At 45.9% G+C, this 56,019-nt stretch overlaps 2 protein-coding genes across 5 annotated transcripts; one reads left to right on the forward strand and one right to left on the reverse strand.

Moving 5' to 3' along the window:
• The first annotated feature begins 3,351 nt into the window (after positions 1 to 3,351).
• On the forward strand, positions 3,352 to 21,245 carry MORF4L1 (mortality factor 4 like 1). 4 transcript variants are annotated; one of them, XM_005889764.3, is made up of 13 exons: positions 3,353 to 3,505; positions 7,544 to 7,590; positions 9,416 to 9,483; positions 12,243 to 12,359; positions 13,643 to 13,729; positions 14,086 to 14,166; positions 15,705 to 15,730; positions 16,166 to 16,254; positions 17,187 to 17,288; positions 18,276 to 18,364; positions 18,841 to 19,013; positions 19,292 to 19,376; positions 20,499 to 21,245. In XM_005889764.3, exons 1-13 carry the CDS (start codon positions 3,466 to 3,468, stop codon positions 20,581 to 20,583), a joined length of 1,089 nt encoding a protein of 362 aa, XP_005889826.1. In that variant the 5' UTR covers positions 3,353 to 3,465; the 3' UTR covers positions 20,584 to 21,245. The 4 variants fall into 4 exon arrangements, with proteins under 4 accessions (XP_070214515.1, XP_005889826.1, XP_005889828.1 ...); XM_070358414.1 differs by lacking the exon at positions 14,086 to 14,166 and having other exon boundaries at positions 3,352 to 3,505; XM_005889765.3 differs by lacking the exon at positions 12,243 to 12,359 and having other exon boundaries at positions 3,356 to 3,505.
• Positions 21,246 to 28,186: 6,941 nt separating this feature from the next.
• CTSH (cathepsin H) lies at positions 28,187 to 48,923 on the reverse strand. The gene is made up of 12 exons (XM_005889763.3): positions 48,759 to 48,923; positions 44,439 to 44,470; positions 43,696 to 43,801; positions 42,359 to 42,429; positions 41,618 to 41,722; positions 39,159 to 39,245; positions 38,318 to 38,373; positions 36,356 to 36,437; positions 34,859 to 34,927; positions 31,052 to 31,158; positions 29,326 to 29,451; positions 28,187 to 28,611 (listed from the first exon to the last, which is right to left on the reverse strand). The coding sequence occupies exons 1-12, from the start codon at positions 48,847 to 48,849 to the stop codon at positions 28,536 to 28,538; spliced, it is 1,008 nt and encodes a 335-aa protein (XP_005889825.3). The 5' UTR covers positions 48,850 to 48,923; the 3' UTR covers positions 28,187 to 28,535.
• Positions 48,924 to 56,019: the final 7,096 nt, after the last annotated feature.

Consider the following 56,019-nt stretch of genomic DNA (forward strand, 5'->3'; position numbering starts at 1 on the left):
TGGTGTTGGAAAAGACTCTTGAGAGTCCTTGGACTGCAAGGAGATCCAACCAGTCCATCCTAAAGGAGATCAGTCCTGGGTATTCATTGGAAGGACTGATGTTGAAGCTGAAACTCCAATACTTTGGCCACCTGATGTGAAGAGCTGACTCATTGGAAAAGACCCTGATGCTGGGAAAGATTGAGGGCAGAAGGAGAAGGGGATGACAGAGGATGAGATGGTTGGATGGCATCACCGACTCAATGGACATGGGTTTGGGTGAACTCCGGGAGTTGGTGATGGACAGGGAGGCCTGGCGTACTGTGGTTCATGTGGTCGCAAAGAGTCTGACACGACTGAGCGACTGAAGTGAACCGATAGGTGTTGTATTAAAGCGCATTACTAGTGAGTGTACAACTTGAAAAATTTTTACATGTATAAACACCCATGGAACCACACCAGATTAAGGTCATAGAACATTTCTAGCACCCTGAAGTTCCCTAATGCTCCTTTCTAGTCAGTTCCCCCTTCCAACCCAGCTAACCAATATCCAGACTTCTAATACCATCGTTGAAGTATATTGTCTTTGATGTCTGGCTTCCTGTGCACATGACTTCCTCTTTTATTATAACACGTTTTTAGAGACAGATAATACCATGTTTGGCAAGGATGTGGGGATCAGGTCCTCTTTTAAATTGTTGTTTGAAATGTAAGTTGATGAAGACTTTGACAAATTTAAATTTATTTTTTATTATTTATTCATTAAATTTAAGTTTAGGACCCTACATCTAGGGTCCTGAAAGTGTAAAAACAACAGGCACAAAGATTTAGGTTGAAAGGCATACATTTCTAACAGTGAAAAAGCTACAAGCAACAGAACCAAGGTTGGATAAATATAGTCTACTTATACTACATCACAATCAAAAATGTGAGACGGACACATGTAATTTCAGTAACTTCCTAGCCATATTATGAAGTTAAAAAAGAAGACAGAGAACAATATATACAGTCCATTTATGGTAAAGAGAAAAAAACAATTAGAGAGAAAAATGTCCCTGCAAAATGATGGGGAGGAAAATGAGGAAAAATAAAAGGTTCCTCAAATTTTGCCCTGTATTTTATGTCTCTAAATTGTTGCACTGTGGGAGACTCATATAGTAAATATTATTTTTATAATTAAAACATAAAGGCAAAAAAGGTTAACTTTAAAAAATTTGGAGAAAGAAGGCAATGAGGCTGCTAGGATACTGAACAACTTTTAATAGCTTTACCTTTGTTGGAGGTAGGAACAGATAAGGGACTGAGGTGGGAAAGGGTCTTTTTTCTATCTTCACTTTATTTTTTTTAAAGCTTCAAGCATAGTACCTGATTTTTAAGCCAACGAGGTATATTTTGCAGATAAGTAAAGAACATAAGGTGGGGGCGGGGGGGAGAACATAGGGCTTCTCTGGTGGCTCAGATGGTAAAGAATCTACCTGTAGTACAGGAGACTTCAGTTCAATCCCTCCAAGAGGCAGATCCCGTGGAGCACGGAAGAGCAACCCACTCCAGTATTCCTACCTGGAGAATTCCATGAACAGAAGAGCCTAGAGCCTAGAGCAATAGCTGACTAGTCCAAAGCCTTGTTTTGTTTTTCTGCTTTTTGTTTGCTTGTTTTTTGGTTACCTAGGGTGGCCTGCAGGATCTTATTTCCTTGACTAGAGATTCAGCCTGGGTCCCTTGCCCTGGAAGCACAGACCCAGGGCAAGTCTCACTGTCCTCATTTTTATATTAAACGTGTTTTGAATTATTGAATAATTTAAAAATATTTTGTATTCAAAACGTTGAAACAAGTCGTGTACTTCAGAGTTTTGGTGTGGTGGTGGCGTCGGCAGGAGGCTCCTACCCCTTTCTTCGATATTTTCAGGAGTAGTGCAGAGCAGATGCTATACAGACAAATGGAGTGAGGGTTCTTTGTGGGTTTCTGCGGTTAGAGAAGGGGCTGTGTTAAGGGAAGGTTGAAGGAGAAACTGGAGTCAGATAAATGGAGAGGGGTCTGGAACTCATTGGGTACACCGTCTGTTCACGGGGGTGGGGGGGGGCAGAATTTAGAAAGGCATGGGGACAAGTATAAAGTCTGGAGGGACGGTTGGGGGCTATTTGTGCAAGGACTTCAAATGCCAAGGTAAGAACTTTGGTATGTATCCTCCTTAACTGTGTGTTGAGCACCAGTTCACCATTCAGCCTGTGCAATTCTCACAGGGAACCCATGGGAAGGTGGTCTTATTCTCCCCATTTTGCAGCTAAGCACACGACAGACTTTTTGAACAGGTGAACCACGGGAGAAAATTCCTTTAAATCCTGTGTATATTCAATAGTTAGTGCTCAGTCTCTCAGTCTTTGGGACCCCATGGTCTGGAGCCCACCAGGCTCCTCTGTCCGTGGTATTTTCCAGGCAAGAATACTGGGGTGGGTTGCTATTTCCTTCTCCATGGGATCTTCCCGACTCAGGGATCGAATCTGCGCCCTCCGCATCTCCTGCATTGCAGGCGGACTCGTGTATATTCAGTAACAGCAACTAACTGTGCCCTAATAACAACTAGATGACAAAAAACTGCACAAGTAGGGTAGGTGCAGAACCCCGACGTCGGTACGGTGTACGTGTAGTGCTATTCAGGGTCGCCTCTTTCGGCGGCAAGCCGAGCTCCAGCATCTCTAAAAGCCAGAGGTCGACCCCTCAGCCTGCCCAGTGTCGCCCGCTTCGTCCCATTTCCGCAGGTCTCGGGTGGGGAAGGGGAGGCCCAGGACCCCACAGATGGCCGTCAGCACCATCAAACAAACTGTTAGTGAGCTTGCTGAACGAGGAAACATCCAGACGCAGACTCCATGACCTACCCCGTTTCTGGCCAAGATTGCTGGACCTGAAGCTTCCCTGTGCAGAAACTGCTCAAGATGCTACTGGAAAGGGGTTTCAGAGGCCGCCATTTCTCTCTGGCCATTCCCAAGCCCATATCGTTGCGGCCCTATATTGCCCATGGACCTCCGCAACTGAGCCTTTCCCAACTTCTTTTGTGTGGGTTAGGCAAAGCCTTGCTGTCCCTCGCTAAGACAAGAACTTAAAATCAAATCTAGGAGAAAAAAAAACGCCACCGCCCCTGGGGATGGGGGTGGGGCAGGGCGTTAAGGGTGGGGGAGGGGAGGAGGCCATCGCCCCGCCCCCGCCCCTCGGCGCCTCCAACGCCTCGGAACTACCAATCCCGGCGTGCCCCGGGGCGGCGCGGGCGCAGGGGCGCGTGCGCGGCGGGCAGCCGTTGGCTGGAGCGGCAGTTGCGCCGGTCGCGGTGCTGGGCGGTCTGTGGGCGCTGGCAAATCGGGCCCAGGATGTAGAGTTGGCGGTGCTTGACGGCGCGTCTGACGCGGAGCTGGGTGGGGTAGAGAGTAGGGGGCGGTAGTCAGGGGTGGTGGGAGAAGGAGGAGGCGGCGGCGGCGGTGGTAAATCTTTTATAAATGGCGCCGAAGCAGGACCCGAAGCCTAAATTCCAGGAGGGTGAGTTTGATCCCCTGGGGACAAAGCATGTAACGGCCCGGAGAGGGAGGCGGTCTCGGGACGGTTGAGATTTGGGGACCGTGGATGGCGAGGGCCGTGCCTCGAGGCGGCGGCGGGCAGGACTTTGTGCGGAGAAAGCGCATTGCGGCGAGGTTTTTCTGTGCTTCGTGAGGATAAAAACCCTTTGGGAGGCGAAATCGTTAGGCAGGCGTTAGAGTGCGAGAGGGAGCCGTTGCCTCGTGGCACAGCCTTGGCGCTGTGTTTGTTGTCGTTGAGAGGAAGAGGGCGCGGAGAAAGTAGCCTATTGTAGGGAGGCGGCGGGCGCGCCATGGCGGCCGTTAGGGGAAGTGATGTGGCGTGGGGGAGGGGAGGCGGCGGCGGCCGTTCCGGCTCCCCCGTCCGCGTGGGCGTCCGAGGGTTGGCGCTCCGGGGCGACCTCGAGCCGCGAGCGAGTAGCTCGCGGTGGAGCCGCGGAGCCGCGGCAGGAGGGTGTTGGCTTCGCGTCTCGGGGCGGGAGAACTGCGTTATAAGATGGCCGCTGCAAGATGGCGGGCGCATCATGGCCGCCGGCGCCCGGATTCCCGGCTCGCGGCCGCAGACGCCGCTTTAGGGCAGAGGAGCGCCCCCTTCTTCCCCCGCCGCTGATCGGGAACCGGTTTTTCTGCGCTGGCCCCGGGGAGGTGGGTGGGGACAAGAGGAAAAAGCGCTAGCGTCCTGGTCGGCTTTGTGTCGCCCGAAGGCATCCCTTTGATCTCGGAAAAGCGGAGTGTCGGTGTCCTATGGGAACGTGAACGCGCTTTGGCTGTGCGATGGCTTGTAAAGCGATAATTAAAAACTGCCTTAATGCGGTGTTACGTCCTCATTTATGTGAAGACCCGTTGCCTTGATGTCAGCCTTTTACGTACGGCAGTGGTTTAATTGCAATAATTGATTAACAGTGATTTGAAAGTTGAGTTTTTATTGTCTCTGATCAACGTGAAGGCTGACTGTAGAGAGCCTGATTTCCAGAGGAAGACAGCTCTGTAATTTTCACAATTACTGCATCTATTAATTTATATAGTGGAGGTTTAACAGTAAACTAGAGTGGACATAAAATTATGTAAGGCAAGCAAGAACACTTTAAAATCCTCATTCACATTATTGTGGTTGTACATGATACCACGGATGTCGAGACGTCTGCAAAAAATTGTAGGGATGTTCAAACTTTGATGTGCGTTAGAATTACTTTGAGTCATACAAAACCCAAGCGTATTGTAACAGTATGGAATATTTAAAAGATTGCCGCGGATGTTTTCCCTGTAACTGGCCCTTAATACCTGCTTTCTCTCACTCTGAGAAGCTACGTGACGACTACCGTGGATTGCTTTTTTTTTAAACCAGATGTTTTAGAGCAAGGATTCTTGATCTGGGGTGTTTATAATTCAGAACACCCCTTGTACTTGGACAGGAAAAAGTTTCTTCTATTTTCTAACTAAAATTAAATCTACAGTTATGATTATAGATTTCCTCCCCCACAGAAAAGCAAAACAAGACCCTCCCACAGTAGTATTAGCTGTATGTTTTCACATCCCAGCATTAAAGTTGTAGAAGATAAATTCAGAGGTAATGTACGCTTTTCGTTGTTTCAGAATTGTGGTAGTTCCCTGGATCAGCAGCTAAATGTTGATTGTATCAATTAAGGAGCTCGTATAATACCATAACACATGATGTTTTAAATGTTTTTATAACTGTCTCAATATAGTTCGTTTCTTTTGTAGTACGGTTTTACATGTTTGTAGAAACATTCTGAGAAAAGGCCCAAAGACTTAACCAGACTGAAGGGTCCATTGCACAAAAAAATTAATCCTCACTGTAGGACGTCAAAGGAAAATGACACAGACTTGGAACAGTTAAGGATGGCTTTCTGGAGGAAGTGCTTTAGTTCTAAACTGGATGGGATGGTAGAGTGAGGGACAATCCATATGCTGCTGTAGCAGTGAATTGGAGAAGAGGGCGGCCGAGGATGAGTTGGTTAGTTAGCATCACAGACTTAAGTGGACATGAATTTGCGCAAACTGTGGGAGATGGTGAAGAACAGGGAAGCCTGACGGTGCTGCAGTCCATGGGGTCTCAGAGTCGGACACGACCTAGCAACTGAACAACAAAAGGAGCCAATGTAGCTCTGTGGTTTTGAAAGCTACCTAAGAGTCTTTGCACTTTGCAGACATGTTTTCTACTCTTGTGTCAAAGTTGGGTTGTATAACCATCTTTTAAGACATTATTATTATTTTGGGGCTTCCCAGGTGACCCTAGTGATAGAGAATCCATCTGCCAGTGCAGGAGACGGGAGAGCTGAGGGTTCTCTGCGTGGGTAGAGACGCTCCCCTGGAGAAGGAAGGGCTCCACTCCAGTGTTCTTGTCTGTGGAAAATCTCCGTGGACAGAGGAATCTGGTGGGCTACAGTCCATGGGATTGCAAAGAGTTGGACAGGACTGAGTTATTTAGAAGAGAATATCTTGTAAGGAGAAAGGAATATTCTGTTGGCACTAGCAGAATTATATTAAAACACTGCAGAAGAATTGAGCTTCTGTAATGGTAAAAATACGAATGATGGGAAAGTTTTTTTTCCTGATTCTCTTTTAAACTGGAAAATTTGTCTTGTTAAATAATGGTGCAACATATGTTACAAGCATTTTTTCAGCACAGTGGCTGTTCTGCACAGCACTTGGTCTTCCACTTGAAATGTTAAAGCAAAAAGTAAAGAAAACTATTGGGCATCTAATAGTGGGGGCAGGGGAGGGGAAGGGAAGACCTTTTGGGGCAGGGGAGGGGAAGGGAAGACCTTTTGGCTTGTCAGGAGGGTGGCTGATGCTGGAATTAGAGTAGTATTTCTAGTAAGAAAACCAATGAGAGGATGAGGAATTGGAATCTCATCACCGTTGAATTTGAGAGCATTGGGCAAAATTAGCTTTGCATTTTGAATACTATTAAGGATGGAAAAGTTCAAAAAAAGTGAGACAGTGGTTTGCTCCTTCCCCAATTAACAGTCTTTCCACTTCCAGGAGAAATTAAGCACTTGTTTTGCTGGGTCATATTCCTCAACTTACTGTATATTTTTTTCAGCGGGATATTAGGGATAGATGGCTAGAATGGATGTCAAAGGGCTGTAGCCTCAGTGTGGTTGTCTTTGGTGGCAGCAACCAAAAGGAGGGAGACACTGGTAAGGCTATTTTCAGGGTGCCTTTTAAAGAAAGACTAAAATTAGGCACACAGGTCTCCCATCTTTGGTGCTTTGGAGTAGGCTCTATACCTTCCTCTGTCCTTGTGGTCTCATTCTTGTCCACAGTATTCAGCAGTGGCTCCAGCCCAGCTTTCTCTTGATATGTGTACTCAACTGCTTACTAGATGGCTCCAGTTTGGGTGTCCTGTAGCTACTGTAACTTACTCCAGAATTGATCTGAAACCCCCTCTCCATTTCCTTTTCTGGATAATACTTCCACCATGCTGGAAGTCAAGTTTAAACTGTTTCTACTTTGGCTTAGTTGTCCTTCTCACTGCCTTTGATTCATACCTATTTCTGTTATTATTCCTGACTTTGAGAGGAGTCACTGGTTTCCCTGTTGCTTGTCTTCACTTAAGTTCGGCATAGACTTAGCGTCAGGCAGTGGTTCCTCACAGTGGACCACTGCACAAGAATTTATGTGTTTCATCTGTGCTTTTGTATTAATTGTTTTCGTCAGCTTGGGCCCTTGAAAAATAAATCAACCCTGTCAGTAGATAGCTATAGTAGATTTTATTTGCTTAGCAGGTGATAGATGATTTGATGATTTAAATAGATTGATATCTTAATTGTTTTTGTTTCCATCAAATGCTGAGGTGTTTTTTTGTCTTGAAATTTGATCTGAAGTGTTGATGTATACATTCCCTTATCCACTCGCTTATTAGTTCTTTGAGGAACACCATAGTACAAAGGTGATGGCTCTCCTAGATGTGAATATTCTTATATATGAAGAGAAATCACAACTAACAGTGCTTTTCCCCCGTTTTTTCCTTTTACAGGTGAGAGAGTGCTGTGCTTTCATGGGCCTCTTCTTTATGAAGCAAAGGTACAAAACCCGTTTTCTTTTAAGAAGTTAGTTGAAACTACTGGTTTGATAGTTGAAACTACTGGTTTGATAATTAGATTTCAGTGATGGGTAGCTTTAGTGAGAGCTACCTTTTTCGTAGATTTTCAGGTTCATAGTTCCTCATCTCTTTTATCATTGTCTCACTGCTTGCTCAGTGGTTCACATAAAGCATCCTGCCATTCGTGTTTCCCATCTGCTAAAGGCAAGTAGTTGGAAAATGTTTGAACGGAAAGGTAGAGGTTTGACTATGGAAGCAAAATAGCATTATTAGTTAATGACTTATGAGAAAATACTGCCAAAGTCAATTTTATTGGCAAATATAATATGCTGAGTAAGCACTGAGTAAAATTACGTTGAGGGTAAAGCTAACATTTCAAATGAGTACATTTAACTTTTATTTGTTAGATTGGCAAAGTTTGAATCCTGGGGCATTCCTTTTTTTGTGTATCAGTGTTGCGCAGAGGTTATAAAAACTGATTTTACATTTAACCAAAGATAAATTGGATGATGCATTAATGTTTTTAGTGTTTTGTTTCTGTTAACTTTTAGCACAAATATTTAAGCCGTGTCAACTATTTTTGATAATTGTTTTTAAGAAAATAAACGGTAAAGGCAATTTCTGTGTATGTTCTTGGTGAATAGTTTTTGTCTGTGAAAAAGTCTTAACAGTTGTAAAGTGTCAGTGTTGCTAACCATTTTACTTATTTTGAATACATAATAGGTGTATGTTTTTAAAGCTCTAAAATGACTGAAATTGGATTTATGGGATGGTCAAGAACTTCATGTATGTGTACATAGATCTTAATGGTATAATACCAATACAGTTATAAATGCGTTTTAAGTCCCAGTGATCATTTCTGTCATTGAATGTTGTTTCTGTTGTTAACTAGCTTCTAGCAGGCTCTTCTAAACTGGCAGCTTTTTCTGCTCTGGCAGCAGAAACACACCAGGGAACAATTTTAAATGGCAATTGGAGTAACTTCAACTATTGTGGTTCTCTTGGTTTGCCTCTGATAAAAATTTTTAAAATCCAAAACCAGATAGTCATCGCTTTTTCATGGTTAATGACTTCCACTAATCAGTTTTAATTTGTTTGGCTGCTTTTAAGAAGAACACGGGGCTTCCCAGGTACCACTAGTAGTAAAGAAGCTGCCTGCCAATACAGGACAGATAACGTTTGATCCCTGGGTTGAGAAGACCCCCTGGAGAAGGGCATGACGACCCACTCCAGTATTCCTCCATGGAGAATCCCATAGACAGAGAAGCCTGGCGGGCTGTGATCCCCAGGGTTGTGAAGAGTTGGACACGACTGAAGCAGCTTAGCACACAAGATGACAAGATGTTTTTCATCTGTCACTTTGTTGCTGATAATCAGCAGAATAGCTTATTGCCTTGTGTAAACTAGTGAGCTTTTAAAATAATGTGTAAATATTTTTCTTGAGCTGAATTTGTTTTTCCAAATGTAGCTTTTGACTAGCTGGACTTTGAGAAAGCACAACTACAACTTTCATTAGCTGTTCTTAGATAGCCTATGTAGCCCACTGATTTAAGGTTTAGGGTAACCTCCAGTGCTTACTGTTCTTTAGATTTGTTGGACTAACTCCCAACAAATGACACTATGACTGTTTGGCAGTATAACTTTGAATACTAGTCTAAAGGCTTAAATAGTGTTCTTTTCAAGAGTCTCATTAGGTTTATTTTGGCCACCAAAGAGTTACAGTGTTGGATAGTTCAAAATTAACCAGGTAGTCTTTTTTTTTTTCCTCCATTATTTCTGAATAAATTTTTTTCTTTTTTATTTCAGTGTGTAAAAGTTGCCATAAAGGATAAACAAGTCAAATACTTCATCCATTACAGTGGTTGGAATAAAAAGTGAGTATTAGATTTTTTTAAAGCAATTTTTATTTATAGTTAACAAGTTGGCTTTGTGTCATAAACGGATAGAAGCCTGTGCTTTTTAATTTTTGTACAGTTTTACTGTAAGTACATACTGGGGCAGGTGAACTTTGTAGTATGTTGAAAATAGAAATTAGGGTTTACTGCCATTTTGTTTTACATTCTGTGGCCTATTTCTTGTGTTCTCGTATAACGTCTAATAGTCATTAACCCGATTATTTTCTAGTTTTGGTACATTTTAGGGCAGCTTGAGTTTTTTTTCTTATTAACAGACTTGGCGACTACAAATGATATTTCAAGCAGTTACACTCAAAACTAGTTGGGTTTTTCTACTAAGGAAGGGGAAAAAGATTTAAAAATTGCTTTATTTGGTTGGATGTATTGACCAAATCATGTTTTGAACTTTGAAAGCATAATTAATAACAGTGAATTCATGTGGTTCACTTTTAGCATATGGTTTATAACACAGGTACAGAAATATAATTACAGAACCTAGTTTTCCACTCTGAAGAGCTATTAAAAAAAAAAAAAACAGTGATGTATTGATGTTGCTGGGAATGGACAATGGTTGTAGACTGAACACATTCTAGAATATTCAGCTTGTGGAGCTCTGTCAGTGATGGGTCTTTCTTGGATCTCACAAATACCACATCTGACAATTGACTCATTTTTGGTGCTTGTAATTGAATAGCTTGTAATATTTACTCTGAGAGGTTTTTAATTTTACTAATGGTGTTTTGTCCTTCAAAGATAGCACTTACCAAAAAAAGTAGTTCTTGAGGGTTTTTTTTTTTTTTTTTAAGCTTTATGTCAGCTCAGCCATGCCATCCGATTTGATGTATACTTTTGTTTTGGAAGGGTTTTTTTTTTTTTTGACATTTACTGATCTGTTTCTGTGGTCTTTGACACAGTCCCTTAGCCAGCGAGTTAGTTTTATTAGAAGATTTTTTCACAAGGTAGTTCTAGCTAAGAAATAGTATCAGTTTCTTCCATTAGTATAACTGTAGAAAAGTGGAAATCTGAAATGTGTAGAAGCACATTCAGTAAGTTGCTTTTTCTTCCAGTTAATAATTAAAATATTCCTAGTAATGACAGTAATATAGTAACTCAAAGTGACCCTGTGAGCTTTGAATCCCTTTGGTCTTAACAGAAGTAAACTTGTCTCTGATTTTAAATGGGATTTCAGGATTAATACTAAATTGAAATATCCAGGAACGTTTATCTTCTGGAACTCCATTTTACAGCTTTCCCTTCCCCTTTAAAAAAAATGTTGAAACTGTGTCTTTCATTCGGAGAAGGCAGTGGCACCCCACTCCAGTACTCTTTGCCTGGAAAATCCTATGGACGGAGGAGCCTGGTAGGCTGCAGTCCATGGGGTCACTAGGAGTCAGACACGACTGAGCGACTTCACTTTCACTTTTCACTTTCATGCATTGGAGAAGGAAATGGCAATCCACTCCAGTGTTCTTGCCTGGAGAATCCCAGGGACGGGGGAGCCTGGTGGGCTGCCGTCTATGGGGTTGCACAGAGTCAGACACGACTGAAGTGACTTAGCAGCAGTGTCTTTCATTACACTTAGGTTTTATATAAAAATACTCTGGTAAAGTTGAGTGTATTAGATATCATGAAAATCTTAATTCTGTATAGGAAAGCAAATATTTATGCATATCATGAATGGGAACTTTAAAGGAAATAAAAGAAAAACAGCAGATTCATGGACTACGTCTGTGCCCCATCTCCAGGTACACTTTAAAATAATTTAGGATTACATCTTAATAGCTGTGAACACAACTTTTGTGCTTTCATGTATAGTATTTTCTGTTAAATTCCATGTAGATGTGTATAACTTCAAGACTGGGTTTTAAGTGACATTTCCAACTTAAATTGTAGAAATACATAAAAAGTTTGTATTTTTTGATAGTATTGCCTGAAAATTTTTTTCCTTTGTTACAGTATCTAGTAACACAAATAAATGATAGGCTGCATAGTTTTTTGTATCTTTGTAGAGGATGTGTTTTTTGTAGTTGTTATGTAGATAAATATATGTAATTTGTAATATTGATCGTTAATAATTATTTAGAGGGGCCTTTAAATTTGTACAGAATGTTTTTTATTTAGTGCTGTGTAAGTTAATGCCATAGATCATTGTGACTTTGGGAATTAATGACAAGCTACCTTTAGAAAGTTCTGAAATTTTTTTGTTTGAGCTGCATGGAAAAATTTCTGGATGTTTGGCCTTCAGATACTACCCCAATAGTGATGTTCCTCAGAGCAAAAGACATCATTTCATTTTCCTGTGGGTTAGCAACTGTTTTCAGCGCCTGGCATTTAAAAGAAACTTTGTTTTTAGATCAATGTCCTTATTTAGATGCATTTTTTATGAGAGGAAAGGAATTTTCAAGGTTCTCATATGGAACTTTCTAGTAAATAAAAGTTTGCTAATTCCCTTTAGAGAGAATTGGAACAGATATAAGTAGCAGTAGGAATAAGATCCTCATTTTGCAAATGGTTTATAAGATACCATACTTTTAGAAAAGACTACACTGGAAGCCCAATCTCCAAATTGGAACTTTCTTAAACTTCAGTAAATATATACTTCTTCAAAAGCACAGTAGATACTCTATTTGTTGACACAGACATTTAAATATTCCATTTGTAAATAAATCTTAATAAAGCGTAAGCAGAATTCTACACCTAGTTACTGAGATTACTTTGTACTATGCTGTCTGTATCAGAAGTGCTGTGAGGCCCAGGCGCTCTGAAAAAACTTTGAAGACACGTGAGGATATTGTAGCCCTTTTTCCTGTTCCTGAAGGAGCTCCCTCAGTACACCACCCCTTCCTGACCTCTAGGTAAATGCATGTTTTAAAGTTTTCTCTAGGAAATCATGTTGAGGGTTGCTTTTTATTATTTATTATTCTTTTGGCTACCTTATATAAGAGGTCAAAGGTGGGAAGTCATTAAATAAAAGACTTTGAGGATACAGTCTAATTGTGTCACTAAAGGAGCTCCATCAGCAGGAGGAAAAAAAACTTTGCACAAAAAGTTCAGCACTGCCTAGGAAATATTCTTTTTCTCTTTGGGGAAAAAAGCCACATCAGAAGTCTTGTTTTGAACAAGATCCTACTGTATAGCACAGGGAACTAACTATATTCAATATCTCATGATAAACCATAATGGAAAAGATTATGAAAGGAGTGTGTGTGTGTAATCTATTATAGAATCAGTTTGCTGTATAGTAATTAATATAAGTCAGTTTCATATCAAAATAATTTTTTTTTGAAATCTTGTTTTGAAACTTTTCTGAGTGCCAGAATGCTTTATTTAGCAGAATAGGTTTTTTTTGAAATCTTGTTTTGAAGCTTTTCTGAGTGCCAACTAGATATTTTTAAGAGAGTGGTTGGTTCTACCTTTTGATGTTTAGAAAGCCAAGAATATTTTGCCTTGGAAATTGGTAAATTCATTTGTGAATGAGTGATAACCATTGTAACACTTTAGTCTTAAGTGAGTTGATGTAGGTGGTATTGAGTTTTGTAGACCTCCTATTATGTTTCTCACGGAGCTTGAGTGTTTATCTTCTATGCATCAAAACTCTCAAGTGTTTTTTTTATATCTATTATTTAATTCTCTTAACAGTCCTGTGAGATAGATAATGTTTATCCCATTATACAGGTGAAACTACGGCACAGTGAGTTCTGAAATTTTGTATCGGAGATAACCAGCTGGTTTTAGTTCTTTAAGAAGTCATTATGGATTCCTGTCCTTTTTTTTTTTTTTTTTAAGTTTTTCAGGTGCCTTTATTCTGCAAGGATAATTACTTAGGGGCTCTTAGGTTATGTGCTGTTATATGCTGTACTCTTATGCCATTTTAAACAAACGATTTGGATAATCTTTTAGACTCTGGCACTTTGGATTTGGGGTATTGCTTCTGAGAATGTTTATATTACCATTTTATAGTACAGATTTTCTCTAGACTTTCAGTCTAGTTGAGAATGGATTTGTAATGCCAGTTCATCACCTTAGTTTAGAGAAGTCCAAACTCTTGCCTCTTGGATTTAAAAGAAAAAATTGTAGAACAGAGTCTGAATACTAATGAAATATTTTTGAATGATATTTTAACTTTTCTCTTTTTCAGTTGGGATGAATGGGTTCCAGAAAGCAGAGTACTCAAGTATGTGGATACCAATTTACAGAAACAGAGGGAACTTCAGAAAGCCAATCAGTAAGTTTGTTTGCAACATGAATAGGAGAAATGCCTGTAAGTTAATTTATGGAAATGGAATCCACAGCAGAAATCATGTTGGCTGCCTGCTTTTAAAATGATTCTTGATATCTGTCAGCTGCTGTTACGATTTTGATCTCAAGTGATCAGAGAGGCCTTTTGTAGCCTTTTTACTCTTCCTTTCTTGAATTGATTTTTGTAAATGTGTTATCTCTTTGTCCAACTTAATAAAAATTTTGTACCAGAATATGTATAGCCTTGGAACTTCAATTTGAATATAAATTTCAAAATGGAATCAAGCTATCAATTCTATATAAATATTTTATGATGATATATCATTGAAATTATTTTTGAAGGGAGCAGTATGCAGAGGGGAAGATGCGAGGGGCTGCCCCTGGAAAGAAAACTGCTGGGCTGCAGCAGAAAAATCTGGACGTGTAAGAAGCTCTTTGTTTTAATTTTATACACTGTGAAATTCAAGCTTGATACACTTAGAATTTGTTGAAAGTGGAAACTGGAACATTGTTGTGATTTGAAAAATGCCAATGAGAACTTCATTGGCGTTGGGTTATTGAAACTACATACTGATTACATATTGATTCCTTAATTTTCCTTAGCAATTTTTTTTTTGCCACTTAACTCATTTTTAAGTGTACAGTTGGGTGGCGTTAAGTACATACACAACCCCTCCTTTGTTTAATCTTTACTTTTTTGGCCGTACTGGGTGGCATGTGGGATCTTAGTTCCCTGACCAGGTATCAAACTCTTGCCCTGTACAGTTGAAGTGCTGAGTCTTAACAACTGAACCACCAGGGAAGTCCCTTACAATCATTCAAGTTAGAACAAACATGTGTGCACATAATGTGTTTTTCTTTTACAAGCATTAGCATTGGATTCTCAAGGTACAAGTTTTGAGATTTGAGGGGTAGATTTGCTTTTTAAGTATCTTTTTCCTTGAGATTAGATTCTATTGCTTTTAGACCTTAACTAGTGTGACTTTACTACCTAAAAATTAAAGATAGTATTGAAGATAACTGTGCATTTTGAAATGTTTGCAGTTTTATTTTGGGGGGTAAGAAGATAATTAGGCAAGGATTAATGGATTTGGTAAGATATTTGATTTGGTTAAGATAATTGATCGGTTTGGCCAGGATTACTATTTGAGATTGATTCATAGCTTTATTTGTTAATAAGTGGTAACATATTTCCATGATCTGGATCTTTGGAAAACTTAGAGTAAACACAGGTAATTAACATTTATAAATACTAAAAGTAGAAAAGCAAACACATTCAGATGTAATATGATGGTCCCTCCAGGCATAATCTATAATCATGGCTTTATAAACTTTTTTCCTTGTGCTCCAGAAATAATTAGATATTATGTCAGGATTAGTAATTTACTGTCGGTGCATATATAAATAGCCATGAGATAAATTACTGTTAGACATAATAGTCTAGACACAGGCTTTGTTCTGTGGATGAGCAGAGTGTTTAGTGTTGTAAAGAAAGGAATGTAGTTTCGAGAAGAAATAAAGTGAAACAATTTGACCAGTGAGAGTGTGAAACATAAGTCTAATGTCAAATTATGCTGGTTCCAAAGTAATTGGGGAAAATATTTTAATCTTTGGAGCTTTTTTGTGTTTGTTGATCTAATAGTTTTATGAAGCAGGTTCTTTTTAATATAATTTACATGCTATAAACTTATTAATAGACATAAATAATAAAACCCTGGGAGAAGATCTCATGATATGGTTTTGATTTTTCTGCTGTCTAGAGGGAGATGTGGATTGAGCCAACTATCAGTAAAAAAGTCCTTGAGTCTTGAGTAGTAAATAAGAATATGCAGGAAATAAGATCAGGCAAAGATCCCTGATCTTACCATCAAGGCAGTATTTCTCTGTGGACTCAGTCTAGTAGAAGGGAATTTAAACCAGAGACGATAGTGATAATTAGCTTTTTTCTTTTTTCCTTTCAGGAAGACAAAAAAGAACAAACAGAAGAGTAAGTATATTAACTGTTTGAATTAATTAATTTGTGTTTATAACATTTGCATTTTGAATTCATTGTTAAATTTTAAGTTACGAAGTTTTAGAGTAAGCATATGTTGATGGTCTCATGAGTCACAGCAGTGTTACAGAATTAGGTACATAGCCATAGAGAACTGACATCCTTTCTACTGTAGAGAAACATAAGCATTTATTGTTTTTGTTTTCTTTAATGACTGACCCTGAGATAACTATATTTTAGAAATAGATGGTAATATTAAATATTGCTTTGTACTAGATGTTTGGTTGAGCTGTTCATGAGAGGTATATTTTTGGTAGGAATATGATTCTTCAATGTAGATTTAAGTAATCTATATAATGGACGGGTCAAGGAGTAAAGAGTTACTCATTAAGCTAACAATCTCCCTTCCTTACCCCCAAATTTTTACAGCACCTGGAAATGGAGATGGTGGCAGCACCAGCGAGACACCTCAGCCTCCTCGCAAGAAAAGGGCTCGAGTAGATCCTACTGTTGAAAATGTGAGTCTTTCTTAAATTTATGTTAATAATAGCGTGTTAGAATTTTTAGTCTGTCCTGTTACAGTACGGATAAAATAATCATAGAACTATTGACTCTCTCAGAAGCATTGCTATAGCATGCTTTAATTACTGAAGTGAAAATATTCTTTTTTAGATAAAGGATATATTTGTATACATCTTTATTTCACGTGTTGCACTAGATGTATTCCTTCAGGTTTTATCCCTAACTCATCACATGTTTGTTTTAAGCCCTGTGTTCTTGTACAAGACTAAATAGTTCTTTGGTATTAAGATTGAATTGACTTACTAGGTCACATTAAATTGATTTACTGATTTAATAAATCCACAGAAAAATGCCAAGAAAGCCTATCAGTTATACGTGTATGTGTGTATGTGTGGGTATAATAGTTTAGGATTTTTACATAAGTGAATTAAATGTCTATAATTTATTATATTTATAATCTCCAGAGTTATGAATTTGAAAAGAGGTTTTAAAAGTGTAACTGACCATTTACATTTCTGAAGCTGAGATTAAAACACCAGTATGTTCTGAAAATTAGACACTTTTAGGCAGTTACTGATAGATTAGAAGATATATTTAATCTTATACATTAAAGATGTAACTTTAAGATAGTCGTGTTTGGGCTTCATCATTGAAGATGTGGTTGTTTGAAATTAATAAGTTTTGAAAATACTAAGTTAAAATGCATCAAGTTGGAGAGGTCATTTATAGAAGAAGGGAAATTTGCTTTAAAATAAAAAGCCTTCACATGAAGTAGACTATCAAGATTTTTTTCTCCCAGGAGTTAGCTGTATGATCTTAATTCATTTCACTATTTCCAAGTCACAGTTCCATCTGTCTGAGTAAGAATTTATCCCAAGGGCCTGTAAAAGTTCAGAAAAGCTTTTAGAAACTATTCCTTTTTGTTTAGGAAGAGACATTCATGAGCAGGGTTGAAGTAAAAGTCAAGATTCCCGAAGAACTGAAGCCATGGCTTGTCGATGACTGGGACTTAATTACCCGGCAAAAACAGGTAACTTGGTGTTACATAGATTGTAATCTATATGATAATGGTCTTGCTAGTGTAAAATTTTTTTTCTAAAGGAAAAGGCTGTAGACTTGGACATCGAAGGTATGACTGATGGGAATTTTAATTCAGGGACTAGACTGAGCACTTTTATTATCAGAAAGGACTGGGAGAGGAATAAGCAAGGTACCTGTACAAAAGACCATGCATTTACAGTTAGTTTTACAAAGGTTTAGATAACTGTTGGCAGTGGCTAGGACACGAATACATCATTCTGAAAATTGATTAAAAAAAAGAACCATATTATTTCTTGTTTAATATCATTGAAAGTGGGACATCATTACATACAGTGCTGCTAATGGAAAGTAGAAATAGGAAGCACACACTACTTCCTGCAGGTATTTGTGATTTCCAAAGGAACCTGAAGCTGATCAAGCTCCTAGGACAGAAGAATCAATTTCTTAAAATAGAAAAACAGGGGTAGGGGAGAAATGGGGACTGTGTGGGATGGGCATCAGTCATAGGCTGTGCAATATGTGGACTTTGAGTCTTGATCTGTCTCTGAAGCTAAATGGCTAGGTTTAGCTCCCTTCTCCCACTTACTGTTTTTGGCAGCTTTTTGTGTTTTAGTTTTTATGTTTAATGGAACACTGGGTCCCAACCTTGATGTGAAGATAAAGAGTGTATTAAGCTAAGTGTTACAGGCAGAATGATGCGTAGTGACTTGATAACACGTCAGAGGTGAATTTATGTGCAGGTGTACTCCACATGTAGTGAGAGTTTATCTGTCCATTGTGGCAGCCACTAGCTACATTTGGCTGTTGAATTAAATTTTTAGTTCCTCAGCCACATGATCCATGTTTTAAGTGCTGAACAGTGCCCTTTTCTTTTTGGTAATACTATTAGGTGATCTTTCATTGCATTAAAACTTTTCCAGTGTACTTTTTCTTTGAAAAAGAATGTTAGTATTCAAGTGTATTTTTGTTTTCAAAGCTCTTCTATCTTCCTGCCAAGAAGAACGTGGATTCTATTCTAGAGGATTATGCAAATTACAAGAAATCTCGAGGAAACACAGATAATAAGTAAGAAAATACATACATCTTTGAAGTATACCAAAGACATTTTAAACATTATTTCTGAATAAATTATCTGAAATATGTACTTTAAAACAATACCATCAGAAACTAGCAAAATAGAATTTCATTGGTTACAGATAAGGTTTAGCTGGTAAACATTTATTAAAGGGCCAAGTCAGTAAGTGTTCCAGGTGACATTGAAAAAGCTAATCTATATAACTATGTGTATAACCATTTAAAATACAACTGTTTGTAAATGTGAAAACTAAAATCCATCCCTACCTGTGTGTTGTAGTGTGCTCACCAGTAGTTTGTTTTTTTGAATTGATTTCTTACCTCTTATTAAATCTCTCGTTTAGCAGAGGTTCATTGTCATTGGTTTAGCATTTAATTTCTTACCCTCATGTTGGTTGACTGAATCTTCATCTCTCAATTCATTCAGTGACCTGCTCTGAAGGTAGATACTTTTGTTCCCTTGTCAGGGAGTATGCAGTCAATGAGGTTGTGGCTGGGATAAAGGAGTACTTCAATGTGATGCTGGGCACTCAACTGCTCTACAAATTTGAGAGGCCGCAGTACGCTGAGATCCTTGCGGACCACCCTGATGCACCCATGTCCCAGGTGTACGGGGCGCCACATCTCCTGAGACTGTTTGGTAATGATCCCTTTTAGAAAATAGTTTTACTTTTTCGCCTGGGGCCTTTGATATTTTTGTCTTTCCTGATTTATATTAAGAGGTAACGTAAAATAACATTCTAAAAGACTGTTTAATTCGAATTTGAACTTCTATTTCATATATATTAAAATCTAAAGTCAGTTTCTAAAATCATATGCCTTAAGGAAATTAGTGATGGTTGCATTTGCTTACATAATTAAAGTATATTCTCATAATGCTACCTTGGATGTAACTTTGACTTCATTCTTTTTAAATAGTACGAATTGGAGCAATGTTGGCCTATACACCTCTGGATGAGAAGAGTCTTGCTTTATTACTGAATTATCTTCACGATTTCCTAAAGTAAGTCTAAAAATTAATGCTTGAAATTAAAAACATGAATTTATTTAGTGTACTGCAAATTACTCTTGATAGATTAGCACTGTAGATACTATAATAGAACTAAAGTAAAACAGAATATATGTTTAGCGTATTTAAAATGTCTCGTTATTTTGGGGATGAACTAGGGATGGCTTATATTTTTGGGAAAATGGAAAGTGCAATCCTGATTTTTACAGTTTGCTGGAGGGCACTTTGGTAATATATATAAACATTTTAAATGATCGGCAGTTAGGCTTCTGGGAACTTATCCTATAGAAATACTTTATATGCACAAAGATCTCCAAGCATGTTTATTAAATTGCTATTCATGGATAAGGTAGGTTTACATATACTGATCAAGAAAGATGTCCAAGGTGTGTCAATTTTAAAAAATTAGATTGCAATAGAGGTTGGTATGAGTACTCTTTTTTGTAGAGAAACATTTTCAGTCTTTGGAAAAGATTTGGAAAAATATGTATCATACTTAACAGTGAGTTATTTCTTGGACATAGTATTGGGAGAAGAGTTTTCTGTTTTTACTTTATATATAGTTCTGTATTTTAATTTTCTTAAAATGGCGCCATGTATTGTATATTAATTTTAAAATCAGTGTGAACTTGGAAATTAACTAGCTTTTATAGTCTTCTACCAGTGATGAATATTCTCTCCCTCCAATTTCTTTATGAAATAAAAGTGCTCTACTACTTGACATTTTAGGGCCCTTTGATTTTTATGGTGTTACTTTCAAGTTGAGATTTACTTGTCAACTTCTGAATCTGTAATATGATGGATTTCAAAGAGCTAAAGAAGACACCCTAGCTGTTAACTCTTTCAGGGTAATGGCACCTGTTAAGGGTGGTCCAAGCACTCAGGTTGGTATTCTAGTGACTCCTGTTTTTTGCTTCTTTGAAATAAGGGGAGTAACTCTAGACTTCCATCTTTTTTATGCATTGTTGTCTGGTATGTAACCCTATTTGAGTTAATTAAATGGTTGTGATATGTATTTTAAAGTGCTTTGTGTGGCTTCTGTATGTAATTGATAAGAGATTAGGATCAAAATACAATTCTTCTTCATACTTGTAATGAATAACATTTCATTTTTAGGTACCTGGCAAAGAACTCTGCAACTTTGTTTAGTGCCAGTGATTATGAAGTGGCTCCCCCTGAGTACCATCGGAAAGCTGTGTGAGGCGCGTGTACCCACCCATGTTTGATCTCTGTAAACACTTTTTTGTTTCTTAGTCCTTCTCTTGTACAAACAATGTACTTTGGAAATGTTCGTGTATAACAAAATTGATGTTTGTTTTCTGTTTGATTTTAAACAGAGAAAATAAAAGGAGTTACAGCTCCTTTTTTCTTTCCTTTTTTTCATTTCAAAGTTGCTACCAGTGTATTCAGTGATGGACAACAGAGAGACATACTGTAGAGTGTTTTATTGCTTAGTTGACAAAGCTGCTTTTGAACGCTGGTGGTTTCTATTCCTTTGACACTACGCACTTTTATAATATGTGTTAATGCTATATGACAGAATGCTCTGATTACTAGTGCCAAAGGTTCAATTCAGTGTATATAACTGAACACTCATACATTTGTGCTCCCCCCCTTTTTTTTATGGTGCTTAAAGTAAAGAGCCCATCCTTTGCGAGTCATCCATCCATGTTGTTCCTTAGGCATTTTATCTTTGCTCAGATTGTTGAAGAACGGTGGCTTGTTTCATGGTTTTTGTATTTGTGTCTAATGCACGTTTTAACATGATAGACGCAATGCATTGTGTAGCTACAGTTTTCTGGAAAAGTTAATCTTTTAGAAATTGTTTTTCAGATCTTCAATAAATTTTTCTTTAAATTTCAAGGAGCAGTGTACTTGTGTGGATGCATTACAGAACCTTTGTGTATTGTGTGTGTCTTCTTGTGTTCAGACAGTGATTTTTCTTTGAGGTGAGTGATTGTCTTGTTTTCTGTGGGATGCGAAGTTTGGCTTCCTGATCTGTCTTCAGTATCTACCTTCATCCGCCAGAGCAGCTTTGGTTGTCTGCTGTCTTGAATTCTGGCTGAAAAGTCAGAAGTTTGTATGACTATTTCTCTACTTTTCATGGAATGTAAATTTTGAGCATTGAGGGAGTTTTTAGCTGTGTGACAGCTAGCCTTTTGCTAATTGTTTGAGGTGTTTACCAACATTATTCACAGTGCCTAAAATTTGAGCTCCTTCCCCCAACTTAAATACAGACCTCCTTGAGAGGGTTTGACGTGTGTTTCCTTGACCTCCCTCACCTTTGTTCTGTGGAAGTTCTTGAAGTCTCATCTCTGCTTCTAGGAGCATCCCATGATTTCCTTTCTGTTCCCCTGTACAGTCCATCCTGCCCCAGTGCCCAGGTATTCTTGGGAATGGTTACAAACCATAGAATCTACTGGCCAGAAGCTGGGCTTAAGCAGAGAGCTAGGCTCAGAGCTGTTTTTGTTCTTCCCCAGCTGTGTGACCGTCACTCACTGTCTGAGGCTTAGTCTGTTTTTGTCTGAGAAATGAAGTTAACACAACATACCAGATAGTGGTTATGTACTGTTGACAGGTGAGTTGTCATTGTGATGAAGGAGCATGCTGTACTAAGTTGATCAGGCATGTTTGACTCTGTGACCTCATGGACTGTAGCCTGCAAAACTCCTCTGTCCATGGATTCTCCATACAGAAACACTGGAGAGGGCTGCCATGCTCTCTTTGATGAAGAATAGCTCTCATTTTACCCTGGTTGTCCTGGGACAGAATCAGTCAGCTCTGGGATCTTTTTCCCTCTTTGTGGCTTGGCAAAAAGATGGCTCAGCAGATGTGACTTTGCTCAAAGGAAGAACAGGCTGAGACTGGAGGCTGAATTGCAGAGGTTCCCCCACTGCTGATAAGGCCACCTCGTCAGCCTGGAAGCACCACTGTCAGCACAGACACCTCGAGGTTCCCTGCACCGCCCCATCTGCATGGAACCTCTCGGCGCTCACCCTCAGCGTCCCCTGGTGAGTCAGGAAACCTTAGAAGGTTGGCACCTTTGCTGGTTTGAGGTTTTCCTGTCACCTATGCAGGTTAGAGGTGTGTGTGGGTGTCCAGAATGCCTCTGCATGGGAGCTTTCAACTGTCACTTGCACAGTAACCTCACGTGTTCTTTTACTCGTCGGAGACTTCATTGTCCAGGGGATTGGTGAGGTTCTCTGCCAGCAGGCTCAGCGTGGGGTTCACACATCCGTCTTCAAAGTTTTAGCAACTTCTTCAAATTCAATCCCACAAGAAAGGTCCCAGAGTAGTAGATGAGTACTTCCTTGTGTGCTCTTCACCTCTCAGATTTACCTCTTGTGTCTTTGTCACATTTTTGTGCACACATGCACTCTCCACAGAAAATCACTTTTATTTCTCTGAATCATTTGAAAGTAAAAATAATTGCATTTTTAAGTCTCAGTGCAAGATCCTATGTGAGAAAAGCTGGACTAGAGATTTGATTATACACTAATTTATTGGAGGGGGCAGCAGATGGAGAGGGTTAACAGTATTCTCTGTCCAGAAATAGGGCACTGTTTTGAAAAAGGTAGGCCAGGTCAAGTTCACACTGATCTAGGAGCCAAATATTAAGCTAATTGGTTGAACTCAAGAGGGTTTTAAATGGCTCATGTGCAGTGAAGAGTATTGGGGAGCCTCCCTTCTCTCTTTCTCTGGCAAACCCTCAGAATAAGGAGAGGGGAGCAGGACCTCTTCAGGGGGCTCACCGGAGGGCGACAGATACACAGGTCATGTAGACTTCCTAAACAGCTTTGGGGAAAAAACACAACTCCTTAAATTCAATTCTAAGGGGAAGCTTCTTTATCCATAGAACGTAAGAGGTGTTGCCAACTGGTATGACCCACTTGGGCAGTTTTGGGCAGAAGAGCTGTGCCTCCCTCACCCCTCAGTCCCCTGTGACACATGATCATGTCTTTCATGTTTGTCTTGATTTGTCCAAAGTGGCAAGAAGGTCATTATTCCAGCTGGCTCTGGCCCTCTCTTAAACCCCACCATCATGCTCAGGTAGCTCGGAAGTCCACTGTGCGCCCTGACCTCCCGCACCCCTGCGTTTGTAGTGCAGCCTGGGGGGAAGGCAGGTGGGTAAAGTGCCCCCTTGGCTGTGAGGTCTGGCAATAAAGCAGATACTGTATCTTAGTCCCTACAATGCCTTTGCTTATTTCTTAGCTCAACACCGGAATTGGAGAGGGATGCAATTAACAGCCCCAGGACTTTAGTTACAAAGATGTATGTGCCTTGCTGAAGGAAAGTCGACCCAGATTGACAGTTTTGATTCTTCTTCACAACCATTCCGAGTTAAATGCTGTTAGCCATGTGGTGCAGGTCCTCCTGTATCTTTTCTTGTGTACAGACAGACACGACTTGTTTCACTGGGGCCAGGGCCAAGGGGACAGATGAGCCCCGAGGGGCCCTGCCGTCCTGTGGTCTCGATAGCTTATTGTTGTCAGTTGTCAGATGGCTGGGCTGGTCCCAGCACCCTCAGGAGAATCTGGTTTGGGAAAGGTGCAAAAAAACCAAACTGAAATAGTCTTAAGTATTGCTTTATTCATGTTGCAACACTTAAATGTTGAGAATAAATAGAAAAGTAGGAATTGAAAATGAGGAAGAAGAAATGAAAGATGGGTGGATGGTCTCAGAAGAACAGATGGATGTGCTTTGTCATGCAGTCTTGGGGGAGACTGGAGGGCAGCTGAGCCTGGGGGATGTCTCCTGCCTCTGGGAGGGGTTGGGGTGGAGGTGGGCCTCAGGGTGTTGGGTCTGGGAGTGATGGAGGTTAGACAAACCTGAGGGCTTGGTGTGTCCTTTATCTGATGTTCTCTAGCATGTAGTTAACCATGGGCAGAACCGTAGCTCTGATCTGAGCTTGTCGTCCTGTGGGTCTGGCAATGGTGGCATTAGGGTGGCATTGATGTCCCCACCCCGTCCCACCCCTTTTGTGAGCATACACAGGAAAGACCACATGCTTTCCACCATGTGCATGGGTAGGAGACTGCGCTGTGCTTTTATTCAGGGACCAGATCATCCTACCTTTCCTGGTGCCAGAGCTGGAGACACAAAGATGCCCCTATGGGCGTGTTGGTCTGGGACCCCAGAGGTTCCTGGTAGGACCTGTGTCACTAGCTTGGGACATGCTCTTTCATCTTTACTTTTCCAGTGATGCTCAGGCCTTTATGTCCATAAGTGATGAATCTTACATCAATGCCTTCCTCTTTGATCACCCATCCCCTAAATGTCAAGAGAATTCCAAAGGTCAGTTTTTCCCAAGCTGGACTGGGACACCACACTAATTGTGGTGATCACAGTGTTGCTGACGAAAGTCCGTTGGCCTGCCTGTGCTCTGGGGACACATGCATAGGGCTGTGGGGCCACCCCACTCGGCCCTGGAACTGCTCCCCTTGGCTGTCACTTGTTCAGCCTGCCTTCCCTGGAGCAGGACATCTGCCAGGATCCTTGCAGGCTTCTGTCAGCTGTTCCCTTGAACCTTTTGATTCTAATCTGGGCCAGCCACCAGGGTCTCTCTGCCTTTCTGCAGGGGGCGGGGTGGTGTCCCCTTCAGGGTCTTTCCTGCCATGTGCCTGCTTCAGGGCCATCCCAGACTACCCCCATGGCTGTCCCCAATTTCATCCTCTGGTTTCCTGTGCAGACTGGTCCACCCTGCCCCCTGGAATCCAGAGAGAGGCAGTCTTTGCTGAACCTCACAGTCTCTGCTAAAGCTCACACAGTAAACCCCTTTCCCCACCTGGAATAGCTTGCTGCTCTTAATCTCACATAGTCATAGCCAAGGGTTTCTCCTGTAATAGTGAACATCCGTTCTCTGTCTCTAGCTTAGACTCAAATTCTCTATCACTTGATGTTAGAATAGTTACTTTAATATGTTAAAAATATATACACCAAGAATCATAGAAAGTAGATGGTGCTACCCTTCAGATACCCCCTTGTATTAATACCAGCCAGCATCCGTGCATGAGAAAAGGGCCACTCCGTGGGGTAGTTGGAGGAGAGTTTACGAAAGGCTTGTCTGCCAAGGAGGGAGGAACTGAGTGGAGTTGGGTGACTGAAGCCCCAGCACGGAGCCTGGCCTGCAGCGGGTGCTTAATAATCACGAGGTGATCTGCACAGGTGGAACCTTCACAACAGTTGCACGTGAGAACTGGCGGGGTGGTTCTTGGCTGTCTTAAGAGAGGCGAAAAGATGACCTGGTTGGAAGCCTGTGGGCTTGTGAATGTAGCTCCTAGACCTGACTTGCACGCTTGGGAATATGAGCGGAGATAACCCTCTTCTGAGCACTAAGAGCCAGATGTGACACTGGCTCCTACAAATGCCACCTGAGTTATCTCACTCATCAACAGGCCTGTTCTTGGAGGGAGAGGCCTTGTTTACTTAATGTTGATGGTGGCAAGCGTGGGCCCTGGTGTTCCACAGTTCACGTGTCTTGCCGTTTCTAGGTCTTGAGTACACACAGCTATATTTGTCTGAACATAGCCTACTGCATTCATCAGGGTGGTTTTAGTTGGAAATGATAGTTGTAACTCAGAAGTAGCTCAGAGTTCATTGGCTTATGTAACTGAGAACTCTCTGGAAAGGCTTCAGGCATTGATCCAGATGCTTAAACTGTGTTCTCTGGAATATTTCATCTCTTGACCCTGCTTTCCTCTATTTTGGCTTCATTTTCAATTTTGGCATTTTCACATTTCAGCAGAGTGGCCAAACAGGAGGCTGTAAGCTATGTCTTAGTAACTTGGTCACCCAGGGAAGATGCCCCACTCTGCCCTGCCCCCTTTTTTGGCTTAAGGCGCCACACACACATTCATTATTGACAGTTTGGGAGGTCACTCTCACTGAAACTAAAATCAGTTTTCAGCAGGCTGCATTCATTCTGGCGGCTCTAGGGAAGAATCCATTTCTAAACCCTCTTGGTTTTTAACTTAAAGTATAACTGACCTGTATTAGACTAACACTGTGTTAGTTCCAGATGTACAGCAGGCTGCTGTAATATTTTTATATGTTACAAAGTGATCACCCAGAAGAGCCTTTCTGATGCTTCCCACAAAATCCCACGTTCACTGCTTCTGACTGACCCATCTTGAGCCCTGTGCTGATCCCTGGACCAGTCACCATGGCTGGGAGGGTGAAGCGTGTCATCCACAGGCCTAGGTCACATGGTCCTGGGGAGGGGGCGTGGGTGAACATAAGTATCCTTCCAGTAAAACCTCAGGGACTCATAGGGGTACAGGAGGGCGTACAGGAGCCTGTCACTCTCTGGGTTTTCCAGATTCACTGGTGTGGTGTTTCCCTCCTCTTACTTCCCAGACTCGACTCCCTGCCACATACAGGCCTCCACACAGAGCTGCCCCGCCATGCTCTCTGCCTCTCCTGAGCTCTTGACATCTTCTGCCCTTTACGTGGAATGCCTTCACTGTTTCTCATTAAATAAGCCCAGTCAGCTCAGTGCAGAACTCTCATCTCTGAAGGGCCTGGTTTCTTGGGTGCAGAGCCAGTACCTAGCTACATGGGTCGCCTCCCTTGGAAATACCACACAACACACAACCCTAGACAGGCTTTTCTTAAGAAGAAACAATTCAGGGACTTCCTTGGTGGTCCAGTGTTTAGAACTCTGCACTTCCACTGCAGGGGGCACTGGTTTAATCCCTGGTTGGGGAACTAAGATCCCACATTCCACTTGGTGCAGCCAAAAAAAAAAAAAAATTCACATACCATAAAATTCACCCTGTGAAAGTATAAAACTCAGTGCATTTAAGTATATTCATTGGGTTGTGCAAGCCACCACCATCGATAACTGCAGAATATTTTCAAGGCCCCCAAAAGCAAGCCCAGACCCATAAGCAGTGTCTCCATCCTCCTCCTCAGCTGTTGGCAATCACCAGTCTGCCTTCTGATTCTGTGGGTTTACCAGCTTTGGACATCGTAGGTGGATGGAATTACACAACCTGTGTTCTCTCACTGACACACTGTAGTGTTTCTGGAGTTTATCCCTGTGATAGCCTATATCAGAACTTCCTTCCCTTTTATGTCTGAACAACATTCCGTCATATGCATAGACCACATTTTCTTCATTTCTGTCATATGATGAACGTGGTTATTTCCACATTTGGGTAATTATGAATACAGCTGCTGTAAATTACATGAAAGCTTTTTTTTTTTTTTCCGCTCTCCAGGCAGCATGGGGGATCTTTGTTCCCCCACCAGGGCTTGAACCCACGACTCTGCATTGGGAGTGCAGTCTTAATCACTGAACTGCCAGGGAAGTCTGGAAAGCTTTTCTTGTTAGGAAAGTGTGTCCTATAGGACAAACAGCACCAACTCATGCTGCAGACCCTGCTCCCCAGGGGCTAGAGGCTCCACAGACACACGTTGGGATGGTGGATGTGGCAGGAGGATCAGGGGAAGGAAGGGGCTGGTAAGGGAGACATAGGGGCCATCCCAAGGGGTGGGGCAGGTGAGCCGGGAGCAGGAAGCTGAGCATGGGAAAGCCACGAGGAGAGTAAGGCTTCCTAACCGATCCTGTGGGTTGAGGTCACTCTCTGCCAGAGCCTGGTGTATTTCCTCCTCCCTCCCCACATGCTCAAAACATCAAGCAAACCTGCTCTTTCATCCAGGGCCCCCCACCTGGGAGATAGCTGCACCAGCACCCTTGCATGCCATCCTTCCAGCCAGAGAGCCAGCCACCCCCGGGTGCCTGTGTCTTAGGAGACGGCCTGGAGACAGACCCAGACCCCAGCCCACAGCACAGACCTGGCTCAGGAGGTGCCCACTGCAGGTTTATTAAAGACCACAGAAGAGACAGTGGAGCTTCTCCCCAATGTGAAATGCAGCCCTTCTGGGAAGAAAGAATATTCCTTGTCCACAAGGGGTTGATCAATGAGAAACCACGTGTAAGGCACGCGGCTGGTGGTGACCTCTGCAGCAGAAGACGTGGGCAGGCTTGTTGCTCCGTGGGATTCACCTCCCAGTTTTCTCTGGGTTTCCAGGCAGAGTGCAGGGCCACGGGTTAGGGGTGGTCTCCCAACACGTCCTCCAGGGCAGGATCTTGGGCCCCCGACTGCCTGGTCCTCGCTTTCTCCACTGACCCGTCATTGCCGCCGGGGCTCACACCAGGGGGATAGGGAAGGAGGCACAGGCCGCAAGGCCGCACATGTTCTTCCCGCGCTCAATGAGGAAGTACCTGGGCAGAGGGAGGGGCTGAGGCCTGGCCAATTTCTGACTCCAGGGGCTAGGCCCTCCCATTTATTCACAAAAGAGTAGCGCTGGGTTTTCTGGTCTCCAGGAAACCTGACTTGGCCACCACATGAACTCTGTCCCATTATTCTATCCCTGCTTCACTTCTCTCCAGAATCTCCTGAGGGCCCCCTTCTCAGCCTCACCTAGTTGGCCTCATGTTGGGGACCCCTCCTCAGATGAGGACATCAAGTCTGAGACTTAGAGAGACACAAAGTCACATTGAGATATGTCCCCAGGCCACCTGACTGAAGCCCCTTCTAGAAGGAGGGGCTGTCCACCATCGGTAAACTTGTTCCTTTCGTTTCTCTCCCTCAGGGCCTCCCAGACATGGCTGAGTCCCAGCTGGGCCCTGTGTTGTGGACTGTCTCCTAGCGGTGGTCACAGAACCCACTGAACCAAACGGCCTCCTGTGCCTGGATAGACAGTCATTATAATCTGGGGTCTGGGATGGGAGAGGGTCTGCTGGAGGGTTCTTGAGGGTGTGAAGGTTACATCCTCAAATTCCCCTCTTTTTGGCCTGGGCTAAGGCTGTTGAGCAGCCCCTTCTCGGAAGCCACACTGAGGCGGAAGAGACACACACACTCCCTCCCACCGAGGGCCCCCCAGACCTGGGCACTCAGGCCTCCCTCTCAGTACATGGGACCTAGAAGCTGCTTACCCCTTCATTCCCCAGTTAGGGCCCCAAGAATTCTTCACGATCCAGTAAGGTATCCCTTTCTCTTCTCCGTACCCAACAGCCAGCACTGCGTGGTTTACTTTATCTGGAGTCTTATGACAGGAAGTACTGGAAAAGGAAAATAAAGGCTTGAAAATACAGAAAGGGTGGGATTTCTCTGGTAGTCCAGTGGTTGAGATGCTGTGCTTCCAGTGCAAGGGGTGTGGGTTTGATCCCTGATCGGGAACCTAAGATCCCACATGCCACGTGGCCAAAAAAAGGATGAAAGGATAAAATATGATTCAGTCACACCCAGCAAGTGATTTAGAGCATTGTTTTCCAGAGTGGGGACTGGGAGGCACTGAAGGTGGTGAATTAACGTTGGTTTAGTCACAGGGCAAGAGAAGTGTTCAAGCGGACGAGCTGCAGTGGCCATGCAATCATTCAACCAGTGTGTAACTGAGCTGTTGATACGTGTCAGGCCTGGGGAAGGCAAGGTGTGGGACACCAGCAGCATGCCCAACTGTGCTCCTGGATCTAGGAAGCTCCCTTTGGCAGGGAGCAGGCAGGCAAAGAGGCTGGTTCTATACAGTGACAACTAGGGGGCTGACAAGAGCCCAAGGGAAACGGACCCGACCAAGTGGGAACAGAACGGGCAGGGTGTAGGGACAAGGAAGGCTTCCCTGGGAAGGTGGGTGCTCAGTGGAGTAGAAAATGACACCCTGCTGTGGTATTCTTCCCTGGGAAATTCCATGGGCAGAGGAGCAGGGTGGAACAGGGAGGACGTGGGTGTCTTTGATGGGATTTGAACTTGGAGAAAGAAGGACAGATGATAGAGGCTCCCCGAGCCAAGCTAAGACATGGGACAGTGGGTGTGTGTGTGCAGAAGTGGTGTGGCGAGAAGGGTGTTCAGAAGCTGGCTGGCTGTGGGTGGAGGATGGACCATTAGCGGGGGCACAAGAACAAAGCAGTAAGGAGGCGATGGTGAGGAGAGATGCAGTGGGAGAGAGGACAACATGTTTCTGAGCAGCGATCATGGGGCAGCATCTGATAAGGGGGAGGAGACAGGCAGGATCTGAGGTCCCTGTGGGCCGTCCAGCTTCATGTGGTAGGGAGGCCCTTGCCTCTCGGTCTAATGCTCAAGAGGCCCGCTGGTGGAAGGGGGCTTGGAGACTCAGCAAACAGTTGGCCGTGGAGTTCAAGGCATATGTGAGAAGAGGGCAGAGGAGAAAGTCCTGGAACACGCTCGCATTTAGGACTGGCCAGACTGCAATCGAGGCCATTGAGGAGATGGCGGGCAGCGACCGGAAGTGGCTGCACTGACTCTCATTGTAAAACAGGCAAGAGGAATGGATGAGAGGAAGCCCACCCTAGAGAACTCCTCGATGACCCTTCAGCACGGGATTCTGCATCTGGGAGCAGCTGGTTTCCCTTCCCTGTTTCATATCTTCACAGCTTTGACCATGGGTGTTTATCACCAGAGGCGGCTCTTTGGCTGAGCGAGGGGGAGCTCTGGGCTCAAACAGGGGCCCCGGACCCACTGTGTGACTCCTCTCCTCCTCCTCAACTCGGGGACTGGGGATCCTGACCCTCAGGGCTGCAGGGCGATGTGATAGGTCAGCAAACGTGGCATGGGTGGAGAAACGGTCAGACCCAGACTGAGTCCCGGGCCCGGCCATGGGGAACCCACATGCCCCTTCTCCCCTGAGGATGCTGGGGTCCTGCTCACCTGGAGTAGATGCCCTTTCTGTACATCATAAAGTCAGCAGTCACCTCGAAGGCGAAGCTCACGGGGTTGTGTAGGGCCACGGCCTCTACCATCGCCTCCTCATCATTCTGTGGACAGAGGGGCAGACAGGTGGACACACTGGCCCCTGCCACTTCCCCACCCCACGGGAGAAATGTGGTCCTTTGCTCCAAAGTAGGTAACAGGCACAGAGGAGGGAAGAGAAGGGTGTTTTAGACCAAAAAGCTGCCACCAAAGGGGAACTGCCCTTCCTTATAAGCAGAGCCTGCCCTGGACACTGGGAGCTGGTGTGGGTCCCCTGCCAGGTGGTGCAGTGGTAGAAAACCTGCCTGCCAATGCAGGAGATGAAAGAAACATGGGTTTGATCTGAGTTGGGAAGATTCCCTGTGGAGGAATTGGCAACCCACACCAGTACTCTTGTCTGGAAAATCCCATGGACAGAGGAGCCTGGTGGGCTATAGTCCATATGGTTGCAGAGTCAGACACGACAATGATTAAGCACAGCACAGCCCTCTTGTGAGTGAATGGCCAGGATCCTTTGTGTTTTCTATTTGCTTACGGCCCCTCCCCTGAAACCCTGCCTCCCTTTATGACCTCCCTGGACCTTGCTGGGCCTCCCTGCTTCGCTCCAAGAGAATCCTGCACCCTTTGGGTTTGAGCACAGGGTGCAGTGGGGACTCATTCACTCTCTCACTCACAACCACATGCCACAGCCCTCCCGTGAGCTCCCAGGGGTGCAGAGGTGAGTGGGACTCCCCTGTTCCCATCCCCAGGACCCCTGCACCCACAAATCTAGTCTAAGGAGCTTTCATTGCTGTTTTTGGTAGAACGCCAGGGTTAGAAGTCCGTGAGCAGACAAGGCTCAGATGGCGGTAGAAACAAGAAGACCTGGCAAAGGACTGTGTGCCTAAGAAGGACTCAGCCCCGCCAGCTTGGGGTCGGGGTGGGGCAGTGGGAGGAAGTCCGGGGCTTCCTAGGGGCAGACAGCAGCAGTTGGAACCAGTGTGCTTGTGCTCAGTCTCAGTCGCATCGGACTCTTTGCGACCCCATGGACTGTAACCCATGCTGGTGTGGGTAACCATTTCCTCCTCCAGGGGATCTTCCTGATCCAGGGATCGAAACAGAGTCTCCTGCACTGGCAGGCGAATTCTTTACCACTGCACCACCTGGGAAGCCCCTAGAATTACCTGGGGGGCTTTAAAAAAAATCCCAATGCCCAAGCTGCACCCCAGACAATAATGTTAGCATCTCTGGGGTGGGTCCAAGGCAGGATTTCTTAAAGCATCTGTGCTGGGAACCACTGGGTTACCATGAGCTGAGGAGGCCATTCCCCTGGCTAGAGACCTTGGGGAGTTGAAATAAGGAAGAGCTGAGGCCAGGGCTCTGCTGAAGGAGGGGCAGGCTGAAGAGGTCAGGGCACCAGCCTTCCTCAGTCCTCTCTCCCTGGAGAAGGGGCAGAGACCTGGCTGCAAAGGGCAAATGACTGCCTGGAAAGCAAGCTGCTTCCTTCCTTGTGCTCAGCAAAGGCCTTGTCAGGGCTGGTGAGACCACATGCCCCTCCTCCCCTGAGGATGCTGGGGTCCTGCTCACCTAGAGTAGCCTGCCCACCAAGAGGTGGTGGGTGTCATGGGGCTGGCCATTCTCATGGCCAAGGAGGGCTGGATGCCCATGCTGGCCTGCTCCTCAGGGCCTGCATGTGTCACAGACAAGTTTCTCTTGGGCACCAGGCAAAAGGGATTGGATTGACCCCCAATCCACCTCTTAATGGGCTTCAAATGGGCCAGAGTGGGTCAGCCCCTGGTGAGTGTGTCTAAGAGAAACCAGCTGTTTTCTCAAGATAAATGTATCATAGTCAGAAACATCCCAATTAAAGGTTCTGGAATGCCATGATCTCTGTTTCAGTCCAGCTTACACTTCTAGTTCTGCAGCCCTGGTCAAGTTACTTAACCACTCTGAACCTTTCTTCATCTATAAAATGAAGGCAATAATGACCCTTATCTCCTAAGGTTGTCTTGAGTCTAAAGGAGATAACACAAGTTAAGTGGTCAGTACACTCCTTATGGCAGAAAGCAAAGAGGAACTAAAGAGCATCTTGATGAAAGTGAAAGAGGAGACTGAAAAAGCTGGCTTAAAACTCAACATTCAAAAAATGAAGATCATGGCATCTGATCCCATCACTTCATGGCAAATAGATGGGGAAAAATGGGAACAGTGACAGGCTTTATTTTCTTGGACTCCAAAGTCACTGCAGATGGTGACTACAACCATGAAATTAAAAGACACTTGCTCCTTGGAAAAAAGCTATGACCAATTTGGACAGCATATTGAAAACCAGAGACATAATTTGTCGACAAAGGTCCATCTAGTCAAAGCTATGGTTTTTCCAGTAGTCATGTAGGCATGTGAGAGTTGGACTATAAAGAAAGCTGATTGCTGAAGAATTGATGCTTTTGAACTGTGGTGTTGGAGAAGACTCTTGAGAGTCCCTTGGACTGCAAGGAGATCCAACCAGTCAATCCTAAAGGAAATCAACTCTGAATATCCATTGGAAGGACTGATGCTGAGGCTGAAACTCCAATACTTTGGCCACCTGATGTGAAGAATTGACTCATTGGCAAAGACCCTGATGCTTGGAAAGATTGAGGGCAGGAGGAGAAGGGAACAACAGAGGATGAGATGGCTGGATGGCATCACTGGTTCGAAGGACATGAGTTTAAGCAAGCTCCAGGAGTTGGTGATGGACAGGGAAGCCTGGCACGCTGTAGTCCATGGGGTCGCAGAGTTGGACACGACTGAGTGACTGAACTGAAGTGAACACTCCATAAGCTCTTGCCACTAGTGCCGAGTGCATGCATGTACTTCGATTAGATGGAAGCTACTGTGGGACTCCCTAGTGGCCCAGGGGTTAATCCACCTGCCAATGCAGGGGACATGGGTTCAATCCCTGGTTCAGGAAGATACCACATGTGATGGAGCAATTAAGCCCAATGCACCACAACTACTGAGTTTGTGTTCTGCAACTGCTGAGGCTGGTGCACCTAGAGCCTGTGCTGCATAACAAGAGAAGCCACTGCAATGAGAAGCCCGTGCACCACAACAAAGAGTAGCCCCCGGTCGCTGAAACTGGAGAAAGCCCGCGCACAGCAATGAAGACGCAGCGCAGCCAAACAAGTGAATTTGAAAAAAAAGTGAACCAAATGCATAGCCACAGATCCATGTATATCATTTCACTGTTAAGTACAAGTAATCTTTGAGTGACTGTAATTTAAAGTGTTTAATATTGGGACTTCCTTGGTCATCCAGTAGTTAAGAATCTGCCTAATAACACAGGGGATACAAGTCCAATCCATGGTCCCACGTGCCATGGAGCAACGAAAACTAAGCCCGAGCACCACAACTGCTGAACCCACATGCTGCAACTACTGAAGCCCGTGCTCTGCAATAAGAGAAGCCACTGCAATGAGAATCCCACACACTGCAACTGGAGAAAGCCAGTGCAGCAATGAAGACCCAGTGCAGCCAAAAATTAAAGATAAGAAAGAATGAAGACTTGTGCAGACTTGGGCCAGGACCAGAGCATCTGACTGCCGACTCCTGCTCTATCCCTTCTGTCCTACACCCTGCTGCCATCACGGTGACTAACATTCACTGATAATCAAAAACTTTTCAATCAAAGGGATGTGCTGCCCAGAAAGGCTGCCGTGCTGTGCCCCTTGGCCATCCGACGGCAGTGGAGGCTGCCTCCTGATCAGAATGTGTTCCCCATCGCAAGGAAGGGTTGGTACTCACCAGTGTGATGTTGGCTACGTCCTTGACAAAAGCAATGGCCTTACTGGGCTGGTACTTGCAGTCACCATCCTGTTCAGGGGGCAAAGGTCATGGGATACAGGTTGGGGATGCTTACCCTGCCCTCGCCACCCTGTGCAATTTGATAACATTGACAAAGCAAAAGCTACAGGTACCAGGACTTGGGTGAGGGGGATCACTTAGGAGAGAATCAGAGGCATCCTTGTCCCCGAGGACGTTACAGTCCAGTGGGAGGAGACCATGCTGGCTTTGGCAGAGGTGGGCTCGAGTAGCCCCTGGTGGGAGCACGAGGAAGGGGCCTGACCCAGTCCAAGGAGGCTTGCCGAGAAAAGGAACCCAGTAAGAGCCTGCACGGCAGGGGAGGGAGGCCCAGTCTCAATCCAGGGAAGATGACCAACAAGAGGCAGGACACGTGCAGGGAAGAGCAAGCCCCTCTGAGACGGAGAGACAGGCAAGATGACAATGCAGGACCTGAAGTTTAGGAAGCAGCAAGCGGCTGGGCAGGAGCGGAAGGTTTCCAAGGAGAGAGTGAAGTCAAAGACAAGACTGGGCAGACAGATTCGGGCAGAGGGACTTGGAAGGCAGGCCGGAGAGTCTGGAGTTTATCTTGCAGGCCCTGGGAAGCCTTTGAAGAGTTCTGAACTGAGTGTACCCAGAGCTTGGTCTGAGAGGCCTCTCTGGTAGCCCCTGGGGGAGAGTGGCCCCAGGACAGACCACCCTCAGGGATCCAGGATGAAGGGGGACCAAGGGCTGAGTGGGGGAAGGGACATAGGACAGACCAAGGAGCAGAAGGAAGAAGGTCTCTGGCGGGGGAGGGTCTGGGCAGGGGGACTGCCCTGAGAAAGGGACACAGGTAGCCAAGAGGTTTTTGGGAAAGGTGGTGCCTCCCATTTCTAGGAGGGGCAACACTGGAAGAGAGTCCTGGGTTTGGGGGAAAGTCAAGGTGCCCAGCCATGCACAGGCGGGGCTGAGGTGAGAGGGGAGGCCCTGGGCCCAGGAGCACTGTCTGCATGGACACGGAGTGTAGAAGCCCATAGATGGCATTCTCGTGCACCCTCGGCAGGAGGTGCGGGCCAGGCCACGAGCAGAGACGGTGCTGCCATGGACAGGGCGAAGAGGCCCCAGGACAGCTGAGCACCAGGGCTCAGACAAACAGAGGAGGCGAAGGAGTGAACATGAAGAGACAACACAGAATTCAGGAGGGAGTAGGAGTCCTCAAGAGGGTGCAGGGGAAGGGTGTGTCCTGAGGCTGGGAGAAGAAGAGAAATGGGGGCCCTGCAGACTAAGAAGATGGAGCCCAGGTTAGGAGAACAAAGATGGGGGAAGCCCAGGGGGCCCTGCAGACCAAGAAGATGGAGCCCAGGCGGGGAGAACAGAGATGTGGCACCCTGCAGACCAGGAAGACAGAGCCCAGGCTGGGAGAATAGAGATGGAGCGCCCTGCAGACCAAGAAGACGGAGCCCAGGCTGCCCGAGTTACCTGGCCCCTGTAGGGGTAGGTGTCTTCACCCATGATGCCCTTGTTGTACCGGATGTACTCGAAGGCCTGGCTGGGAAGACCCCTGCAAGAAGCACACACAGCTGTGCCCACCTGGGACTGGCCCCAATAGAGGCAGGGCCTGCGGAGGCTGGGGCGTGCCAGACGTCTGCCCTGGCGGGGCTGGGGGGCCGTGACTTCAGCCCTGAGTCCCAGGACGAGCCTGAGCGTGGTTCCCTGCAGGAGACTCCTGTGCTGGCTGCTGCTGAAGCAGGACTTGCCTGGGAGAGGGCTGGGCCGCTGGGAGGGGGCGGGAGGCAAGGCTGGGAGCCTGCTCTGGGGGGACACGAGAGGCCTGGCTTTATACCTGTGTGCTCAGGAAAGGTCTTAGAGCACTGCATGTGAGGAGGAGATGAGGGCTGGAGACACTGGGAACTGTGAGTCAATCCCTAACAACCCGTTTGAAGAATAGGCCAGGAGGTAGGTAGACAGACTGGGAGTTTGGGGTTAGCAGATGCAAACTGGTCTATCTAGAATGGATAAACAACAAGGTCCTACTGTATATTCAATATCCTGTGATAAAACCATAATGGAAAAGAATATGGAAAAGAATGTATGTATGTGTATATAACTGTTGCTGTTCAGTCGCTAAGTCATATTTGACTCTCTGTGACCCCATGGACGGCAGCACGCTAGGCTTCCCTGTCCTTCACTGTTTCTCGGAGTTTGTTCAAACTCACGTCCATCGAGTCGATGCTATCTAACCATCTCATCCTCTGCTGCCCTCTTCTCCTCCTGCCTTCCGTTTTTTCCAGCATCAGTGTTTTTTCCAATGAATCAGCTCTTCGCATCAGGTGGCCAGAGTATTGGAGTTTCAGCTTTAGCATCAGTCCTTCCAATGAGTATTTCGGGTTGATTTCCTTTAGGATTGACTGCTTTGATCTCCTTCCTGTCCAAGGGACTCTCAAGAGGCTTCCCCAGCACCACAGTTCAAAGGCATCAATTCTTGGTGCTAAGCCTTCTTTATGGTCCAACTCTCACATTGGTACATGACTACTGGAAAAACCATAGCTTTGGCTATACGGACCTTTGTCAGCAAAGTGATGTCTCTGCTTTTTAATATGTGTATTACTATGCGGTTGCAAAGAGTCACACATGACTTACCGACTGAACAACAATGATGTGTATAATTGTGTCACTTTGCTGTATGGCAGTAATTAACACAACACTGTAGTTAAACTAGACCTCAATAAATAAATAAAGGGGGCAAGAGAGCAGGCCTGGCAAAATACAGTGTTTCTGCCTGAACATGGCACCTCATCTATAGAAAAGCTCCTTCACACAGCCTGCAGAGCTGGGGCAGCCAGAGCTTTAGAGTAGGGGACCCCGGTCTCCCGGCCGCGGACTGGTACCTCCTGTCATCATCAACATTAGATTAGAATAAAAGCACAATAAATGTACTGTACTTGAATCATCCTGAAACCATCCCCACTCCATCTCCCTCCGCATACCCCAAGTCCATGGGAAAATCGTCTTCCATGAAACCAGCCCCTGGTGCCAAAAAGGTTGGGGACTGCTGCCCTAGAGAATTCGCAGACAGCCGACCAGACACCGGTGTGTGGATCTTGCTTCTGCAGGACAACGTGCTTCTCATTCTGTGAATTCTTTTGGCCACTCACACAGAGGCCCGGGTGGTGGATGAGGCCAAATGTGCTGAGGGGTGACAGCCAGGTGACAACAGGGAAAGAGGACAGATTCTGGGAGCAGACAGGCCCGGGCCTGGCTTATAGCTCTGCCCACTCCAGCTGATGGACCTCGGGTATGTGGGGTGACCATCCTCCTCTTTAAGTGGGGCCAATTTTGCTTCCACCCAGGACAGAGTCTCGGCCCATCCTAGACCCAACAGAAGTAACCCCGGGAAATGAGAAGGGGCTCCAGGCCTCCCCACCCTGGTCGGGGACGTACCCTTGGCAGCCGTGGTTGTTGAAGTTCTGGGCGCAGTCCACCAGCTGCTGCTCAGCCTGGAGAAGGAACACATACCCAGTGAGCTAGGTGTTCACCGGGAGAGCCCCCAGCTCAGGGCCCCCTGAGCCGACCACACCCGTGGCCCCGCCAGCTCTGGGTCAGGAGGATCAGGTTATACTCCCCCAGGGCGAGGTCCATCTCTGTGTCCAGAGGGCCAGCCCAGAGCCAGCGCCTTTTGGGGAAGAGCTCAGTGATGACCTGGCAGCCAAGCCGGCATGTGAGAGGGTGAGGAGGGGCCTGAAGGGTGCACATAGGTGGGCCCCCATGGTGGCATGTGGGAGGGAGGGGACAGGCCTTCCCTACTCCTGGGCCCTGGTGGCCCTCGCCAGTCTAGCCCTCTCTTCCCCTGCTTCCCTATGCAGGACGCCGTGGTCCGACAGTCACCCCTTGCTCTGGGGGCTCCAGAGGTGAATACACGGGTCCTAGCTCTCCCCTGCAGGAAGACGACCAGCCTGGGAGGGGGTGCAGCTCCTACAGGGCTGCCTCCCAGGCAGGCTCTGCTCCCTGAAGGCCCTGGGTTCCCAGACCGAGGAACACCCAGACCCACTCAGGAATGAGCCTCAGTCCTTCCAAACTGTCAGGGGAGGTTTGTATGCCAAATATCCATGAGACTGGGACACAAAGCCCAGCTGACATGGCCACTCTCATCTAATGCCCTGAAGAAGCCTGAAGGCCTGGCCTGCCCCACCAAGTCAGGGCTCAGAGCCAAGCTGTGACCCCTGCAGGAGACCCTGATCCCACACTCCCCACATCCCACCCCGCCCCGCAGCTGGTCACTCACCAGGAAGGGCAACTTCCCTGTTGCTATGGCGACAGCAGACTCCAGGGCCCCGGTGGTGGAGAAGGTCCAGCAACTGCCACAGCTGCCCTGGAGGCCAGAGTGGAGAAAGGGAGTCAGAACCTGGGCCCCTCAGGCTCCCGAGAACCTCAGTGGACCAAGCCCCAACTCACATCTATCCGTGCTGATCCTCACAAGCCCCAAGTGGCCGGCATCCTTCTCCGCATGTTACAGATGAGAAGACTGAGGCTTGTAAAAGGGCAGCAGCAGCTGCCTCCCCATCCGGCCCCTCGCTGACCAACCCCCAATGTCCTACAAGGGCCAGAGTTCCTCCTGACTCCATTCTGTGCTGTTCTACACGTCCTTCTACTTTTTTTCTTTCCTTGCTGCACCACGAGGCACAAGGGATCTTAATTCCCCAACCAGCATCGACCCACACCCTCTGCAGTGGAAGTTCAGAGTCTTAACCACTGGACTGCCTGGGAAGTCTCTCTGCTTCTGAATCTCCTGCTGGATTCTCTTCTTCCCACTGCTCCCAACAGAAGGACTCACCAAAGTCCTGTTTCCAGAATTTTCTCTCTCACCTTTCCCCCTCCAATCTCACCCACAGTCCTTTTAAACTAACAACTTCCCAGACCCCACTTCAGCTCTGACCTCTGCCCAGACCCAGACCACCTGTCTCCCAGAGGACCCCACCAGTATACACCCCAGACACCATAGACCCTGTGTGTCCTGCCCCAGCCATCCATCTCCCCGTCCTCTACCATGATTATGGCCACTGACCAGTCTCCTGACACCTCATTGGGGCCAGGTGTCGGGTGCTGGAGCCTGCCTGCCTACTTCAGATCACAGTCCTGCCCCCACCCACTATGTGAGCTGGGCAAGGGGTGTCTCCCCATCCCCCAGTTTCATCACTTGTAAAATGGGAACCACCGTGCTTGCCCCACAGAACTGTCAGAAGCGCAGATAAGATCCTGCCAGTCATGCAGTTACCCCACGGGTTCAGTAACACCAGCTGCTGTCAGCATCTTTCTCTTATCCCCATCTTTGTCTCTTTTCCGCCCTTCACTGGCTCAACCGTCCATAGACTACTTCTGAAACATCTCCTAAGATCCTTTCCTCACTGTTCTTGTCCACTCCTCCTCGCTTGTCTCCTGGAAAGAGCCTTCACCCTCCCCCCATCCCCAGTCTCTTCCTCTCAAATCCTTCCCTTGGCAGCGGGAGGGGAGGGTCTGATCAGAGTATCTCTGGTCAAGGAGGTGGGCTTGGCCACTGAGGAAAGAGACAGAGCAGGCCTTGAGCGGAGACCCACTTGCTTTGCACCTTTAGCCTCCCTTGAGGCTGCTGAGCTAATGTCAGATCCTGTCTTCACACCTGTAACCAAACTGTGGCTATAGTGAAAGTCCATACACACCCACAGGGGTGACCACCTTGTTCCGGCCCCTCTGCTCAGGGGTCTCTCTCCTGCCTGATAGCTAGCTAACGAGAGGACCCAGAACATCCTTGGCAGACCTCTGCTTCTTCCTTGCCCAGAGGGTGAGGGGGTTCAGGCTTCCACATTGAATACCTGTTGGGCTTTGAACTGTCCCGGGATTCTCAGATGGTTAAAAGCCACCTTGGGGTCTTGGGGGAGGGGACTGACTTCATCCTACCCCTCTGCTGAAGTGGAGACTCGTTTTGGCTTCTGGGTTCTCGTTGAACCATCTAGCTCACTAGGCAGGCTCTGGGAATTCAGTGAGCCTGGGGGCATCATGGCTGCGTCACGTGGATTTTAGGAAAAGGAGAAAATGTTTCTCATGGCGAGTTTCAGTGGAAAGCCAAGTGCTACCAGGAAGGCAACCTTCACCCTGTTTCCTGGGAGCAAGAGGTGGGAATGCTTCTGAACATGGCCACTGCACTGTTGCTTCCGGGGACAGCAGGGCCCAGACTCTCCAGGACCCAGCAGTGTGTGGGACCCTCAGCCCTCAGGGCAGGAACGTGCCACCACTTGCCTCGCCGGGCACGCTGTGTCGTGCAGGAGGCGCTCTTCAGAGCACGTCTGCAATGCGGGGTTCCATGCTGTTCGTTGACCACCTGCAGCTCCCTTGAGGGAGGCAGAGGGCCAGGGAGGGGCTGGACCTGGTGCCCTGTGGAGTGGATGGAGGACAGGAAGAAAAGACGTGTAGGAATGGGGTCCCGTATCCAGTTACAGAAGGGCACAGATGTTTAGGGCCAGCAGGGAGCTTTAGACAGGGCAGTGGAGCGGGAGGGAAGGGGTACACTTCAGCCCAGACAGGAACTACATCCATAAAAACAACGACCTCCTGGCCTTTTGGAGGAAGGTAGCTAGAGAGATAATGAAAAAATAATGGAGTTGGGGATATTACTCTTTGTGTTTTGGGATTCTCTTGAGTTTCTCTTCCTGGCATACTGTCTGAAAATGTGGCTGTTTTGGAGGAAAAACTGGGGACCATCATGCATACCTGATTTTTCACTGGTGTGACAAAATTTCCTTTTTTTCGCCAGTCCATGGAGGGTGGGTAGGGACCAGTACCTCGAAGGTAGTTACTTTTGGTGGCTGAGCAATTCTGAAATGACAAATTACAATTTTTTTCAGGGGGGAAAAAACCCATTTCTGATGGAAAAGTATGTAATTAAAATAGTCACCACAAAAGAATGAGAAAGATTATGGTTGTCAGGACCATCCTATTGCACCCTATTAGTTCCAAATGCTAAATGACAGGTCCTTTGGGGGACTCACGTTGGGGCAGTTAGGACAGGGAGGGCAGATTTAGCAAATAAACATACAGTTCACCCAGTTAAAGTTGAATTTTAGATCAATGATGAAAAAGTTGTAGTGTACATCCCATGCAATACTTTGGATATTACTTATGCTAAAATATTATTAGTTGGGACTTCTCTGGTGGTCCAGCGGTCAAGAGTCTGCCTGCCAATGCAGGGGACCCGGGTTTGATCCCTCTTCCAGGAAGATCCCACATGCTCCGGAGCAACTAAGCCGAAGCGCCACAACTACTGAAGCCCACACACCTTAGAGTCTGCAACAAGAGAAGCCACTGCAAGGAGAAGGCTGTGAACCACAACCAGAGAGTAGCACCCACTCACTGCAACTTAAGAAAGTCCTCCGCAAACGAAGACCCAGCACAGCGGAAAAAAAAAAGCCAAACAGAAAAGACTCAGATTTGGTCCCAGTGAGTTATACCCACCTGAGGCTCTGACCAAAGATACTTGCGTTTTAATTCATCAAAGCTCATGTCTGAAAATTGATTCAGTCCCACTGAAAAAAGAGAAGGCAGAACAGTAAACAATCAAACAAAAAACAAAACAGAGGTGTTCAGTAGATCACTAATAAAGAAACAAAAAAATAATGAAATCTCACATTCCCTCATGTCCTATTTACAGGCCCTCAACTTGGCTTCTTTAAATTTTTAAATGGAATGGACACAGTTGAATTGTTTTAAAACAAATTTTTAAATTTATTTTTTTATTGAGGTATAGTTGATTTTACAGTTGACCCTTGAACAACATGGTTTGAACTGGGCAGATCCACTTATATGGGGCTTTTTTTCCAATAGTAAATACTACAGTGCAACATGATCCTGGGTTGGTGTAATCATGGGATGCAGAACCGTGGATACAGAGAAAGTGCACATATGGAGGAAATGCATATATGGAGGGCAGACAATCAGTTATACTCAGACTCTCAACTGTGTAGACAGTCGGTGCCTCTAACCCCACACTGTTCAAGGGTCAACTGTAATTTACTACACCAAGGTCAGCCTGACTGTGCTTCGGAATTCCCTGGGGAACTTTGCAACAGTACCAGTGTCTGGGCTGCACCCCAGAGATGCGGATGTAGTGGGCCTGGGGTGGGGCCTGGGCACCCATTTTTTAGATGCCCCGTTAGTAGGTCTGGTGGACGTCCAGGTACCGAACCACCACACCTGTGCCAAGTGCCTGCCACCTGTTACCTCCTTCAGTCTTCATAGCCTGGCGGGGGGAGCCTTATGATCTCCACTTGACAGTCCAGTGAAACTTCAGAGCTGTCAACGCCCCCCAGGGTTGACACAGCCAATACTGGGCAGAAATGAGGTTCAAACTGAGGTTTCCTTCCACTTCACGCTTCTGCCCATGTTACTCACTCAGTTGACAGTGCCGTCACTTCTGAGTCCTCAGCGCATGCAGCGTGTTTCTAGTGAAACGAACCCAGACTGAAGGCAGATGTCCTAAGGAGCTGCTCGTGAGTCCAGAAGCGCTGCTCCCCTCGGCAGCCCAGGGGCTCAGCGTCTGGGCTGGACCCTCAGAAAGCAGAAACACCACAACCCTTTGGAGGGACACCCTAAAGTTACAACCCCTTGAATCTCAGAGAACAATAGCAGAGCTGGAATGTGAGGTCGGCCCCAGCTTCAGAGCCTGGGTGGCTGCTCTCCCCCTGCCCCATTCCCCAGCCCAGTGGACCCTGTAATCATTCGTTTCTTTCCAGATCTGAACTGCTCTCTCCTCCCAGGGATGAGCAGCCTGGAGGCAAGGTGTCCCCACGTACTTTTAAATGTGTGGTTCCTGGCGTTGTGGGCGTTGATCTCCCTCAAGTTGCTGGCAAACACCTGCAGCCTGTGGTAGTACTCCTCTGAGCTGTATTTCTTTTGATGCTGAAACACATTAGCAAGCAATACGTCATGGAAACAGGACGCTGCTTACCAGAGGGTAACGGTTTTGTCTTCTAAGAGGAGGAATGGAGGTTTTCTTCCTGCCATGATTCTCAGGCCAAAACTGTATTAGAGGTGGGACACTGCCCTGGGTTTATATAGGAACCCCTCTGCCTCCAGGGGCCTGTGGCCAGAATGAAGCCTATGCAGCTGCCGTAGAGTCAGTTAAGAGATCGAGAAGGCCAGGTGAATGACCTGTCACGTTTAGATCAGCCCTGGATGCCACAACTGGCACTAGGTCAAGTTCATGGCAGAAATCACCATTTTTCAAAAACATGCACACCAGTGTTTTTCGATTGATTTTGCAGCCAGTTACACAATGTGATTTGAATACAAAAAATGTAAATAAATCTGAAGGTTTCCAAGGCTGCTAGCCAACTTCACTACTGGGGACCAGACCACTGTTTGGAAGGAACTCACTTAACGAAATTTTTTTGTGGCGTTTGACTCATCCCCATGTGGGAAAGACCCAGGGGATGGGGGCTGGAAATTCCTCCTTCATCGTCTCAAATCTAGGACAGTCCTGATAACAGGAAACAGTGAAATGAGAAACTTCAGAAAGAAGAAGTTGGACACTGACCTGCACCATCCATGATTGAAAGTGAAACTTCTCTGCAAAAAGGAGAAAAAAAAATTAGGTCTGGGTGCCTTGTGGTCATGTCTATAGCCAAGTGGGGCACAAGAGAACTGATTTGCATTTTAATAAACTGGGTTAAACTTAAAGCACCAAAAATGGTGGTATATAATGCAGAATTTGAAAAGGAACTAAATTCTTACTGCTTTTGTGCTCCAAATTAATTTTGAAAAAGTACATGCCATTAACCTATAGTATTAAAAATCTGGATAATGGTTAATACTTAGTGAGGAGTCAAAGGGGGCTTGTGGGGTGCTGGTAATGTTCTGTGGCTTCATCTGGGTGCCAGTTTCACGAGTGTGTTTTGATGATGAGAATTCACTGAAATGCATATTTAATGATTTGTGTTCTCTTCTGTGTCATATTTTAAGAAGTTAATTTAAAAACCTATATGCCAGGACTTCCCTATTGATCCAGTGGTTAACACTGTAGTTCCAATGCAGGGGGTTTGATCCCTGATTGGGGAACTAATCCCACATGCTGCATGGTGAGGCCAAAAATAAATACATAAAATAAAAAAAAGTTTTGAATTTAACAGAGAGCTTGTTATTCATGATAACACAAATAAATACTTTAAAAACCCTTATATACCTGGTGTCAGTAATTTTTTAAAAAGGGACAGATGGTAAATATCCTAGACTTTGCAATCTCTACAGTCTGTTACAACTACTCAACTCTACTCTCGCCTGTGAAAATGAAGGGGTATGACTGTTTCAATAAAACTTTATTTACAAAAACGGGCTGCCTAGTTGTTTGTAGACTCTTACTATATCCACCCTTGTACATTTTTAAATGTAAAATTGCATTTCAAATTTAAATAGCTGCAAAGGATGTACACCAGTTTATTGCAATTAATGACGTTTAAAAATATGACTGTTCCATCGTATTCAAAGGATGCTAGCCAAAGAATTCCATATAACATCACGATGTGATATTCACCATCAATAACATGAACAAGCCCTTCTATAAGAGCTGAATAGTTCATACAGTTTCTTTTTCTCCTTGAACCCCCATCTCCATCTATATCTCACAGAATTTTATCCTAAGGGAGCATCTGTTTAATTTATTTTGGGGGGGCTACATTGCAGGGCATGTAGGACCTAGTTCTTTGACCAGGGATCAAACCCATGCCCCCTGCATTGGAAGTGTAGAGTCTTAACCACTAGACCACAATGGAAGTCCCAGGGAGTATCTGTTTATACTTCATTGCTCTAGTATCCTTTTATGCAATGACAAGCACGGAAAGTATATATTTAAATTACTGTTACTCCTGGTGACCCATATACCCCTGGATATTATAAAAGTTCATTCTGGATTAAGTCATCATCATTATTAAGACTCCAACTGATTAAAAACATGTCAAATATATTACACCTAATGAAAAGTAACTGTTAAACAAAAAGTAAACTTGCATTGGAGAGGCATCTCTTAATGAGGTAAATTAAACTTAATTAATGCCCTCCTCATGGATTTATATATTCATGGGTGATTATTACCTGTTTTTCTGAATGGGTTAGCATTAATTCTGATCTTTGTCTCAGCCCTTTCAAAGGGCTGATTAATTCTGCTCAGATAAGCAGGATTGCTTATTGCTTCTGGGAACAGAAGGCAAGTTTTAGAGCAAAGTCACGCAATTCCTCGTACTCCTTTCTACACCCCCACATCACATGGCACTGTATTACTACACATTATTTCTAGGACCCCAGCAGCTGACACTCGGAAGTAAAGGGTGTGGAAATGGATTTACTGTCTGCACTGGGATCACTTGGTACTTTTCTGTGTTCCTCCACTGGTCTTCCCAGGTGGGACAGTGGTAAAGAATCCGTCTGCCAATGCAGGAGACACAGGCTTGATCCCTGCGTCAGAAAGATCCCTTGGAGGAGGAAATGGCAGCCCATCCACTATTCTTGCCTAGAGAATCCCATGGACAGAGGAGCCAGGTGGGCTATCATCCATGGGGTCACAAAGAATTGGACACAACTGAGCACACACATGTGTGCCACCAATCCACACCCTGCAGCTGGAAGATCACAGTTGTGTGGAATTTAGCTCTCCCCTTGTGGGTCATAGATCTGTTCCAGAAACCAAGTGACAGCCATTTTTCCTGAGAAAGAAATGCACATTTCTCCAGGATATGCCCTGTGTGGGGTTTAGAGGACTGCAAATCTTGGTTAGCCATTATAGCTGATGGCTTCAGAAGAGAAAAAGTGAAGTGAAAGTTGCTCAGTTGTGTCTGACTCTTTGCGACCCCATGCAGAGCACCCTGCCAGGCTCCTGTGTCCATGGATTTCCCAGGCAAGAATATTGGAGTAGGTTGCCATTCCCTTCTCCAGGGGATCTTCCCAACCCAGGGATCAAATCCAGGTCTCTTGTATTGGCAAGCAGACACTTTACCATCTGAGCCACCAGGGAAGCCTGATGGCTTTAGAAGACCAGGGCTTGAGGCAGATAGAGTTTAGGACAACTGACCAATGTTTGCCTGCAGAGGTTTCAAAAGCTACAAGCAGGCGTGAAAATCCAGCACTACTTCTCATTCGTTCGAGGTCAGAGGGAGAAAAAGCCAGAGGTGATCTTGGGGTGGGGCCAGAAGGATATCTGGTGACCCTTGCACACTAATCTCAGACCCACTGCAGTCCATTGTGACTTTTGGAAGAAAGCACACATCCTTTCTTTGTGTGCTGTTTCGGGGAGCACATGGTACTATCTAGAACAGGGGTTAGCAAACTCTGACTTGCCACTTGTTTTTGTATGGCCCACGAGCTAAGAATGTTCACGTTTAAAAACGTTTTTTTTGAAAACCACATTGTGTAGCACTTTAAAATCATCTGAATTCAAACTTCAGTGTGTCTAAATAAAAGTTTCTCGGAGCACAACTGGCTCATTCATTTACATACCGCCTTTGGCTACTTTCAGCACAGAATTAAGTAGCTGATACAGAGACTGTGTGGTCCACAAAAAGCCTTAAATATATACTATCTGGCTATTCACAGGAGAAGCATGCCAAACCCTACTCTGGAAGAACGGCTTCCAGCACCAGCCCGCCTCCTCCACGCAGGCCACACAGCTCTGGCTTGCGGGCAGCTGGGTTTCTTTAGGTTGGGACTGAGCTGAGCTGGGCGTCCTCCTAGGTCTGCAAGACTGGGGGGCTTCCTTGTATCTTTGGGTCGGGAGGAATGAGGCAAGATTCTAGTGGAAAAGATTCAGCCTCAGGGATCTTTGTCCTATTTCCAGGCTGCTCTTTGGAGAAGGCAATGGCATCTCACTCCAGTATTCTTGCCTGGAAAATCCCATGGACAGAGGAGCCTGGTGGGCTGCAGTCCATAGGGTCGCTGAGGGTTGGACATAACTGAGCGACTTCACTTTCACTTTTCACTTTCACACGTTGGAGAAGGAAATGGCAACCCACTCCAGTGTTTTTGCCTGGAGAATCCCAGGGACGGGGGAGCCTGGTGGGCTGCTGTCTCTGGGGTCGCACAGAGTTGGACACGACTGAAGCGACTTAGCAGCAGCAGCAGGCTGCTCTTTGGCTACAATTCTTTGTCCTCAGGGTGAGGAGGCAGGTGGTCTTGGGAGGTCAGAGCCTGTGGGCGGTGGGTTGAGGCTGAGGGTGGTGGACAGGGGGCAAGGCAGGAGGGCCTTCGGGAGAGCCTTTAGCTTGGGAAGGTGGTTGGATCTGCAGCAACAGAACTAGGGTAAGAGCAGCCGGAAGCTGGACCACTCAGCTTCCTGAGTGGAAGCCCTGGGGCCTTACAGGGGAGCCCTGGGGCTTGACCTTACACCCTGGGTCCTTGGAACAAACAGCCTCAGTTTTCAGGGGCTAAATCTGCTATGGCTCTGCACAGTCACTCCTTGAAAGGTCAGGTCCAACCCATTCACAGGCTCTCAAGGCACCCCTGGGGACGTCCCCTGTGCCCAGTCTCTGGGAGCTGCCAGAAAAGGCTGGGAAGTCCCTGCTAGCCTCTGGCTGGGGCGTTTCCTGTCAGCGCCCCTGAGCGCCCCGGGCACCTATCCATCCGCTCCTCGGGTCCCGCAAGACGCTCACCCTCCAAACCTCCCCCTTCTCTAGCCCACACTCCCCACGCATCACACAGGCCACCCTTCCATGACTCCGGTCCCGACCCGCAGAGCCCCAGGGCCTCGGGCCTGCGACGTGCTCTGCCCGGCTCCTCCCAAGCGCAGAGTCCGGACCCGCCAAGTTCTCCAGAGTCTCCGACCTGCCGGCTCCTCTCCGGGGGCACCTCGTCCCCGTCCCCGGAGTCCCCGTACCTAAAGAGTTCGCGGCCAGCTCGGCGGCGCCGCAAGCCGGGGCGCCCAGGAGCCAGGCTCCCGCGCAGAGCAGCGGCAGGACGGCCCACATCGCGGCGGCTGTGACTGCTCGGCCGGCGGTCGAGGGCTGGCTTGGAGGGCTGCGGGGCAGGCGGCCAAAATGTGCTCGGGACAGTGGGAGGGGCGGGGCCGGCGGCGGGCGGGGCGGGAGGAGGAGGAGGGAGGGGGATGGGAGGAGGGGAGGAAGCGGGGGAGGAGGAGGGGGAAGAGGTGGAGGGTGCAAAACAATCCGGGAAGCCCTTGCTCCTTAGAGATGGTGGCCTTCGACTTCCCTCGGTCTCAGTCGCCTCCTTCTTACCCTCTTCTCATCTTTCACCTCTCCTCCGGGGACATCACTCTTCTCCTCAAAGAGGAAAGGCAAGTTGGACCACTCAGTCTGCAGGGGTCCTGCCCATCTGCTTATCTGCCAGAACTGGCCGGATGGGCCAGGGTGGTGCCTGTCCTCAGCCCAGATTCCCCATATCCCGACCTCTCCTCACGCCGGGGCTCCCATCTCCCACCCTCATTATTCACCTTACCCTGATGGGCCCTTCCGACTTGGGATGAACTCAAACTAGAGCACTTAGATCGCTGTTTTTATGACTATGTTCCATCCCTGCAAGCCCCTCCCCCAAGGAGTTTTAGTCTTTCTGTCGAGAAAGTCATATTAGCAGCTGTAGGGCCATTTTCTCTATTTTGCAAATCTGAAAAAAAAGAATAGGATGTGTAAGAGTCCGGGTGTGAGATAAATAGAACAGGGAACATTTCCAACTAGGGCAGTGTGCTCAGGGATTGCTTCAAGGGAGAGGAGAGGGCAGTTAGACCTGCCTGCAACAACCTGTCAAGCACCCAGTGGGGCCGGATTGTTCACTTATATCATCACCTTGCCAAGGGGCAGGTTGTTGCCTTTCCATTTTACAGATGGGGAAACTGAGGCTGCAAGCATTGATGCTAACGTTCCCAGTAAGTGTGCTTCCCAGTACAACGATTGCTCACTCTGCTCTTCTGGAGTCCTAGGCATTTGGTGTGTCAGAGCCTGTTGGCACTGGCCCATCAGACCTGAGCCCTCTCCCTCCCTCAGACAGGAGGAAACCTCCATTTCTGCTTGACTCTGCCTGTGCAGAGCCCCCGGGGGAGCAGATTCCTGGATTTGACCTGTATGGGTACAGCTTGTGAATTTGCACTTACAGGCAACTCAAGAGCAACGGTGGTTGCTCAGTGCTGCTGGGTGGACATTAAACCTGCATGAAGATTAGCAGTGCCATAGGACACTGTCTTGGAGAAGGCAATGGCACCCCACTCCAGTACTCTTGCCTGAAAAATCCCATGGATGGAGGAGCCGGGTAGGCTGCAGTCCATGAGGTCGCTAAGAGTCGGACACGACTGAGCGACTTCACTTTCACTTTTCACTTTCATGCATTGGAGAAGGAAATGGCAACCCACTCCAGTGTTCTTGCCTGGAGAATCCCAGGGACGGGGGAGCCTGGTGGGTCGCCGTCTATGGGGTCGCACAGAGTCGGACACGACTGAAGCGACTTAGCAGCAGCAGCAGCAGCAGCAGGACACTGTCTTTTCAGATAAAGCAGATCTTTATCAATTTATAAATCAGCCCTTGTCTGGATGCCCCTTGGGTTCGCTTTGAGGCAAATGTCTGGGGAATGACCCTACATGGTTGCTGCTACTTGGAAATTTAAGCCCCTGGCCTTGGGATAAACCTGGCCAGCCTCTGCAATGTTCTATCCTTCAGGTGTGCAGGAACTGCTCCTCTTTCTGCCCATCCAAGCCACCCAGAGAGTGGCAGGACTGAGAACCTTAACATTAGACCTCAGACCCCAAACTTGTTCTCTGTGCTGGGTCCCCAGTGACCCTCCTTGGTGGATCATTCAGGAAGACCCGAAAACACGAATGGCACTGGCCTGATCAGTTTTAGAGTAATGTTTGGTTCTAGTCCTGTCACACATTCACTGTATGACATAAGCTGGTAGTTCTCTCACATGGGGTTTCAGATTCCTCATCTGTGAAACGGGGGTAGGTGCACTGCCTTCCATAGTGGTTAAATACAGGTTTACACTTTGTGTGTGTGTTAAGTCACTAAGTCATGTCTAATTCTTTGCAACCCCATGGACTGCAGCATACCAGGCTTCCCTGTCCTTCACTCCTCCTGGAGTTTGCTGAAACTCCTGTCCATTGAGTGGGTGATGCCATCTAACCATCTCATCCTCTGTCGCCCCCTTCTCCTCCTGCCCTCAGTCTTTCCCAACTTCAGGGTCTTTTCCAATGAGTTGGCTCTTTGCATCAGGTAGCCAAAGTATTGGAGTTTCAGCTTCAGCATCAGTCCTTCCAGTGAATATCAGGGTTGATTTCCTTTAGGATTGACTGGTTTGATCGCCTTGCTGTCCAAGGGATTCTCAAGAGTCTTCTCTAGCACCACAGTTCGAAAGCATCAATTCTTCAGCGCTCAGCCTTTTTATGGACCAACTGTCACATCCATACACTTTAGTTATAGGTGAAACACTGGCCCCAAGTGTGGCACTGTAACAGTGATTCACCCAGATGTGGGCTCAGTTTTGGGTTCTGTCTCTGTCCTTCTCTGACTGCACCCGCTTGCCTGGTGAGTTCATCGGCTCCTCTGGCTCCAGCTGGGCATCACTTCTGCAAGGGCTTCTCTGCAGTCCTGGTCCTCTGTGCTCCTCAGAGGGTGGCTGAGGACTGGTGCTGGCAACAGAGCCCTGAACCAGGGGTGCAGGCAAAATTCTAGTTTCCATGCTTTGGTTATTTGATCAAACATGATCTACACAGAGCTGGGAAGGGACTTTGCAGGTGGAATGAAGGCTTCCAATCAGCTAACTTTGAAAGATTATCCTGGATTAGCTGAACAGCCCTGATGTAATCACTGGGGCCCTTCCAAGCAGCAGAAGAAAGCAGAAGGGTCAGAGGAAGGAGGCAGGGGGAGGTCAGAGAACTTCGAACCACGAAAAAGACTCTACTGTGACAAGCTAGAGGAGTGGGAAGGGGTGGGAGGTGGGAGAGAGGTTCAAGATGGAGGGGACATACGCATACCTATGACTAATTCATGTCGATGTATGGCAGAAGCCAACACAATATTGTAAAGCAATTATCCTCGCATTAAAAATAAATAAATTTAAATTAAATTATAAAAAAAAGAAAGAAAGAAAGACTGTCCCTGCCATTGCTGACTTTGATGGGGGCCATGAGCCAATGAAGGTGATTGGCCTCTAGGAGCTGAGAATGACCCCAATGCACAACCAGTAAGGAAATGGAGACCTTGGTCCAGCAATCACAAGGACCTGAATTCTGCCAGTGACCTGAATAAACTTGGAAGCAGATTCATCTCCACCACCTCCACTGGAAAAGAAGGCAGCCTCACTGACCTGTTGCTTTCGGCTGTGTGAGACCTGGAGAGGAACTGGCCAAAGTCACGTGGTTGACTTAAAAAAAAAAGCACAATGTGAGAATTGTGAGTTAAGTTTAATTGGGGTCTGGGAGTCAGCACCTCAGATAGCTCTGAGAAACTGCTCCAATGAGGCAGAGGGGGGAAGGTCAGTATAGACATGATTTTGGGGAAGGGGGAGTATGTGCAATCAAGCATATATTTTTTTGCAGAAGGTTTCTGCTAGTCATGGGGAGCAGATATCACCATGAAGGAATTTACTGCTTTTCTAGATATGAGGAGACACGTGAATTGAGCTTATCAAAATGGCTCCTGAAAATATTTAACTATCTAAAGACCTGTCCTGCCAGTTTCCACCCTCCATCCCCAAGTACAGTGTACCTCATTTCTGCTCTCCACCCTGAGTGCCTTTCCAGGGGTGTGGAAGGTCAGCAGCTGCAGAAACACATGCTTTAATCCTTGTAGAGGTGGATGGCAAGTGCCAATTTGTAGTTGACAACGTGGACTTCTCTACATGTGAGGTCATAAATTTGCATTAAGTGCCTACATTTGTGGTGATCTCGTGCGCAGCAACCAGAAACTAGTAGAGCAGGTGACATGCCCAGGCTGCCTGGTGCCTCTGGGGACAGAGGGCTGGGCGTGTGTGGTCTCAGGCTCCGGTGCCAACTTGCTGCATTCTGGAGTCTGGGCAGGCTGAGAGGGGACAGCAGGTCTCATCCTCCACACCCAGGAGTCATTACCTTGGGAAATGAACTGTTTCCTGCCTTAGCAGTAAACAAAGGATATCACAGTCTGGTGTAAGCTGGTGAGCCTTGGGGAACTCAGGAAGGAAAGAACATGCGCCATCTTGAAGCCAACAGACTGCAGCCCTGGGAAACTTAGGATGTTCAAACACAGGGTACGGGCCCGAGACAGCTGAGGTGCACATCAAAGGATGATTTCAGTGAGCCCAGACTCTTGCATCTCCCCATACATGGAAAACTGCTTAATTCCTTAACTTGGGATATCTGGTTTTTCTTTCCTTTTGACTTCTGATTATCTGCCCTTTGTTGCAAAACTTCTGTATAACCTGGCTCCCTCCCTGCCTCCTTGGAGAAGTTTCTCGGAGTTCTGAGGCTCTCTCAGGCTGCAGTCCTCATTTTTACCCATATAAAGCTTAACTTCCAACTCTCGTGTCACGTAAATTTTTTTCAACAACCTCCTGTAGGGATGTGTTAGACTCAGTGTGTGTACTCTACATGAATAAACTTTCTTAATTCTCTCTGTTTCCCTTCCCAAGATAGAGATGAGGTGACAGAGGCACTTAAGTAGCTATGGCCCCACAGCTAATACCTAAGAGTCCTGGGGTTTGAACTCCTGGCCAGCTGAGTCCAGAGTTCTCCACAAAGTGGGCATCTGGGGCTTCCCAGGTGGCTCAGTGGTAAAGAATCTGCCTGCCATGGCAGGGGACATGGGTTCAATCCCTAATCAGGGGACTAAGATCCCACATGTTGCATGGTGGAGCCAAAAAAAAAAAAAAGATTTCCTCCTGCTTACTGTTCTAGGGATCACTGCTCAGCCCATCTTCATTTGTCCTTTTTCTTTAAACCAAATCTGCTGATCACTCCTCTCATCCCCTCAGAATTTTATCCCTTCTGCAATTGTTGCTTATGGCTTTAACTGGTTTTCCAGATCACTTGTCAGAGTGAACATCTTGGCTGGAAAACTGGGCCCCTCATCAGATTTCTTTCTTTCTGTTTCTAGCATCTTACAATAATAATAATTTCCATAATAATATAATAACTACCATGTACATGGATCTTGTTCTTTCATGCTCATAACAATACCATGAAGGTTCTTTGAGAAGACACACACCCACTTTCTAGATGAAGAAATTAGATTTGAAGAGTTAAGTAGGTGTGCTGGTAAGTGATGAGGCTCTTTTCACACCCACATGCTGATTTTGCATAGTAGGTAAGCAGAGGGTTGATTAAGTGGTTTGGGTGGATGATGGTCTATGTTGCTGCTGCTGCTGCTAAGTCGCTTCAGTCGTGTCCGACTCTGTGTGACCCCATAGACGGCAGCCCACCAGGCTCCCCTGTCCCTGGGATTCTCCAGGCAAGAACACTGGAGTGGGTTGCCATTTCCTTCTCCAATGCATGAAAGTGAAAAGTGAAAGTGAAGTAGCTCAGTCTGTAGGGATGCATAAATGGATGAAAGGATAGATGGATGGATATATAGGGAAATGGCTTTATGGTTGAATGACTAAATGGATGCTTGGTTAGAAACAAGGATGAATGGATGGATGGGTGGATGAATGGATGGATGGATGGGTGGGTAGATGGATGGAGGAGTGGAAGGATGGATCAGTGGACATAGAGATGAGTGACCAGAGAATTTGTAGAGTGAGAAAGGTGATGAATGCAGGAAGTGTATAACTCTGCATCAAAGAGCAACTTCAATTGGATTGTAATATGAACTTGCACCTCTTGCTAGTTCCATTGGTTTTTTTAGTTTAATTTTTATTGAATGTAGATAGTTGATTTACAATATGGTGTTAATTTCTGCAGTACAGCAAAGTGATTCACTTAATGAAAGTGAAAGTCATTCAGTCGTGTCTGACTCTTTGCAACCCCATGGACTACAGTCCATGGAATTCTCCAGGCCAGAATACTAGAGTGGGTAGCCTTTCCCTTCTCTAGGGGGTCTTCCGAACCCAGGGATCAAACCCAGGTCTCCTGCATTGCAGGCAGATTCTTTACCAGCTGAGCCACAAGGGAAGCCCAAGAATACTGGAGTGGGTAGCCTATCCCTTCTCAAGTGGATCTTCCCTATTGGGGAATCGAACTAGGGTCTCCTGCACTAGCAGGTGGATTCTTTACCAACTGAGCTATCAGGGAAGGCTGAGTGATTCACTTACACACACTTATACACATATGCATCCTTTTTCATGTTTTTTTCCATTATGGCTTATCACAGGGTATTGAATATGATTCCCTGTGCTCTAGAGTAGGACCTTGTTTATCCATCCTACATATAATAGTTTGCCTCTATATTTTTATTTATTTTTAAAATTAATCTTTATTGGAGTATAGTTGTTTTACAATGTTGTTAGTTTCTACTGTATAGCAAAGAGAATTAGCTATACACACACACACATACACACATATATATATGTGTGTGTGTATATACATATATATATATATATATATATATTTATATATCCCTGGGCTTCCCTGGTAGCTCAGATGGTAAAGAATCTGCCTGCAATGGTGGAGACCTGGGTTCAATCTCTGGAGAAGGGCATGGCAACCCATTCCAATATTCTTTTCTGGAGAAGCCCATGGACAGAGGAGCCTGGCCAGCTACCGTCCATGGGGTCACAAAGAGTCAGACATGACTGAACAAGACTGAGCACTTTCACTTTCACACAAACATATATCCCAAGTTCCATTGTTGACAAGGAGACACCCTGTTTAACCATCTTGGTTATTTCCCTTGCCCTGAGTCAGAGAAGTGGGCCTGAAAATGTCCTCCAGCTGCTTGAGAAGGCGTTGTTTGTCCCCTAAGAAGTCAGGGAACGTGGGAACTACCACTGGCTTGGTGAAGTCCTAAAGAGGCTGCATTCACATCCAAGAAAGAGTGAGGGCTGGTAGAGAAGTCCCGAAGCTGTATGTCATTATGGCCAGGATTTGGGAGAATACAGTAAGGCTATGCTGAACGAGCACAAGGTTTGATCCTGTCATTGTTTTCTTTATTAACATGTGATGTTACTCATCTAAGATTTTTGCATTAATTTCTGTTATTTTATAATATTGTATTAAAATATTA

This window comes from Bos mutus, chromosome 21 (assembly GCF_027580195.1).
Source record: "Bos mutus isolate GX-2022 chromosome 21, NWIPB_WYAK_1.1, whole genome shotgun sequence".
NCBI classification, from domain to species: domain Eukaryota; kingdom Metazoa; phylum Chordata; class Mammalia; order Artiodactyla; family Bovidae; genus Bos; species Bos mutus.

Coding starts and splice junctions, on each gene's coding strand:
- MORF4L1 (XM_005889764.3), top strand. CDS start 3,466: ATGGCGCCGAAGCAGGACCCGAAGCCTAAATTCCAGGAGG. Junction 3,506..7,543: donor GAAGCCTAAATTCCAGGAGG/GTGAGTTTGATC, acceptor TTCCTTTTACAG/GTGAGAGAGTGCTGTGCTTT. Junction 16,255..17,186: donor TAGATCCTACTGTTGAAAAT/GTGAGTCTTTCT, acceptor CTTTTTGTTTAG/GAAGAGACATTCATGAGCAG.
- CTSH (XM_005889763.3), bottom strand. CDS start 48,849: ATGTGGGCCGTCCTGCCGCTGCTCTGCGCGGGAGCCTGGCTCCTGGGC. Junction 43,802..44,438: donor TTCAATCATGGATGGTGCAG/GTCAGTGTCCAA, acceptor AATGTGTTTCAG/CATCAAAAGAAATACAGCTC. Junction 39,246..41,617: donor TCACACCAGTGAAAAATCAG/GTATGCATGATG, acceptor TCTGGCCTCCAG/GGCAGCTGTGGCAGTTGCTG.